Source organism: Nerophis ophidion, unplaced genomic scaffold (assembly GCF_033978795.1).
Source record: "Nerophis ophidion isolate RoL-2023_Sa unplaced genomic scaffold, RoL_Noph_v1.0 HiC_scaffold_40, whole genome shotgun sequence".
NCBI lineage: Eukaryota > Metazoa > Chordata > Actinopteri > Syngnathiformes > Syngnathidae > Nerophis > Nerophis ophidion.
In genome coordinates this window covers 1-72,089 of record NW_026906962.1, presented here as the reverse complement: position 1 = coordinate 72,089, position 72,089 = coordinate 1, and the positions used below count along the sequence as shown (strand labels likewise).

The 72,089-nt window shown below is 40.9% G+C and overlaps 3 protein-coding genes and 3 non-coding genes across 6 annotated transcripts in view; 2 read left to right on the top strand and 4 right to left on the bottom strand.

Annotated features, from left to right (window-relative positions):
- Positions 1-6,934, bottom strand: part of LOC133546733 (zinc finger protein 391-like) — a 26,576-nt gene extending 19,642 nt beyond the window's left edge. Inside the window, exons 1-3 of the mRNA XM_061892546.1 lie at positions 6,870-6,934; positions 5,139-5,670; positions 4,805-4,919 (exon numbers count right to left, since the gene is read on the bottom strand). Coding sequence (XP_061748530.1) covers positions 4,805-4,919; positions 5,139-5,648 — 625 coding nt within the window. The 5' untranslated portion in view covers positions 5,649-5,670; positions 6,870-6,934. The remainder of the gene's footprint in view (positions 1-4,804; positions 4,920-5,138; positions 5,671-6,869) is intronic.
- A 10,683-nt stretch (positions 6,935-17,617) lies between these two features.
- LOC133546742 (gastrula zinc finger protein XlCGF17.1-like) lies at positions 17,618-30,110 on the bottom strand. Its single transcript, XM_061892558.1, has 2 exons — positions 29,848-30,110; positions 17,618-20,820 (listed from the first exon to the last, which is right to left on the bottom strand). Exon 2 carries the CDS (start codon positions 20,768-20,770, stop codon positions 19,706-19,708), a length of 1,065 nt encoding a protein of 354 aa, XP_061748542.1. The 5' UTR covers positions 20,771-20,820; positions 29,848-30,110; the 3' UTR covers positions 17,618-19,705.
- A 12,273-nt stretch (positions 30,111-42,383) lies between these two features.
- On the top strand, positions 42,384-65,574 carry LOC133546734 (oocyte zinc finger protein XlCOF22-like). The gene is made up of 2 exons (XM_061892547.1): positions 42,384-42,908; positions 62,227-65,574. The coding sequence occupies exons 1-2, from the start codon at positions 42,734-42,736 to the stop codon at positions 63,624-63,626; spliced, it is 1,575 nt and encodes a 524-aa protein (XP_061748531.1). The 5' UTR covers positions 42,384-42,733; the 3' UTR covers positions 63,627-65,574.
- A 3,929-nt stretch (positions 65,575-69,503) lies between these two features.
- On the top strand, positions 69,504-69,576 carry trnak-uuu (transfer RNA lysine (anticodon UUU)). Its single transcript has one exon. It is a non-coding gene; the product is annotated as a tRNA-Lys (tRNA).
- A 609-nt stretch (positions 69,577-70,185) lies between these two features.
- Positions 70,186-70,258, bottom strand: trnaf-gaa (transfer RNA phenylalanine (anticodon GAA)). Its single transcript has one exon. It is a non-coding gene; the product is annotated as a tRNA-Phe (tRNA).
- Positions 70,259-71,082: 824 nt separating this feature from the next.
- trnay-gua (transfer RNA tyrosine (anticodon GUA)) lies at positions 71,083-71,169 on the bottom strand. Its single transcript is given in 2 exon segments — positions 71,083-71,118; positions 71,133-71,169. It is a non-coding gene; the product is annotated as a tRNA-Tyr (tRNA).
- Positions 71,170-72,089: the final 920 nt, after the last annotated feature.

Genomic DNA, 72,089 nt, shown 5'->3' with positions numbered 1-72,089 from the left:
ACTTTGACTTCTCCAATATTAATTGAACAAATTGCAAAAGATTCAGCAACACAGATGTCCAAAATACTGTATAATTATGCGGTTAAAGCAGACGACTTTTAGCTGTGTGTGTGTGCAGCGCTCATACTTCCTATAAACCCGTGACGTCTTGCGTACACATCATCATTACACAACGTTACCAAGACGAAACTCCCGGGAAATTTATAATTGTAATTTAGTAAACTAAAAAGGCCGTATTGACATGTGTTGCAATGTTAATATTTCATCATTGATATATAAACTATCAGACTGCGTGGTGGCTAGTAGTGGCTTTCAGTAGGCCTTTAAGTGACCATTCCATCATTTTCTGTACCCATAAAGAACATAGAACCGAGGCTGACGGCCACAAAACAAGCGAAGCTACAATCCTCAAGACCTAGACTAGCAAGGCTTTCAATGACAAACTGCCGAAATAAGACTCGCCTCGGTACTTGCAAATACACAGGTCTTTGGGTCAATTCCTAACCTCAAAAAAGTAAATAACTTCTCAGTCAAAGTGGGTGACAATATTATAACAAACAAAAATGAGATTACCTATCTTGGCTGCATTGTAGAGACTAATCCCTCCAGTGAAAATAAGACTACTAAATTAGTCAAAGAATCGACCGACGAGTTCCGTTCTTACTAGAGTTGTCCCGATAACAATATTTTGGTACAGGGACCTATACCAAAATGTATTTCGATAATTTTCTAAATAAAAGTGACCACAAAGTGCTGCATTATTGGCTTTATTTTAACAAAAAAAAATCTTAGGGTACATTAAACATATGTTTCTTATTGCAAGTTTGTCCTTAAATAAAATAGTGAACATACAAGACAACTTGTCTTCTAGTAGTACAGTAAGTAAACAAACAAAAGCTCCTAATTTAGTCTGCTCACATATGCAGTAACATATTGTGACAAAGGACAGCCTTGGCGGAGTCCAACCCTCACTGGAAATGTGTCCGACTTACTGCCGGCAATGCGGACTAAGCTCTGGCACTGATCGTACAGGGAACGGACCGCCACAATAAGACAGTCCGATACCCCATACTCTCTGAGCACTCCCCACAGGACTTCCCGAGGGACACGGTCCAATGCCTTCTCCAAGTCCACAAAGCACATGTAGACTGGTTGGGCAAACTCCCATGCACCCTCAAGAACCCTGCCGAGAGTATAGAGCTGGTCCACAGTTCCACGACCAGGACGAAAACCACACTGTTCCTCCTGAATCCGAGGTTCGACTATCCGGCGTAGCCTCCTCTCCAGTACACCTGAATAAAACTTACCGGGAAGGCTGAGGAGTGTGATCCCACGATAGTTGGAACACACCCTCCGGTCCCCCTTCTTAAAGAGAGGAACCAAAATCCCGGTCTGCCAATCCAGAGGTACCGCCCCCGATGTCCACGCCATGCTGCAAAGTCTTGTAAACCAAGACAGCCCCACAGCATCCAGAGCCTTAAGGAACTCCGGGCGGATCTCGTCCACCCCTGGGGCCTTGCCACCGAGGAGCTTTTTAACTACCTCAGCGACCTCAGCCCCAGAAATAGGAGAGTCCACCACAGATTCCCCAGGCACTGCTTCCTCATAGGAAGTCGTGTTGGTGGGATTGAGGAGGTCTTCGAAGTATTCCTTCCACCTATCCACAACATCCGCAGTTGAGGTCAGCAGAACACCACCCGCACCATACACGGTGTTGATAGTGCACTGCTTCCCCTTCCTGAGGCGGCGGGCGGTGGTCCAGAATCGCTTCGAAGCCGTCCGGAAGTCGTTTTCCATGGCTTCCTCGAACTCCTCCCATGTCCGAGTTTTTGCCTCCGCGACCGCTGAAGCTGCACACCGCTTGGCCTGTCGGTACCTGTCCACTGCCTCCGGAGTCCTATGAGCCAAAAGGACCCGATAGGACTCCTTCTTCAGCTTGACGGCATCCCTCACCGCTGGTGTCCACCAACGGGTTCTGGGATTACCGCCACGACAGGCACCAACAACCTTGCGGCCACAGCTCCAATCAGCCGCCTCGACAATAGAGGTTCGGAACATGGTCCACTCGGACTCAATGTCCAGCACCTCCCTCGTGACATGTTCAAAGTTCTTCCGGAGGTGGGAATTGAAACTTTGTCTGACAGGAGACTCTGCCAGACGTTCCCAGCAGACCCTCAAAATGTGTTTGGGCCTCCCAGGTCCGTCCGGCATCCTCCCCCACCATCGCAGCCAACTCACCACCAGGTGGTGATTGGTAGAAAGCTCCGCCCCTCTCTTCACCTGAGTGTCCAAAACATAAGGCCGCAAATCCGATGACACAACTACAAAGTCGATCATGGAACTGCGGCCTAGGGTGTCCTGGTGCCAAGTGCACATATGGACACCCTTATGTTTGAACATGGTGTTTGTTATGGACAAACTGTGACGAGCACAAAAGTCCAATAAAAAAACACCACTCGGGTTCAGATCCGGGCGGCCATTCTTCCCAATCACGCCTCTCCAGGTTTCACTGTCGTTGCCAACGTGAGCGTTGAAGTCCCCCAGTAGGACAAGGGAATCACCCGGGGGAGCACGTTCCGGTACTCCCTCAAGTCTTCCCAAAAAGGGTGGGTACTCTGAACTGCTGTTTGGTGCATAAGCACAAACAACCATCAGGACCCGTCCCCCCACCCGAAGGCGGAGGGAGGCTACCCTTTCGTCCACCGGGTTGAACTCCAACGTGCAGGCTTTGAGCCGGGGGGAAACAAGAATTGCCACCCCAGCCCGTCGCCTCTCACTGCCGTCAACGCCAGAGTGAAAGAGGGTCCAATCCCTCTTGAGAGAAGTGGTTCCAGAACCCTTGCTGTGCGTCGAAGTGAGTCCGACTAAATCCAGCCGGAATTTCTCGACTTTGCGCACTAGCTCAGGCTCTTTACCCCCCAGTGACGTGACGTTCCACGTCCCAAGAGCTAGCTTCTGTAGCCGAGGATCGGACCGGCAAGTGCCCTGCCTTCGGCTTCCGCCCAGATCAAATTGCACCCGACCTCTATGGCCCCTGCTATGGGTGGTGACCCATGTTGCCCCACCTCCGGGCCTGGCTCCAGAGGGGGGCCCCGGTGACCCGCGTCCGGGCGAGGGAAATCTGGGGCCATGTTTTTCTTCTTCATAAAGGTCTTCGAGCTGCTCTTTGTCTGATCCCTCACCTAGAACCTGTTTGCCTTGGGAGACCCTACCAGGGGGATTTATGCCCCCGGACAACATAGTTCCTAGAATCATTGGGACACGCAAACTCCTCTACCACGATAAGGTTGCAGCTCAGAATTTCTAGGCGCAGTCAAGGCGTTGAGGGGTTCCGGTTTGGTAACCGCAGGATTAGGTCTCTGCTTTTTGCAGATGATGTGGTCCTGATGGCTTCATCTGACCGGGATCTTCAGCTCTCGCTGGATCGGTTCGCAGCCGAGTGTGAAGCGACCGGAATGAGAATCAGCACCTCCAAGTCCGAGTCCATGGTTCTCGCCCGGAAAAGGGTGGAATGCCATCTCCGGGTTGGGGAGGAGACCCTGCCCCAAGTGGAGGAGTTCAAGTACCTAGGAGTCTGGTTCACGAGTGAGGGAAGAGTGGATTGTGAGATCGACAGGCGGATCGGTGCGGCGTCTTCAGTAATGCGGACGTTGTACCGATCCGTTGTGGTGAAGAAGGAGCTGAGCCGGAAGGCAAAGCTCTCAATTTACCGGTTGATCTACATTCCCATCCTCACCTATGGTCATGAGCTTTGGGTCATGACCGAAAGGACAAGATCACGGGTACAAGCGGCCGAAATGAGTTTCCTCCGCTGTGTGGCGGGGCTCTCCCTTAGAGATAGGGTGAGAAGCTCTGCCATCCGGGAGGAACTCAAAGTAAAGCCGCTGCTCCTTCACATCGAGAGGAGCCAGATGAGGTGGTTCGGGCATCTGGTCAGGATGCCACCCGAACGCCTCCCTAGGGAGGTGTTTAGGGCACGTCCAACCGGTAGTAGGCCACGGGGAAGACCCAGGACACGTTGGGAAGACTATGTCTCCCGGCTGGCCTGGGAACGCCTCGGGAACCCCCGGGAAGAGCTAGACGAAGTGGTTGGGGAGAGGGAAGTCTGGGTTTCCCTGCTTAGGCTGTTGCCCCCGCGACCCGACCTCGGATAAGCGGAAGATGATGGATGGATGGATGGATGGATGGATGGATATTGTGTCATTTATATTCTATTTTTATGTCAAAATTACAAAAGACAAGTGATAGAAAATGGATTATTAATCTACTTGTTCATTTACTGTTAATATCTTCTTATTTTCTGTTACAACATGTTCCATCTACACTTCTGTTAAAATTTAATAATCACTTATTCTTCTGTTGTTTGGATACTTTACAGTAGTTTTGGATGATACCACAAATATGGGTATCAATCTGATACAAGGTAGTTACATGATCATACATCGGTCATATTCAAGTGTTCATGTATCCAGAGACATATTTTCTGAGTTTATAAACATAATATTCTTTTTTTTTTTAAATGAAAGAAGATGTGATGCCTAAAAACATTGCTGTACTCATAGAAGTAGTACTTTTTAGAGGTGGTATAGTACCCAATATGATTAATTAGTATCGTGGTACTATACTAATACCAGTATACCGTACAACCCTAGTTCTTACATAACAGGATCACCCCGCTGGTGGGTAGAAATACCTGGACACCTGTGAAATATAAATTTATCATTGTGATAAGTATTTTAATCGTACTATTTGCCATCTCCAGTATCAAGAGTATTCCACAGCGTACTCGAACATTAATTGTTACCTTTAGACTTCACATCAGGGTATATCTGAACTCCAATATCCGCTCTTGAAAAAGTTTGATAATCATCCTCTTCAGTGGAATGTCGATAAGAGTTCGAAAAAATGTCCTGTAACACCTGTAACAAAATAATGGGGAGACTTCACTCAGGTTAACCATACCTAAATAGACACAAAATACTGCATTACACAAGACTACCCGAATGTACTCGAATGATTGAAAAAAATAAATGTTTTTAAGCTAAATTATTGGTAAACACAGTTTAAGTATATTTATTTACGTAAAACCGCGAGTAATGAATAAAGTTTTCATCAATTAATATATTCTGTAGACATACCCTCATCCGCTCTCTTTTCCTGAAAGCTGATCTGTCCAGTTTTGGAGTTGATGTCAGCAGGCCAGGGAAACTAGGGCCCATATTCTTCACTTGATCATCTTCGGTAGAAGCGGTGTGAGCCAAGACATCCAGGGGGTTTAGCTCGCTCATCTGCCGGAACAAACTGCTTGCCGTGCTATCAAGTTCCTTTGTCCCTGAATAGCTCACACACTTCGGCACGTTCAATGGGGGTCTGGCGGCAGATTTATTTGACTTTATAGTTGGAAATGCATCTGCTTTGAGTGTCAGTGGATATCCAAACATTCTTGCCATCTCTGTCGTAGCATAGCTGTCGTCGGTAAAGTGTGCGGAACAAACCACTGACCATTTCGTCGGCTTTCCCCACACCCTCGTATTTTGAACAAATTTCGTCCAATTTCTTGCCACTTTGGCATCTTTGGGCCAGTGGTGCAACTTGAATCCCTCCCTGTTGGTGTTGTTACACCCTCCGACAACACACTGACGAGGCATGATGTCTTCAAGGTACGGAAAACTGTCGAAGAAATGGAAAATAACAGAGCTGATTTGACTCGGTGTTTGTAATGCGATTGAGAAAATTGCAGATTGATTCCCTCTATTATTGACTCTGAGAGCGAATAATAAAAAGGCGTTTAATTCAGCAAAATTCACCCATCTAGAGTTTGGAAATCGGTTAAAAAAATATATGGTCTTTTTTCTGCAACCTCAAGGTACATATTGATGCTTACATAGGTCTGGTGATAATGTTCCCCTTTAAGACTCTAACACAAGCACTCATTTAATCTCACTTTGACTACGGAGTTCATGTTTGGTACCGTGACGCCTTAAAAGCCCTGAAAAACCAACTCTAGACAGCCCAAAACAAAATGATTGGGCTTCTACTCAACCGTCCATCTCGGGCTCACCTTTCCGCCAACCATTTCCTTAACATGGGGAGGCTCTTGGTGGCCGACAGAGTACATCTTCTTGCAGTTGGTCTGGTGTACAAGATACACCATACCACTAAAATACCCATGTACCTGTCTAGATACTTCAAAATATATTCACCATTATAACACCAAAGGTAGTTGTAAAAATCACATTCAACCCAGATTTAACTCAATAAAAGGTTCTAATTTGTTTGCCTGCTATACCACCAATATGTGGAAGTCCTTATCCAAAAGAAAATATACAGGTTGCGGCTACTTATAACTAAGAATATACATAGCCTTTTACCCATTTGAAATTATATTTTCATTTATTTTCCTGCAGTATTTTTGTACTTTAAATGCTACTTTCTACATAGTACTGTGTGAGTTCCTCCTCATACTTTGCTATGGTTCTTTGGCACATTTTCACACAATCACAACACTTTACTCACACTTACCATGAATTGATTAACGTGGACCCCGACTTAAACAAGTTGAAAAACTTATTCGGGTGTTACCATTTAGTGGTCAATTGTACGGAATATGTACTGTACTGTGCAATCTACTAATACAAGTATCAATCAATCAATCACTTGATCTCTACTTAGCGATGTGTTGATAACGTGCGCGTCTCTTTGTTAGCAGCTAACAAGCTAAGCTAACTAGCGAGCTAAGCTAACTAACAAGCAAAGATAGCACCAGAAGCGGCACAGTGCATCTAGCACTTTATCCTTAAATAAAGAATCAAATATGTATTTTATAAGACAAAAATATTTCAAACTGGAGAACAAATAATAGGACTGACTTATTAGCGTCTTTCTCCTTCGATGTGCTCTTTCTGATGTCTTCTGTTTTCCCCGGAAGCTGGGAATGACGTCACAGCCGAGCGGACGAAGAGGTAGCTCTATATAAGATATTGCCTGCTGTCACTGTTACCATGCTTTTATAACCTGTAATATTTATTTGAAATACAACGTGATGTAAAAGAGTGTCTTGTTTTTCAAAAATAAATTCAAAGTATATCAAACAAAGCTTTAATGTTGGGGTTCAGTGGCGCCCCCGTGCGACATTCATTGCAATGACAAGAGTGAAAGTGCTAGAAAATGTAGCGATATTACTGCCTGATTTATTTAAATGTACCCTTCCACGTGTTTTTATTGTTGTTCCCGTTTACTCCTAGATAATCTATTTCTATACAAAACATTAATAAAACATTCAAATATCACAGAACGTGATGTCGCAGGACCTCCGTCATAAAACCAATTGTAAGTCCAGGAAGTGACGTGATCTTCGCGCATGCGTGAATCGTGTCGTGAATTAATTTCAATGTTTATAAAGTGTGAAACATTTGCTCTCATAAACAAAAGTCTCTTCTTAAAGTGAAATACAAATTCTAACATTGTGTTAATGATTTCAATTTATTAATTCAGTCTTGGAAGATTGTACAAAATAGAAAAAACACTTAAATTATTATATTTACTGAAATAATTTAAGTGGTTTTAAATAAGTATGTTCAAGCACAAGTTTATTATTTATTTATATTTTTAAATTTAATTTTATTGGTATGGTCTCTCATATTTACTTTTACTTTCTTTGACGGGTTTTGTTTGTCGGAGGATTGGATTTAATGTGATGTTTATTATATTGCTGAGTAAAATATTAAAAAAACACTGACTCATATTGTATTGAAAGTACCTTAATGTGTCTAAACATTGTTTATGTATTTTTAATTGTTCAATAAAAAAAAAAAAGATAATCAGAAGTAGAACTGGTTAGCAAATAAACTATTTCATTAACATAAATAATGTTGAAGTCCTATTACATGACATTATTTAAATATGTATATTAAATATAATTTGAATAGTTGGCAAGTAAACAAAATGCATTTGCCATACCTAATTGTATTACATCAATTTTAATTCGACACCACACATTACAACATGTATTCACACTTTGTTGTGTGAAAATATTTTACACAAACTTACATTCAATTATAGTAATGATTATAATATAATAAGATATATAACAATGTTTGTTCTGGATCTAAATTAATGCATGGAAAATAAATAGTTAAACAATAATCTTTTTAGTGAGGTGGCATCTTTTTCACCTGGAAACTTATCTACTTAAGTGTGATAATAAAGTCTTACGTATTACTTGTATTACATTTGAATAGAACCTTATTGAGCATATTAACAAGATTCTGTTAGAAAATGTGCCGAGTATGAAAAAGTCATTTTGTATTTGCGTACAGGATGTTGAATGACTATGATCTCGACCCACCATAAATAAACAAAACAGGAAGATTGGAGAATGTGGAAGGAAGTTATGACTGTTAAAATGTTCCACCACAAGGGGGCGATGTTTGTGTCGATATCAATGACTAGTCATGATCAGACCCCGAATTAAAGGTCTCATATCAGTTTGCAAGGAGATCCCATCATCTAAAGAGAAGTAAAGACAACTTGATGGTTGATGGCGAGGGGCAGTTTTGGCCGCCAGGCTCCGCCCACCACCAATGGGTACCAACAGGTACTGACCCATTCTGCACGACAGGGTGTCATCATCATCATTTGTACCAACTCTGAGTACAATCTCAGTTTGTGGAGCCGAGATATAAATGTGTCAAGTTGTGTGGCGAGCCATCAGGTCAAAGTTTGGTCAAAGTCCCGAGGAGGAGTTTGTTCAAGTACCACCCCTTTTTGACTTCAACATGGCTGATGGAAACCAAAATGGCTGACTTCCTTTTGGCTTTCAAATATGGCTTCTTGAGACTTTTACGTTCCTCCTGTCATGATAGACGCCGCTGGTGATGTTGGTGGCGATACGTGAATCTGGGGCGAGGGGCACAATCATTCACATTTTCAAGAGTTAATATTTGATGTTTGGCCTCGGGGCTCCTAAACTAAATCATTTTTTTGCTTGCAAGATTTGGAGAGTTTTGGTGCCAAGTAAGGCCCTGAAAAATGTGATCCAAGAGGATCATTTTTTTTCAAGCCTTATACATCTTTACCTCCATTCTTTCCATCTTTACCTTCATTCTCCCTTTCCTCCTTTTCTCTCTATCTTTATCTTCATTATTGCCTCTTCTCTCCATAATACCCTCCATTCTCTCCTTTTCTCTTTCTTTTTACTTCTATTCTCTCCTTTTTTCTCTATCTTAACTGCATTTTCTCCTTCTTTCCCTTTTATTTGCTCCATCCTTACCTTCATTCTCACCTTTTCTCTCCATCTTTACCTCCGTTTTCTCCTTTTTTCTCCATCTTTACCTTTATTCGCTTCTATTCTCTACATCTATTCCTCCATTCTCTCCATTTCTCTCCATCTTTACCTTCTTTATCTTCTCTCCACGTCATCCTCCATTCACACGTGACTTCCTGGGCAGAGCTTCCAAAGGTGTTCCTCCTCCAGAAGAGTCCATCCTCTCCGGTCAGCTGCACGGCGACAGGTTTCTACCCCGACCGAGCCCACTTGTTTTGGAGGAAAGATGGCGAGCAGATGGAGGAGGTGGAGCACGGAGAGCTGCTCCTCAACCACGACGGAACCTTCCAGATGTGGGTGGAGGTGGAGGGCAAGTAGGAATGTGTGTTCCAGCTGTCTGGCGTGAAGGAGGACCTGGTCACCAAGCTGGAGAGAAGAAGCAAGCCATGAAGGTGAGAAAGACACATCTAGGACATGTTGAATAGTGTCAATGGAAGCACCTGATGTGACTTGTCAAACAAATCAATCATACCATACCAACAGGCAACGTGAGCGTCACTGCCACGCTGGCTGTGGTGCTCCTCCTGGCGGCCCCCACCCCCATCATCATCTTCATCTTCATCATCAAGCGTCGCCCAAGCAGACAAGGTGAGGGACACAAAAGTATCTGCTGTCATTCATGAGATGTGAATTTCACCTGCTTTCTCTTTCATTTCAGCCCAATACCATCCAGCTGCTAAGTAAAACATCTTCTCTTTCTTGGAAACCAGAACAATAAAGCAGTGGTGAAGAAGCATCACTCACACACTTTGTAAGTTGAAGTTATTAATATCATTTATTCATCTTTGTTATACACCTTTATGTCAGCCATATTCAATATAATATTGACCTTCTGTTACATTCTGGATTGTTGGTATCTTTGTAAGGGTTAACTTGCAAACTTGCTGTTTGAAGGTGTGATGTAGACACCTGTTACAAGTTTAGCAGGGAAATAAAAGCTTCCCTCCTTGATACTGGTGTAAGCGCACGCAATAGAAAGTATCACAGCCAACTTTTGATGAGTGCTCATGATAAAGAACATCAAGGGCCTGATCTACAAACCCTGTTTCCATATGAGTTGGGAAATTGTGTTAGATGTAAATATAAATGGAATACAATGATTTGCAAATCATTTTCAAGCCATATTCAATTGAATGCACTACAAAGACAACATATTTGATGTTCAAACTCATAAACTTTGTTTTTTTGGGGGAAAAAATAATTAACTTATAATTTCATGGTTTCAACATGTGCCAAAGTAGTTGGGCAAGGGCATGTTCACCTCTGTGTTACATCACCTTTTCTTTTAACAACACTCAATAAACCTTTGGGAACTCCATCCATCCATTTTCTACCGCTTATTCCCTTTTGGGGTCGCGGGGGGCGCTGGCGCCTATCTCAGCTACAATCGGGCGGAAGGCGGTGTACACCCTGGACAAGTCGCCACCTCATCACAGGGCACCTTTGGGAACTGAGGAAATTAATTGTTGAAGCTTTGAAAGTGGAATTCTTTCCCATTCAGTTACCCATGCCTTGGGCACTAATACACCCCCATACCATCACACATGTGTAAGTTACCCATGTCTTGGGCACTAATACACCCCCATACCATCACACATGTGTAAGTTACCCATGCCTTGGGCACTAATGCACCCCCATACCATCACACATGTGTAAGTTACCCATGCCTTGGGCACTAATACACCCCCATACCATCACACATGTGTAAGTTACCCATGCCTTGGGCACTAATACACCCCCATACCATCACACATGTGTAAGTTACCCATGCCTTGGGCACTAATACACCCCCATACCATCACACATGTGTAAGTTAGTCATGTCTTGTTCACTAATACACCCCCATACCATCACACATGTGTAAGTTACCCATGCCTTGGGCACAAATACACCCCCATACCATCACACATGTGTAAGTTACCCATGTCTTGTTCACTAATACACCCCCATACCATCACAGATGTGTAAGTTACCCATGCCTTGGGCACTAATACACCCCCATACCATCACACATGCTGGCTTTTCAACTTTGCGCCTATAACAATCCAGATGGTTATTTTCCTCTTTGTTCTGGAGGACAACACGTCCACAGTTTCCAAATATAATTTGAAATGTGGACTCGTCAGACCACAGAACACTTTTCCACTTTGCATCAGTCCATCTTAGGTGAGCTCGGGCCCAGCCAAGCCTGTGGTATTTCAGGATATTGTTGATAAATGGGTTTGGCTTTGCATAGTAGAGTTTTAACTTGCACTTACAGATGTAGCGACCAACTGTAGTTACTAACAGTGGTCTTATGAAGTGTTCCTGAGCCCCTGTGGTGATATCCTTTACACACCGATGTCGTTTTTTGATGCAGTACCACCTGAGGGATCAAAAGTCCGTAATATCATCGCTTACGTGCAGTGATTTCTCCAAATTTTCTGAAATTTTTGATAATTTTACAGACCGTAGATGGTAAAATCCCTAAATTCCTGGCATTAGCTCGTTGAGAAATGTTGTTCTAAAACTGTTCGACAATTTGCTTACAAATTGGTGACCCTCACCCCATCCTTGTTTGTGAAATACTTAGCATTTCATGGAAGCTGCTTTTATACCCAATCATAGCACCCACCTGTTCCCAATTAGCCTGCACACCTGTGGGATGTTCCAAATAAGTGTTTGATGAGCATTCCTCAACTTTATCAGTGTTTATTGCCACCTTTCCCAACTTCTTTGTCAAGTGTTGCTGGCATCAAATTCTAAAGTTAATGATTATTTGCAACAAAAAAACAAAGTTTATGAGTTTGAACATCAAATATGTTGTCTTTGTAGCATATTCAACTAAATATGGCTTGAAAAGGATTTGCAAATCGTTGTATTCCGTTTATATTTACATCGAACACAATTTCCCAACTCATATGGAAACGGGGTTTGTACTAAAGATTTGTGTGTATTAAAACATGTGCAAACCTCATCTACTTAACTTATGCCCAGAGTCTCTGAAATGAGCAAAATAGAGAGCGCAATCCATTTAGTGTGTCTGTCTTCATGTACAGTCGTGCTCAAAAGTTGACATACACTTGTAAAGAACATCATGTCATGGCTGACTTCAGTTTGCAATCATTTCTACAACCCTTATGTGTTTGTGATGTAGTGATTGGAGCACATACTTGTTGCTCACTAAAAACTTTCATGGAGTTTGCTTCTTTTATGAATTTATTATGGGTCTACTGTACATGTGAGCAAATGTGCTGGGTCAAAAGTGTACATACAGCAATGTTAATATTTGCTTACATGACCCTTGGCAAGTTTCACTGCAATAAGGTGCCTTTGGTAGCCATCCACAAGCTTCTGCTTGAATTTTTGACCACTCCTCTTGACAAAATTGGTGCAGTACAGCTAAATGTGTTGGGTTTCTGACATGGACTTGTTTCTTTAGCATTGTCCACACGTTTAAGTCAGGACTTTGGGAAGGCCATTCTAAAACCTTAATTCTAGTCTGATTTAGCCATTCCTTTACTACTTTTGACGTGTGTTTGGGGTCATTGTCCTGTTGGAACACCCAACTGCGCCCAAGACCCAACCTCTGGGCTGATGATTATAGCTTGTCCTGAAGAATTTGGAACAAATCCTCTTTTTTTTAATTTTCCCATTCACTCGATGTAAAGCAGCAGTTCCACTGGCAGCAAAACAGGCCCAGAGCATAACAATACCACCATCACGCTTGATGACAGGAATCCTGGGATTAAAGGCCTCACCTTTTCGCCTCCAAACATATTGCTGGGTATTGTGGCCAAACAGCTCACTTTTTGTTTCATCTGACCACAGACATTTCCTCCAGAAGGTCTTATCTTTGTCCATGTGATGTCAGATGAAACAAAAAATTGAGCTGTTTGGCCTAAATATCAAGCAATATATTTGGAGGAAAAAAGGTGAGGCCTTTAATCCCAGGAACACCAACCTACCGTCAAGCATGGTGGTGGTAGTATTGTACTCTGGGCCTGTTTTGCTGTTAATTGAACTGGTGCTTCAAATGGGACAAAGAAAAAGGAGGATTACCTCCAGATTCTTCAGGAAAAACTAAAATCATCAGCCCAGACTTTGTGTCTTGGGCGCAGTTGGGTGTTCCAACTGGACAATGACCCCAAACACACGTCAAAAGTGGTGAAGGAATGGCTAAATCCGGCTAGAATTAAGGTTTTAGAATGGCCTTGCCAAAGTCCTGACTTAAAGGCCTACTGAAAGCCACTACTACCCACCATGCAGTCTGATAGTTTATATATTATATATTTATATATTTAGGATGAAGCCAAAGCCCTCCGACATTAAAAAGGAAGAGGAACACCCACTAATCCCCCATTTTAAAGCAGAAGAGGATGACCCACTGACCACTCACATCAAAGAGGAAGAGGAGGACCCATTGACTCCCCATTTTAAAAAGAAAGAGGAGGAGCCACTGATAAGCCATTTTAAAGAGGAAGAGGGGGACCCACTGACACCCCATTTTGAAAAGGAAGCGGTGGATCCACTGAGCCCTCATATTAAGGAGGAAGAGGAGGACCCACTGAGCTCTCAAATTAAAGAGGAAGAGCCACTGACCCCTCACATTAAAAAGGAAGAGGAGGACCCACTGACCCCTCACATTCAAGAGGAAGAGGAAGAGCACAGCATCAGTCAGCAGGGAGAGCATCTTGAAGGACTGGAGGAGGTTGATGTCACCAAGATGCCAGTGACTGGTGTCCCTGTGAAGAGTGAAGGTGATGAGGTGAAAGGTGAAAGTGAGGAGAGGGGAGGGGGGGAGCCTCCAAGCAGCAGCTCAACACAACACATGACAACAGAAGCTGATGGAGACCACTGTGGAGGATCACAAGCAGACAAGCTCTTAGCTCCACTATCAGATAGTGAGGACACAACGTCACACTCTCCTGACACTGATGATGAAGACTCTAAAGATGATAAGACATGTCACACTGACAACACTCACTTCACATCTTCTCACTGTCACAAAACTTTTAAATACCGTCGTAATCTGAAAAGACACATGAGAACACACACTGGAGAAAAACCTTTTTCTTGCTCAGAATGTGGTAAAGGTTTTACACAAAGTCAACATTTGAAAGTACACATGAGAACACACACTGGAGAAAAACCCTTTTCATGTTCAATCTGCGGTAAAGATTTTACTCGAAGGGAAAATTTCAAAAAGCATATGAGAATACACACTAGAGAAAAACCTTTTTCCTGTTCAATCTGCAGTAAATATTTTGCGCAACGGCACTATTTGAAAGAACACGTGAGAACACACTGGAGAAAAACCTTTTACATGTTCAGTATGTTGTAAAAGTTTTTTACAAAGTCAGCATTTGAAAAGACTCATGAGAACACACGCAGGTGAGAAAGTGTTGAGTTGCAGTGTGTGTGGTGAAAGATTGTCTTCTAAGTACCAGTGTAAGAAACACAAGTGTGCTGGTGAGAACAGCAGCAGCAAATGAAACTGCAGGATTTGAAATAAACTGTCAAAACTTTAACTTTGACCTTCTAAAAACATCAGTACATAGTTTCTAACATTTATAGATGAGCTATTTTAGATTATTTCCTTTTTTCAGTCAAGTACATGTTTTAATATACAACATTGTGAACACAACACTTTGACTGTCAAGGTGAGAATAAACAGGACAAAACATGTTGCAAATACTTTTTGTGTATAGAGGTATTCAGAAATGATTTTTCATTATTAATGATGTTATAAAGAACTCCTTTATATGATATATATATTTGTTATACATTTTTTTCACACCTTTGCTTTTGAGTACACATAAATCCCTCTTAGTTCATATTTACTGGTTCACATCTGAAACATCTTCTGGACCACTTCTGGAAGCATATTATTATTTACTTTATACATCATACGAACAATTGTCTTTTATACAATTTTAAAATGTGTGACTATGAATCCTTTTTTGTGTCTCAATAATCCATTCTTTAAATTATCTTTATTACTCTCTTTTGTAAAATGAATATTGTTATATATGCATGTTCCCTTTATGCAATACGTAGATTAGAGAAAATGGCAACATTATATGTGTGAGGTTATGAAGGATAGTTTTGTTTTTAATGATCTACTTTTCTTATTATAAAACTACACATGACAAGTATTTTTTAAAGTTGCTCATGATTTATCCCCCTTGTTTAGAATTCCTCAAACATTATCAATTTCAGAAAACATGGGAACGTTTGGGAAAAGTTAATTATGTACATCATCCCACAGAACCTTACTGTACATCCATCCATTTGTTCTACCACTTGTCTCTTTCATTTTATATGTATAGCCTTTAATCACATACTTGTCCCCCGTGTAATGGAATCGCCGAGTGCCATCCAGCTGTCAAGGTGCTGCTTAAGTAGCACCAGGGTCGATTGGAAGCAGCTGTGCACGTCCCACAACTCCGCCCACAAAGGCAACACAGGAACTTTAGGAGGAAGGAGAAATGTAAGAACAAGGTCAACTGCACCAAAAGAGGAAAACTGACTGTTGGAACCAAATTTCCTTATTTGTTTATATTGTTTTTATTTTGTTTTCTCTGATTGATAGCTGGCTTCAGTTCATGCTGAGTTTCCCTTTCAGCACGCGTCAAACTGGTCAACAGTATCAGCCCAAAGGTAAGTGCTGTACAATGAGAATAAAATGCCTCATAGCCGATTATACAAATGTGATGGATTCATCTTGATACTGTCCTGCCACAGTGAATAGGTTTCCCTTTTCAAAGGGCAAAGTCCTTGCAGGGTCTTTTGTCCTAATGACTGTCTGGATAAAGTGAGGAGACTATAATATAGGAAAACAATTTATTTTACAAATAAACTAGAATAACTATAACATTTTTACAGTTAGCTAAATTGGACAGAACACCTGCATCATCTTCTCAACAACACCCACATTCTTACAAACAACATATTTAAGAATGGTGGTGTTAAATACAAAGTGCATTCAGATACAAACAATTATTTTTGATGTTTACTCTATTAAAGGACATATATGTTTACATGTATGCACTGATTAAAAATACAGAACAATAATGCCCACGTTTAGACTTTCTCCATCAAACGCCATCTGGCTTTCTCCTCCTTTCTATTTCCAGCAGACTAGTAGAACATCTTAGGTGTATTGCTGCCCTCCACAGTCTATTAACGACATTTCCTCCTTCTGTCCTATGGCCCACACTACAGACTTGGACACAAACAGGACAGAATGTAAAAAGCAGCTTTAAGGAGGTCAAAACAAAATGTATGCATTCTTTCCAACGGCCGCTGGGTGGCAGCAGAGGCTCCATGTATTACCTGAAGAAACATTTGACTTCTGACCTTTCCACATTATTTATCTCATCTTTACTGCTGGAGTTCAGCTCACTGAGGATGTAAGCTACATTTTGGTATCTTAATTATCTTTAATTATTCATAAACAGGCTTAAAACAAACCATTATTATCATTACTGCCTCATTTGTTTTCACTGTCTACTAATTAAAACTATTCTAGCATGAAAACATTCAGGATGTTCATACAAAAAATATTACACATCTCCAAACGTACCATTTTATTATGGTATTCATATCATACATTATAATATTGAATATTCACATGTTTATAACAGTGCTGAAAATTTTAATTTCCCATCGGGGATTAATAAAGTATTTCTGATTCTGATCATTACATCACTCTCATAAAGCCTTTAATGCTGAATATGTTTTTTACCATAGCTCAGCTTCACAATGTTGGAATATTGACTGCTGATATTAACATTCTTCTATTGTTTACAATATTACACTTTACTCTTTTTCTTTGCTCAAATGAACAGGATGAAAGTGTCTAATTGTCACTACTGAGTGTAACTATATATAATTATGTATATAATAATCTTCCATTCTTCACCTTCATTACCGCTTGATTTAACTCTCATCTTATTTTATCCAGAGAGAACTTGACCATAAAAAGATGGCTGCACATCAATAAACTGTCACTAAACTGCAATACAACTAAATATTATCATATTTGGAGTTTGTAAAAATATAAAACACAAATTATGATGGATAATATTGAAATGAAAGGAATAAAGGTCATCACATTTTTAGGAGTTAATATAGATGATGAAGTAAGCTGGACACTACATGTAAGTCATATAAAGAAAACAATAAAACAATGGTGTGCAATACTAACTAGAATAAAATACATACTTACAAATATTAACTAGAATTATTGTAGCCAACTTCAGTTGAAACATACATTGTTTATTGCATAAAAGTCTGGGGACATACATATAAAACAATCACACCACAATATTCATATTACACAAGAAAGTAAAAAAGACAATTAATAGAATGGATTATAGAGACCCAACAAATGATTCATGAAGTCACACATTTTAAAAGTAAATGATCTTGTATAAAAGACAACTGTTCAAATGATGTATAAAGTAAATAATAATATGCTTCCAGAAGTGGTCCAGAAGATGTTTCAGATGTGAACCAGTAAATATGAACTAAGAGGGATTTATGTGTACTCAAAAGCAAAGGTATGAACACATGTAAAACAAATATGTACATCATATAAAGGAGTTCATCTATGGAATCATCTACAATTACAAAATAAAATATGTAACACTTCATTATTTAATAAAAACATATAAAACACAATTATGAATAAGTATAAAAGTGAAATATAAATATATCTACACATAAAATGTTTATTGTATGTAACATATTTTATGTACTGTTTATTCTCACCCTTTCAGTCAAATTGTTGTTTATTTTAAAGTACACAAATGTGTATATTAACTCATGTACTTGACTGAAATAAAATCGCTAATCTGAAGTCTCTAATCCAGGGGCGCTCACACTTTTTCTGCAGGCGAGCTACTTTTCAATTGAGCAAGTCGAGGAGATCTACCTCATTCCTATTTATAATTTATATTTATTTATTTCTGAAAGAGACATTTTTGTTAACAAGTTAATGGTGTTTAATGATAATACAAGCATGTTTAACACAAATAGATTCCTTTCTTTCATGAAGACAAGAATATAAATTGGTGTATTACCTGATTCTGATGACTTGCATTGATTGGAATTAGACAGTGGTGCTGATAACGTCCGCATTTTCAAATGGAGGAAAAAAAAAAGTCCTCCTTTCTGTCCAATACCACATGAAAGTGGTTGGATTTGGCATCTCATTTGTCCAACTTGCATACTCCTTTTTAAACACTTTGTTATGAGAGTAGCATATGTGTGTGGCCCTTTAATGTCTGGCAGCAGGTGAGTGACGTCAGTGAGTGTGCGGGTGGGCAAGCAAGTGAGAAAGCGGTCGCTGAGGGCGGGGGAGAAATACATTGGCATCAAACTCCGTAGCTTGCTAGCTTGTGCACGCTAGCTTTCTGAGACTCTTATTTTGTTAGCTCAGGCAGGATGAAACAGGTCTTTTATGGTGAAGACAGGAACTGTGCAGTCGGTCTTTAGAGTTTTGACAGTAGGTACGGAGTCTCTAGAAATAAAATGTGTTTCTCTGCGTCCGCCCTGTTAGTGATTTTTTTCTTGAATATGAGCTCGCAGCAGCCAGCGTCATCTCACAAGATCCTCAGGTGCCGAGAATGTCAAACAACTGACGAAAGTGAAGTCTTGGTATGATTGATGATTGCTCATTTTTATGTCTATTTTTTAATGCCTGGCTTGAGATCGACTGACACACCCTCCGAGATCGACCAGTCGATCGCGATCGACATAATGCACACCCCTGCTCTAATCTATAAATGTTAGAATCATATTAAACAGATTGTTAGACAAACAACAATGTCACACATGTTATATGTGCTGATGTTGTTAGAAAGTCAAAATGAAAGTCTGGACAGTTTATTTCAAATCCTGCAGTTTCATTTGCTGCTGCTGTTCTCACCAGCACACTTGTGTTTCTTACACTGGTACTTAGAAGACAATCTTTCACCACACACACTGCAACTCAACACTTTCTCTCCTGGGTGTCTTCTCATGTGGATTTTTAAACTACAATTTATTACAACACATTTACCACATTTTTAGCAGGAAAAAGTTTTTGCTCCAGTGTGTATTCTCATGTGTTTTTTTAAATGGTCCCTTCGAGTAAAATCTTTACCGCAAATTGAACATGAAAAAGGTTTTTCTCCAATGTGTGTTCTCATGTGTACTTTCATATTACGTCTTTGTGTAAAACCTTTACCACATATCGAACATACATAAGTTTTTTCACCAGTGTGTGTTCTCATGTGCACTTTCAAATGGTTACTTTGTGCAAAACCTTTACTACAGATTGAACAGGAAAAAGGCTTTTCTCCAGTGTGTGTTCTCATGTGTAATTTTAAATTTTTATTTATTACAAAACCTTTACCACATTCTGAGCAGGTAAAAGGTTTTTCTCCATTGTGTATTCTCATGTGATTTTTTTAAATCGTCCCTTCGAGTAAAATCTTTAGCGCAGATTGAACATGAAAACGCTTTTTCTCCAGTGTGTGTTCTCATGTGTACTTTCACATTGTGATTTCTTACAAAACTTTTACCACATTCTAAACAGGAAAAAAATTCCACTCCAGTGTGTATTCTCATGTGTTCTTTTAAACTTTGATTTCTTACAAAACTTTTACCACATTCTGAGCAGGAAAAAGTGTGTTCTCCAGTGTGTATTCTCATGTGGGTTTTCAAATGTTGCCTTCGAGTAAAATTTTTACCACAGATTGAACATGAAAAAGGTTTTTCACCAGTGTGTGTTCTTTTGTGTCTGTCCAAATTCTTACTTTCAGTAAAACCTTTACCACAGATTGAACAGGAAAAAGGTTTTTCACTAGTGTGTGTTCTCATGTGTACTTTCAAATGTTGACTTCGTGTAAAACCTTTACCACATTCTGAGCAAGAAAAAGGTTTTTCTCCAGTGTGGGTTCTTATGTGTCTTTTCAGAAGACTATAGTATTTAAAGGTTTTGTGAGAGTGAGAAGATGTGAAGTGAGTGTTGTCAGTGTGACATGTCTTATCATCTTTAGAGTCTTCATCATCAGTGTCAGGAGAGTGTGACGTTGTGTCCTCACTATCTGATAGTGGAGCTAAGAGCTTGTCTGCTTGTGATCCTCCACAGTGGTCTCCATCAGCTTCTGTTGTCATGTGTTGTGTTGAGCTGCTGCTTGGAGGCTCCCCCCCTCCCCTCTCCTCACTTTCACCTTTCACCTCATCATCTTCACTCTTCACAGGGACACCAGTCACTGGGAACTCCACCAACCTTTTAGGCTGACTGATGCTGTGTTCCTCCTCTTCCTCCTTAATGTGAGGGCTCAGTGGATCCACCACTTCCTTTTTAAAATGGGGTGTCAGTGGGTCCTCCTCTTCCTTTTTAAAATGGTGTATCAGTGGGTATTCCTCTTCCTTCTTAATGTGGGAGGGCTGTGGCTCCTCTGTCCGCATCCTGAAGCTCCACTTCTGTTGCTCAGGGTGAAGATGTTCTTCACAGACGTCTGCAAGACAAACACAGCATCTCTGCTCAGTCACACAACGCATTCAGTACTTTTACATGCACTTAGGAAAAACAAGTTATCGTATGAACTGTCTTGAAATCTCAGTGACGCACAAACACGCTGCTCTGTACAACATTATTCACAGGAAAAGAAACAAAAACCAGGACGACAGGACTTTTTACTATGGATGAACGATATGGTTTAAAATTGATTTTGCGATACAGTATTTCATTTAGAATTACTGATAGAACCATTTTAAAACAGGCTACACAGGCTCCTAATTTAGTTGCTGAAATATGCAGTAAAATATTACATTTCCAGTATTATTTTCTCAAATAAAGTAACCAGATATTAACAGTAAATAAACAAGTACATTATTAATAACTGTTTTGACAAAATAATACTATTAGAAACGAACAATATGTTACTGCATATGTCAGCTGCCAAATTAGGAGCTTTTGTACCTAGTTTTGAAATTATTCTATTCTCAATCATATATCAAATTATATATTGTGACATATTGTTATTAGGATATATATTTGAGGTCATATCGCCCATACCAAACATTGGTTCGTCGAGTCATTTTGTTTGGCCCACCAAATATATTTAATTTTAATATTCTTAAGATGTGTGTGTATGTCTAAAATGTGGGACTACTGTTCTACATCACGTGGAAGTGTCATGTCATGGGGATGGTGTGCTTTTAACTAAGGGTGTGACGATACGGTCAGCTCACCAAAGGATACTCGATATTGGATTTAGGAGAACAAGACAATATTTTGGTGGTTAACATGATTCTTACACGTGTGTACATTATGTGTATATGCATGTACTTTCCCTTGTGTGCTTAGTTTGACTGTAACTTCATAGTGGATAATATCTATAAACAACCTCAATTGTTTTACATATTTAATTTGAAGGGCTGTTTACTTATCTGACAAATTCAAAGGAAACTGCACTTTTTTAAAATGTCACCTATCATTCACAATCCTTATGTAAGACATTTGTTTCAAACTTTTATGAATTTGAATTATTAAATAATCATGAGCAAAAAATCAGCTAACATTGGAGTCAATGGGAGCTCCTCTATTAGACCCACAAAGTCCTCCAAAAAAACTTCCAAAAATTGCCAACAATACTCATTTTACATTTTGTGACCTGAATATTAACCAAGTATTAATGATATTGTTATTATAAGCGCTAATATTAAGGACCTACTTTTAGCGGCGCATTGATCACAGAAGTAACTAGCTTATGCTGCTATATTGACATACTGAACTGTTTTCTCACCTCTAAGATAATGAAAGCTAATTCTACAAACCCGGTTTCCATATGAGTTGGGAAATTGTGTTAGATGTAAACATAAACAGAATACAATGATTTGCTAATTATTTTCAACCGATATTCAGTTGAATATGCTACAAAGACAACATATTTGATGTTCAAACTGATAAACATTTTTTTTTTTTTTTTTGCAAATAATCATTAACTTTGGAATTTGATGCAAGCAACACGTAACAAAGTAGTTGGGAAAGGTGGTAATAAATACTGATAAAGTTGAGGAATGCTCATCAAACACTTATTTGGAACATCCCACAGGTGTGCAGGCTAATTGGGAACAGGTGGGTGCCATGATTGGGTATAAAAGCAGCTTCCATGAAATGCTAAGTAATTCACTAACAAGGATGGGGCGAGGGTCGCCAATTTGTAAGCAAATTGTCGAACAACATTTCTTAACGAGCTATTGAAAGGAATTCAGGGATTTTCCCATCTACGGTCCGTAAAATCGTCAAAAGGTTCAGAGAATCTGGAGAAATCACTGCACGTAAGCAATGACATCACAGACCTTTGATCCCTCAGGTGGTACTGCATCAAAAACCGACATCAGTGTGTGAAGGATATAACCAGATGGGCTCAGGAACGCTTCATAAAACCACTGTCAGTAACTACAGTTGGTCGCTACATCTGTAAGTGCAAGTTAAAACTCTACTATGCAGAGCGAAAGCCATTTATCAACACACAGGAACGCCGCCGGCTTCTCTGGGCCTGAGCTCATCTAAGTTGGACTGATGCAAAGTGGAAAAGTGTTCTGTGGTCTGACGAGTCCACATTTTACATTATATTTGGAAACTGTGGATATGGTGTCCTCCGGAACAAAGAGGAAAGTAAACATCCGGATTGTTCTAGGCGCAGAGTTCAAAAGCTAGCATGTGTGATGGTATGGGGGTGTATTTGTGCCCAAGGCATGGGTAACTTACACATGTGTGATGGTATGGGGGTGTATTAGTGCCCAAGGCATGGGTAACTTACACATGTGTGATGGTATGAGGGTGTATTAGTGTCCAAGGCATGGGTAACTTACACATGTGTGATGGTATGGGGGTGTATTAGTGCCCAAGGCATGGGTAACTTACACATGTGTGATGGTATGGGGGTGTATTAGTGCCCAAGGCATGGGTAACTTACACATCTGTGAAGGCACCATTAATGCTGAATGGTCCATTCAGGTTTTGGAGCAACATATGTTGTCATCCAAGCAACGTTATCATGGACGCCTCTGCTTATTTCAGCAAAACAATGCCACGCCACGTGTTACAACAGCGTGGCTTCGTAGTAAAAGAGTGCGGGTACTTTCCTGGCCCGGCTGCAGTCCAGACATGTCTCCCATCGAAAATGTGTGCCGCATTATGAAGCGTAAAATACGACAACAAGACCCCGGACTGTTGATTATCTCTGCCCCTATATATGCCTGTCTTTGTTTGCCTTTTGTTCTCGGAGTTTAGTTTGCTACACAAAACAGATGATGTCGCATTTCCCGATTGTGGTAAAAGACTTTTTGTTATACGATTAGTTTCCATGCTATTTTGTTTGTTTGCTTGTCCCTAGTTTATATACTAGCGCTTTTTGTTCCTTTTATCTTCCACGTTAGTTCTGTTTGTTTTGTCTTTAGTGCCTAATGCAAGTGTTTTTTGTTCAAAAATTGTTTTTGTAGTGTATAACAAATCATTATCCTTACCCTCACGCTGTGTTCCATCCTCCACTGCACCCACGAGAGAACAACTTTTCACCACGATGCCAGCAAGATGTCACAGTAAAGTCCGAGTTAATGAAGCTTCTCTCGCAGCGGAAGTCGAAGAATTCGACAGGATAACGTGGAGGTTAGCCTAAGCAATGCAGGCTGGGACATTCCGCGGCGCGCCGGATGTCGAGATGATCTTGGGGCTTGGAGGTCTCCAAGTCCCGCTTGACTCCACTGGGTCCAGCAACACCCCGTCTCACCCCCTCGCACGCGTCGGCAGAGGCGGAAGCCGCGGCGAAGGGCGTCACGTAGCTAACTCCACCATCACCCCTTCACAGACACAGCCACTTTCAACTCGTCCAGGACTCACCATACACGCCTGGTAATCCTTTTTGTTTTTCTACTATTGACTCCCCCGGAGTCAATAGAAGAAATCTGATCTGGTGACGTCAGCCCTCTTACGTCCCCAGAACATAGTGGGGATTAAGAATTTTTTTTAGAGCAGGCACTTCCTCAGTCGTCCACAGGGGACATACATGACAATCTTACACTCCTTAAAGACATTTGTTTTCAATCACAGTATAAGTCTTTATTTTCTGAATTTGATTGCTTGATTGATTTATACTTGTATTAGTAGATTGCACAGTTCAGTACATATTCCGTACAATTGACCACTAAATGGTAACATCACCATTAAGTTTTTCAACTTGTTTAGTCGGGGTCCACGTTAATCAATTCATGGTACAAATATATACTATCAGCATAATACAGTCATCACACAGGTTAATCATCATAGTATGTACATTGAATTATTTATATTATTTACAATCTGGGGGTGGGATGAGGAACTTTGGTTGATATCAGTACTTCAGTCATCAACAACTGCATCAACAGAGAAATGTGGACATTGAAACAGTGTAGGTCTTACAGTAGGATATGTACAGCCAGCAGAGAACATAGTGAGTTCAGATAGCATAAGAACAAGTATATACATTAGAAGAACATTTGATTATTTACATTAGGTTATTTATAATCCGGGAAGATGGGATGTAAATGGAGGAGGGTATTAGTAAAGGGTTGAAGTTGCCTGGAGGTGTTGTTTTAGAGCGGTTTTGAAGGAGGATAGAGATGCATTTACTTTTATACCTGTTGGGAGTGCATTCCACATTGATGTGGCATAGAAGGATAATGAGTTAAGACCTTTGTTAGATCGGAATCTGGGTTTAACGTGGTTTGTGGAGCTCCCCCTGGTGTTGTGGTTATGGTGGTCAGGAAGTAGTTGGACATGTACTTCGGTATCAGGGAGGTGTCGCGGATTTTATAGACTAGGCTCAGTGCAAGTTGTTTTACTCTGTCCTCCACCCTGAGCCAGCCCACTTTGGAGAAGTGGGTTGGAGTGAGGTGTGATCTGGGGTGGAGGTCTAGAAGTAACCGGACTAGCTTATTCTGGGATGTTTGGAGTCTAGATTTGAGGGTTTTGGAGGTGCTGGAGTACCAGGAGGTGCAAGCATAATCGAAAAAGGGTTGAATGAGAGTTCCCGCTAGAATCTTCAAGGTGCTTTTGTTGACCAGAGAGGACATTCTGTAGAGGAATCTCGTTCTTTGGTTGACCTTTTTGATTACCTTGGTTGCCATTTTATCACAGGAAAGATTAGCTTCTAGAATGGAACCTAGGTAGGTGATCTCATCTTTCCTGGTGATAACAATGTCACCCACTTTTATAGTGAAATCACTGACTTTCTTAAAGGGGAACATTATCACAATTTCAGAAGGGTTAAAACCAATAAAAAACAGTTCCCAGTGGCTTATTTTATTTTTCGAAGTTTTTTTCAAAATTTTACCCGTCCTGGAATATCCCTAAAAAAACCTTTAAAGTGCTTGATTTTGGCTATGTGCGAAGCCACTGTTCATTTTCCTGTGACGTCACATAGCGATGCCAATACAAACAACATGGCGGTTACCACAGCAAGATATAGCGACATTAGCTCGGATTCAGCCTCGGATTTCAGCGGCTTAAGCGATTCAACAGATTACGCATGTATTGAAAGGGATGGTTGGAGTATGGAAGCAGATAGCGAAAACGAAATTGAAAAATAACTTTTCTTTTTATTTATTAACTTTTATTTTTTATTATTGTAAAACTGAAATACACACAATGACAATGTATAAGCTATATGATTCAATTAACATACTGAAATATTATGCACAATATCTAAACATTAGCTTCACAAAAATATACAGCATTATCGCCAAACAAATACTGCTGAGTGTTGAAACTATTTCGATGGTGGAAATATGCGACCAGCAGCCATTTTAAATCCTCAAACATTCATTAAATTAGTGCCCAAAAATCGTTTTTCAATACACATCTTACTATCAAACTTAGCAACTTTCCACCTTAGTATTGAGTTACATAAACAAGTTAAACAGTTTACTTACAGACTTATCTTTTCCAAGGCTTGTAAGAGTTAACACAACTCGACTACTTCTTATTGTTTATGAACTAGACGAACATCGTAAACCGGAAGTGCCCAAAGTAAACCGGAAGTGCCCAAACTAATGACGCGCAGCATTTCCCATCGCCACAAGGTGTCAGTAATAGTCCACAATCAAACGGGCATAACACTCCCCGCTTGGTATAATGTTTTATACCACTATACAGTCTCTTTACGAAGGAGCAACACAACCTCTGAAACAGGTCTAGTGTAGATTATTGGAGTACCTTGTCGGATGATCTTAACATCTACTTTTCTTACTTTGTTGTCATGGCTGTTGATAGACTTGACGATGAGTCCAGTGGGACATTCATTTCTTCTCACCTGGCCGTCTTTCAGTAGTACTAGGTCTCCAATTTGCAGGTTAGGCCTTTCTGCATACCATTTTCTCCTAGTTTGTATGGTTGACAGGTATTCTTGTTTCCATCGCTTCCAGAATCTATCAGAGAGAGATTGGACTTGCCGCCATTGTTGCGAGTGGATGTCTTTCACGTTGAAGTCTCCTGGCGGTGCAGATATGACGTCTCTCTTCAGTGTCAGCAAGGTTGCAGGTGTTAGTATTGCTGGCATCTCTGGGTCAGTTGAAACTGGAATGAGAGGTCTTGCGTTTATAATTGCCATGACCTCAGCCATGAGAGTGGTGAGCACCTCATGAGAAAGGTGAGAGCCTCCCTCCTTAAGGAGCAATGCATCCAGGATACGGCGCGTGATGCCAATTAGTCTTTCCCACACTCCTCCCATGTGGGAAGAGTTTGGCGGATTGAAGATCCAAGTGCACACTTAGTCCTGCAGGTAAGTTTTCAACTCTTTTTCCAACGACTCTTCCTCTTTTTCCGACCACTTGTCCCTCGCCGTCAACTTCTCTTCCTCGTCATGTTTCTCGTCGTCTGTGCTAGAGTCCATGACGATGGCCTTGGACTTGCTCCCCGCTCTGGACTTCTTGGGGCTGGACGAGGAGCGTCCTGCTTGGGCGTCGCTCTTCTTGCCCTTGGCGGCCGACACTTTTTTCTTGGCCCTCTTCTTTTTCTTGGCGGGAAGCTGTTTGCCGCTGTTCTGTCTCTGAGGATCTCATCAGTCCCCACGTTGACTTTCAAGATGTCAAAACCATACGGTACATCAGCGAAGCAATACAAAAACTCATGAAAAAAATAAACACAGCTGTAAAACACTTACATACAAACATGACAGCTGCTTGTACACCCGAAAGAGAACAAAGAACAGTGTCTAAGAGGAGCATCAACATTTGCATTTAAACTGTAAAATCCTGTTTATGATTTATTTACTCTACTTATTTAAATATGAACATTTTCCTTTAGGAAACTTTTATGATTTGTGTGTTGTTGTAGCTGGTATGCTGCAATTTTTTTTATTTTTTTCCCCCAAGATGGTGACCCTGTAGTGGCTGCTGTTGGCAGGAACTCTGTGCTCTTGTGTCATCCTTTTGTGTTTCCCTCTTCTTTTCATGTTTATATATATACATATATATATATATATATATTTTTTTTTTTGCCTTTTGGTCCGGACCTTTTGGGACTGTGTGACAAGGGATGGCACTTTCGTGACTTCTGCGGTGCTTTTTTGTGAACTTCTGGATCTGCCTCCCGAGAGCCTTTTGGCCATGGAGACCAGCTGCTGGGTTTCTGCCACACCAGAGTCCGTTTGGAGAGACTGGAGGAGATGCAGATGAAGAGACAGGACTGCGGAGCTAGCACTGAGCGCCGGGACGGAAAAGCTTCACAGTGTCTTGGCTGAATGAGCAGGTATCGGACACCTCGGTCTCCTTGGACGTATCCTCACTCATCCATGCGGACTGGACACTGGCCGAGACTTGGTCGGCGGCCGAGGGTGGAGTCGGCTCTCTTGGTTGCTTTGTTGGGTCTGCTCCCGTCTCTGGCCAAGCTCCCTTCACCCCAGCAGACGATGGCGTGGGACACCGCAAAAGCCACCACAGTGTATATGTTTCTTTTACTTTTTATTCATGTATGTATGTAGAAGTGGCTGGTTGCATCAGCTCTGCTCTTTTAATGTCCTCTGTCTTCTTTGAAGTTTCCCTCTTCCACACATGAAAGAGGAATGTGTGCTATGGCAATAAGTTGTTTTCTTCCCTTGGCCTCAGTCTGGACCCCCTCTCCAGGGGCCCAGGCTTAGACCGATTTTTTTTTTCTCTCATTCCCCCCACTTGTTTACCTGTATGTATCTCACCTTTTTTGCAAGGGGCGCCGCAAGTTGGCAGACCCGTCAGCGATCCTGTTCTGTCTCCCTGGAATCTTTGTCTGACCTTGAATGGGATTCTGCTGAACATTTTAATTTCCCCTCGGGGATTAATAAAGTATGTCTAATTCTGATTCTTCACCTTTTTTGCAAGGGGCGCCGCAAGTTGGCAGACCCGTCAGCGATCCTGTTCTGTCCCCCTAGAATGTTTGTCTGACCTTGAATGGGATTCTGCTGAACATTTTAATTTCCCCTCGGGGGTTAATAAAATATGTCTGATTCTGATGTTTAACATCAACAAAACATGGCTAATAAGTAAAAATAAACTACATTAATTCATCTCTCAAAGGTGTTGAGACATTGCTGGACACCGGAGTAGTAACTAAATCCAAATAAAAAATGATTTTATTTTTTTAAGATATCTGGCTTGTATTTTCAGCAGGGATGTAAATTTATAGATTCATGGATATGATACCCTAATAAATATTCCTTATCGATACCAGTATTTATCAGTACTCTTGTCGGTACTACATGTCATTTGTGGAAATAAAAACCTGGAAAAAAGGCATTTTAAATAGCATTTCTATTAGCACAAGAGTTTGAACACCTCCAACATGATGTTCTGTAACATTTTAAAGCAGGGAAGTCTTTTATCAGCAGCTGTTTATTTGAAGTCTTAAATAGATAGATAGATAGTACTTCATTGATTCCTTCAGGAAAATTTAAAGAAGTCAACTATGTGTGCAGTGCAAGGTGAAATGCAGTTATGTCATCTTCTTCTCAATAACACACACATCAAACTTTTGTTGCTTCCTTATTTGTCATCATTCAAAGCTGATTGTAATGTGTAGCAGCGGCAGCTGAACTCAATGTGAAAATGTATCATAGTTACGTCAGTCAGCTGGAATTAAAAATACAAATAGTTGTGCCGTTAGTCCAGAATTTTCACGGTCCTCATGGACAACATAATTAGGAACCAGTACTAAAAAAATGGTACTTGGTGTACATCTCTTATCTTCACCACTAAACCTTTGAAATATGCTGACATATGTGCTGTTAAAGGTAAATAAACAGTAGCCATATTGAATGTTTGCCTTCATTTGACCACGTGCGGTAAGGAGGACGGCCTCTAGGTCACATGGTTACACCCCAGCAATTACATTGTTGATGATTGATGAGCATTCATATTTAAATGGTGGTGTTAAAAAGTAAACATATCTTCATCTTTAGTGATAAATGTGTCCCCCGGATGAACATGTGTCACAAACATTGTATTAGATGATATGTGGATGTTGTGCTTACTTGGACTGTGATGAAGCTGTGAGGACTCAGGTGGTTTGTCTTCATGCTCTTCAGTCTTCACAGAGACAACAGTCAGTGGAAACTTGCTGACATCAGCCTCCTCCTGCCCTACAGGACACTCTCCCCCCTCTTCCTCTTTGAAATAAGAGGGCTGTGGAACCTCCTTGTCCCCTTTAAAATGTGAGGGCTGTGGATACTTTACAGTGAAACTGTCCCCCTGCAGATGAGGGAGACATTCTTCTTGGTGTCCAATCAGCTGATGGATGTCTACAGGACACAAACAAAACACATTTTAACTTCTACATGCTGAATATTAAATTGTACATGAAATATAGGGCTGTGGCTATTGAAAATTGTATTAATCAAGTGTTCTACTGGAAATTTTCCGATTAGTTGAGTAACTGAATAAAACAGTGTTGCTTGGTTAAAGACAAATTTAAGCGACTATAAAACATTTCACTTAATAATGAACAGTCAATTGGTTTGAGATGGTATGAGATCAAAATGTTATCTTTAGAGCAGGCTTTGTTTTTTTGACAATCACAGCCACGTTAAAAAGTCAAAGTACCAATGATTGTCACACACACACTAGGTGTGGGGAGATTATTTCCTGCATTTGGCCCATCACCCTTGATCACACCCTGGGAGGTGAGGGGAGCAGTGAGCAGCAGCGGTGGCCATGCCCGGGAATAACTTTTATGGTGATTAAACCCCAATTAAAACCCTTGATGCTGAGTGCAAGGCAGAGAAGTAATGGGTCCCATTTTTATAGTATTTGGTATGACTGGGTTGGGGTTTGAACTCACAACCTACCGATCTCAGGGAGGGTGCACCGACATGAAGGAAATAACAGGTCAGTATGCTTTGACACACATATATAACTTGTCAAACCTGCCAGCTATCAGGCTAGGTTTACAGCGTCAGTCACCATGGTAACTGACTCTGACTTTGTCTTACCTCTCTTATTTTTGGAGGTAAAACTCTCGAGCTTTACATACTCAGGACTTTGCACTTAACCTGCTCTCTGGAATATTCCCCTGGTGACTGTGTGAGTTTTGTGTAAACTTGTTGATACACATTGTTACAAACATCAAACTCTCATAAATATTGTGTGTCTGACACTGTCTCGTTTTTATGAAGAACATAAAACAGTTCACGGTGGCAGAGGGGTTAGTGCGTCTGCCTCACAATACCAAGTTCCTGCAGTCCTGGGTTCAAATCCAGGCTTGGGATCTTTCTGTGTGGAGTTTGCATGTTCTCCCCGTGAATGCGTGGGTTCCCTCCGGGTACTCCGGCTTCCTCCCACTTCCAAAAACATGCACCTGGGGATAGGTTGATTGGCAACACTAAATTGGCCCTGGTGTGTGAATGTGAGTGTTAATGTTGTTCGTCTATCTGTGTTGGCTCTGCGATGAGGTGGCGACTTGTCCAGGGTGTACCCCGCCTTCCGCCCAATTGTAGCTGAGATAGGCGCCTGCGCCCCCCGCGACCCCAAAAGGGAATAAGCGGTAGAAAATGGATGGATGGATGGATAAAACAATTAGTGCATCATCCTCACATAACAATTAATCTTCCTACAGACAATCTATTTAGGAATAGTGTTAATAATGAAATATAAAGTTAGTAAAGATGTGAGAGTAAGAAGTAAACAAACCTGTTCTGTGTAACACAACTTGATGTTTTTCATGTTGTCGCTCCTTCTCCTCTTTTGTTGGACAAAGTTCCTCCTCGTACTCTGCTGTCGTTCTTTGGCACATTTTCACACAATCACAACACTTTACACTCACACTTGATCTCTACTTAGTGATGTGTTTTGATCACTTCCGCCTCTCTTTGTTAGCAGCTAACAAGCTAAGCTAACTAGCAGGCTAAGCTAGCTTGAGAAGCATCAAAGTGCGCTCAGACTAATATAACCGGATGCAAACAGTTATTAACGATGTTTACTCTATTTACTAGAGTCTAATAAAGGACATATATGTGTACATGGAGGCACAGATTAAGAACACTGAACTGTGACGACTGCAATAACGTCTTCACCGTCAGACGCCATCTTGCTTTATCCTCGCCGTGTTTGGTTCGCGCGCAGTGTTGTCAGATCTCGCGAGACAAATAAGTAAGCAGCTATTTTCCAAATCTCGCGAGAGAAATAAGTAAAACCAGCTTTCCGCCACCGGTAAAAATATTTTATTATATACTATTTAATTATTATGAAAATAAAAGTAAAATTGTCCATTTCAAATTTTCATAGTAAAGACATAAAACTTATTTCCGTAAAAAAATGTCAATATTTAAAAATATATTCAAACAAAAGTAGCATAAGGAATGACAAAAAAGAAACAAAATTAATATTACATTAATGATATTATTTTCGTTTTTGATGTTAATCGTTTTTATAATGTAATTTAGAATGTGGGAGGTTTTCATGTTCTTTTCAAATTTCCTTTGAATAGAATAGAATTGAATAGAGTTTTATTGTCATTATTGCAGTGAACAGGTTCAAAGAACAACGAAATTGGAGCAGATCCCCTAAGGTGCATGTACAATATGGTAATATAAATAGTACAAAAAAAAGGTAGATAGAAATAAGAGATGTATCTATATATGTATATATATCCACACAGATGCATACACACATGCATATAACATTATTGCTTATTACAGTCCGAAAAAATTGAAAGAAATTAAAAACATGACACATGAGGACATGAAGGACATATTGTGCTACTATGGCTCTTGGGTAAAAGCTGATTTTTAGTGAATTTGTACCAGCTTTTAGCACCCTATGGCGTCTGCCCGAGGGTGGCATTATATATATTATATCCATCTATCGATTGATAGATAGATAGATAGATAGATAGATCTATCTCTCTTTCCATTTTCTACCGCTTATTCCCTTTTGGGGTCGCGCGGGGTGGGGCTGGGAGGGGGGGTGCTGGTGCCTATCTCAGCTACAATTGGGCGGAAGGCGGCGTACACCCTGGACAAGTCCCCACCTTATCGCAGGACCAACACAGATAGACTGACAACATTCACACTCACACTCACACACACACTAGGGCCAATTTAGTGTTGCCAATCAACCTGTCGCCAGGTGCATGTCTTTGGAGGTGGGAGGGGCCTATCCCCAGGTGCATGTCTTCTGAAGTGGGAGGAAGCCGGAGTACCTGGAGGGAACCCACGCATTCACGGGGAGGACATGCAAACTCCACACAGAAAAATCCCGAGCCCGGGATTGAACCCTGACTACTCAGGACTTTCGTATTGTGACACAGACGCACTAACCCCTCTTCCACCGTGCTGCCAGATATAGATGTATAAATATAATATATGTAATGCCAATTGAAATTTAAAAAGAACATGAAAACCTCCCACATTCTAAAATACATTATGAAAACAAATGATCATCAAAAACAAAAATAATATCATAAGTGTAATATTTATTTTGTTTCTTTTTTTCTTTCCTTATGCTACTGTTGTTTCAATACATTGTTAAATATTTGAATATTTTTACGAAAATAAGCTGTATGTCTTTGTTTTGAAAATTTAAAATGGACAATGTAGATCATTTGGTGAAATGACTGTTTTGTTGTTGTTTGTGGTTACCCGTAGGAAGAACTGAGCCGAGCTGCATGAATAAGTTGGCTTTAATTAAGACTTCAGCAGGACAGTAATTGTACATAAGAACTGCATGAGAGGGTGGTAGTAACTGACTCCTCGATGTGCACACCCTGGTGGTGTGTTCGAGAATTACAACATTAAAACAGCTGCAAGAAACAAAATCTGTACAAAAAATGCTGCAAGTCAAAGCCACAGAGTCAGTCCAAGTTTACCACAAACAAGTGCTATGGACAGTCTGTGCATGATGTGACAGTGGATCAACACAGCCAAAGTGAAAATGACACATTCTACGTGGATGGCTTGGAAATAGAAAATTGCATTGACTCTGTAAATCCACAACAAAGAGACCAAGATGAAGGATATGTCACAGTGTGCTTAAACGACATGCCAACCAAAATGAAAGTGGATACAGGTGCTAAATGCAATGTAATGTCATTGAAGACTTTCAATAGAGTAAACAGCGGCGTGAAACTCGCCAAACAACACAGAAGCACAAATTTGGTGGCTTACGGAGGAGCCAAAATCGAGACACAAGGTGAAGCTACGCTGACATGCTTTTTAAAGGGACAGCGCCACTTACTGCCATCTTTCACAGTGGATAGAATGTGACATCACTGTTGGGCTTCCGTGCATGCCTGCGTACGGGGCTAGTCGAGTTGAGTCCCGATGTGCACCATGTCACCACAGAGAACACTGGAGAGTTCAGCGCACGGATCCTCACACAATACCAAGATATTTTCAGTGAAGAGCTCGGAGAACTACCAGTTGTTTACACAATGACAGTGGACCCCAATGTGCCGCCAGTTGGTAGGCCGGCCCACCGCATCCCAGTAGCGATGCAAGACTGTGTGAAAGCTGAACTTAAATCCATGGAAAGCATAGACGTTATTACTTCAGTCACCGAACCAACAGCTTGGGTGTCATCCATGGTCGCTGGGCACACAAAAGTCAAATCAGAAATCAGATTGTGCATCAACCCCAAAGATTTAAAGGCCTACTGAAATGAGATTTTCTTATTTAAACGGGGATAGCAGGTCCAATCTATGTGTCATACTTGATCATTTCGCGATATTGCCATATATTTGCTGAAAGGATTTAGTAGAGAACATCCACGATAAATTTCGCAACTGTCGGTGCTAAGAGAAAAGCTCTGCCTCTACAGGAAGTCGCAGACGATGACGTCACATGTTTGATGGCTCCTCACATCTTCACATTGTTTTTAATGGGAGCCTCCAACAAAAAGTGCTATTCGGACCGAGAAAACGACAATTTCCCCATTAATTTGAGCGAGGATGAAAGATTCGTGTTTGAGGATATTGATAGCGATGGACTAGAAAAAATAATTTAAAAAAAAGTTTTAAAAAAAAACGCGATTGCATTGGGACGGATTCCGATATTTTTAGACACATTTACTAGGTTAATTCTGGGAAATCCCTTATCTTTCTATTGTGTTGCTAGTGTGTTAGTGAGTTTAATATTACCTGATAGTCGGAAGGGTGTCTCCACGACTGTCTTGACGCGCAGTGTCTCAGGGGAGTCGACGGCAGCTATGGATGGCACAAGCTCAGCTTTTTTCCGGTAAGAACTATCTTTTTAACCACAATTTTCTCACCGAAACCTGCTTGTTGACATGTGGTCGGGATCCATGTTCGCTTGACCTTGCTCTGATCCATAGGAAAGTTTCAGCTCCAGGAATTTTAAACAAGGAATCACTGTGTGTTTGTGTGGCTAAAGGCTAAAGCTTCCCAACTCCATCTTTCTACTGTGACTTCTCCAATATTAATTGAACAAATTGCAAAAGATTCAGCAACACAGATGTCCAAAAAAACTGTATAATTATGCCGTAAAAGCAGACGACTTTTAGCTGTGTGTGTGTGCAGCGCTCATACTTCCTAAAAACCTGTGACGTCTTGCGTACACGTCATCATTACACAACGTTTCGAAGACGAAACTCCCGGGAAATTTAAAATTGCAATTTAGTAAACTAAAAAGGCCATATTGGCATGTGTTGCAATGTTAATATTTCATCATTGATATATAAACTATCAGACTGCATGGTGGCTAGTAGTGGCTTTCAGTAGGCCTTTAAATGAAGCACTAAAACGGCCCCACCACCCCATGAGAAGTGTGGAGGAGGTAGCAGCACAAATGTTTTCAGTGCTAGATGCAAAAAATTCATTCTGGCAGATCCGCCTGGACAAGAAGTCCTCAATGAAGACAACATTCAGTACTCCTTTTGGACGTTACTGATTCCTTTGCATGCCTTTCGGCATTGACTCAGCAAGCGAAGTATTCCAGCGCACAATGGATCAGCTCTTTGCTGGATATCCATGCTCAGTCATTGTCGATGACATCATCATCGGAGGCCGTGATGTGGCGGAGCATGACGCCAACCTAAAAAAGGTGCTAGAACGTGTGAAGGAAATAAACCTCAAACTCAACCCGCAGAAATGCAAATTTCGACTTGACTAAGTATGCTACGTTTGTCATATCTTCAAAAGTAAAAGTGTGAACGTTGACCCCTCCAAAACTGCTGCTATCAGAGACATGCCAGTCCCCACAGATGTCACTTCACTTCTACGTTTCCTGGGAATGGTTAACTATCTTGGCAAGCACATTCCAAACCTCAGTGACATCGCAACGCCACTGAGGAAGCTGACTCACAAAGAGACCGCATGGTGCTGGTTCCAGCAACAACAAGATGCTTTCGACTGCCTGAAAGCATGTCTCTCCTTTCCACCAGTATTGGCCTACTAAGATGTCAAAGAGCCAGTCAGGCTGACCTGTGACGCGTCATGCTTTGGACTAGGAGCTGCCTCATGTAAAATGGAAGGCCAGTAGCCTCTGCATCCCGCGCCCTTACAGAAACAGAAACTCAATACGCTCAAATTGAGAAGGAGCTACTAGCTGTTGTGTTTGCATGCACCAAGTTCAGAGACTATGTGTATGGCAAGGCCACCATAGTAGAAACTGACCACCAACCGTTGGGGACTATCTTGAAGAAACCAATTCACAATGCCCCGGCCCGTCTTCAGCGGATGCTGCTACGCTTGCAAAACTATGACATAAGCCTAATCTACAAAAAAGGAAAGCACATGTACTTGGCTGACACTCTTTCAAGAGCCCCTAATGCAACAGACAGTGAGAGCCCATCTGACAGTAGTTCTTTCGACATCATGTCGGTGAGCTACATTTCTACAGCCCGCCTGGAAGAGCTCAAGAAGCACATGGAGGAGGTTGAAGTAATGCAGACTCAGTGTAGTTATCCAGCGTGGATGGCTTGCCAGAAAGACTCAGCTGCAGCCTGCCATTGAAGTTTTCTTCCCCTCCAGAGACGAACTCACTGTGGAAGATGGAATTGTCATGAAAAGGCAGAAAGCAGTCATTCCAACGTCACTACAAAAGAGTACATTAAGATTGTACACAAAGGTCACCCAGGCATTGAAGCAACCAAACGCAGAGCAAGAGGTATCATCTTTTGGCCATCAATGTCACGAGACATCACTAAAGAACTACTTTTTTGCACAGGGTGCAACAGCACAAAACCACATCAGCAGAAAGAACCACTTCATCTTCATCCAGTTCCAGACCTTCCGTGGTCACAGTTGCTACAGACATTTTTGAATGGCGGGGACAACACTACCAGGTGATAGTGGATTCCTATTCTGGATGGTTTGAAATTGACCTTCTACAAAACATCACAGCGATAGCTGTAATTTCCAAAATGAAAAGACATTTTTCATTGCACGGTACACCACACACACTGCTATCTGATAATGTAAGACAGTACAAGTGTGAGCAATTCAGGAAATTTGCTGAGGAGCGGGACTTCATCCACAACACCAGCAGCCTAGAGTTTTCCCGGTCGAATGGATTTGCGGAAAGAGCTGTCAGGAGTGCCAAGCAACTGATGGAGAAATCCCACCGGGACAAAACTGATGTCTTCCTAAACCTCCTTAACCTCAGAAACATTCCCCGAGATGCAGACCTTGGTTCCCCTGCCGAACATTTAATGTCAAGACAAACGCGTGCAGCTATCCCAGTGTGTACCAGACTACTACAGCCAACAGCAAAAGACTCAACACAAGTACACGCTCAACTAGTCGACGAGAGAACTACAGTGAAATGTCACTACGACAAATCAAGTCGCCCACTGACTCCCTTGGCAGAAGGGCAAGTGATCCGTATGCAGACTCCTGCTGGACATGACCGACTTGGAATAGTGGAAAAGTCGTGCGAAGAGCCATGTTCCTACATCATCCAGTCCGATGGGAGAAGATACAGGAGGAATCGTCGCCACATCGTCCCGGTTCAAGAACAACCACCAACACCGTTCCAGAACGGCGAAGCAGACTCTCAGGATGGTAGACATACCATGGTGGACTTGGTCCCCCCCACACCACTGAGAGAAAAGACAGTGATTAGGCAAACGGAAAGTAAATCACCAATTCGACCCAGATTCACTACGCGGACTGACACAGCTTACAAAACACATGCAGGTCGAGTTTGCAGACCCAATCCAAAGTATGTGCAGTAAGAAAAGAAAAATGCACGTGTGATTTATTTTGAGATAGTATTTTTCTAGCTGTTCTATAATTTGTTTAGATATTCCATAGAGATGGTGAATTGTTTGTACTCACCCTACACAGTTAAGAGATTTGATCTCAGTTACATATCAATCAATCAATCAATGTTTACTTATATAGCCCTAAATCACTAGTGTCTCAAAGGGCTGCACAAACCACAACACAAACCACTACGACATCCTCGGTAGGCCCACATAAGGGCAAGGAAAACTCACACCCAGTGGGACGTCGGGGACAATGATGACTATGAGAACCTTGGAGAGGACGAAAGCAATGGATGTCGAGCGGGTCTAACATGATACTGTGAAAGTTCAATCCATAATGGATCCAACACAGCAGCAAGAGTCCCGTTCACAGCAGGAAACCATCCCAAGCGGAGGCGGATCAGCAGCGCAGGGATGTCCCAAGCCGATACACAGGAGGGCGGTCCATCCTGGGTCCCGACTCTGGATGAGCGGTTCATCCTGGGTCTGGAGAGCCACTACGTCATCCATGGCCACCGGATCGGACCGGAATCCCTCCACAAGGGAGAGTGGGACATAGGAGAAAAAGAAAATAAACGGCAGATCAACTGGTCTAAAAAGGGAGTCTTTAAATTCCAGAGTATACAAATGAGTTTTAAGGTGAGACTTAAATGCTTCTACTGAGGTGGCATCTCAAACTGTTACCGGGAGGGCATTCCAGAGTACTGGAGCCCGAAATGAAAACGCTCTATAGCCCGCAGACTTTTTTTGGGCTTTGGGAATCACTAATAAGCCGGAGTCTTTCTAACGCAGATTTCTTGCCGGGACATATGGTACAATACAATCGGCAAGATAGGATGGAGGTAGACCGTGTAGTATTTTATACGTAAGTAGTAAAACCTTAAAGTCACATCTTAAGTGCACAGGAAGCCAGTGCAGGTGAGCCAGTATAGGTATATATGTATGTATATATGTATATAAAGGTATATATAGTATAGGTATATATGTATATATATATGTATATAAAGGTATATACAGTATAGGTATATATGTATGTATATATGTATATAAAGGTATATACAGTACAGGCGTAATGTGATCAAACTTTCTTGTTCTGGTCAAAAGTCTAGCAGCCGCATTTTGTACCAACTGTAATCTTTTAATGCTAGACATGGGGAGACCTGAAAATAATACGTTACAGTAGTCGAGGCGAGACGTAACAAACTCATGGATAATGATCTCAGCGTCTTTAGTGGACAGAATGGAGTGAATTTTAGCGATATTACGGACATGAAAGAAGGCCGTTTTAGTAACGCTTTTAATGTGTGCCTCAAAGGAGAGAGTTGGGTCGAAGATAATACCCAGATTCTTTACAGAGTCGCCTTGTTTAATTGTTTGGTTGTCAAATGTTAAAGTTGTATTATTAAAAAGAGGTCGGTGTCTAGCAGGACCGATAATCAGCATTTCCGTTTTTTTGGCGTTGAGTTGCAAAAAGTTAGCGGACATCCATTGTTTAATTTCATTAAGACACGCCTCCAGCTGACTACAATCCGGCGTGTTGGTCAGTTTTAGGGGCATGTGGATATTCATTTCACTTATCTTCTTTTGTTTTTTTTAAGGACGCTTAACTAAAAGGGAAGGATGTAGATGATTTGGTAAAATGACTGTTTTGTTGTTGTAATTCTAGAACACACCACCAGGGTGTGCACATCGAGGAGTCAGATACTACCACCCTCTCATGCAGTGCGTACTAGAGATGCGCGGATAGGCAATTATATCACCCGCAACCACATCACTAAAGTCGTCATCCACCCGCAATCCACCCGAACCAACATTTCATCAAAGCCACACCCACCCGCCCGTTGTTATATATCTAATATAGACGATGCAAGGCATTAGTGAGGTTAGAAAGTGTAACTCCCTCCAAATAGCACAGACACAATGGCTTTCTTGAACTGATTTATTAAAAGAATTATTTTCCATTCAAATTCACAGTGAAAACTGTAATAAATAAAGCAGGTTACAAACGTAAAAATAATAACATGCACAGCATGTGGATCAAACATTTTACTAAGTAAAAAACCAACAATTGACAAATACCTCGTTGGCCACACCCGGAAGTAGCTTCCTTACATCCGTCGACAGACCAAACGAGACACTTCAAAATAAAAGTATGCCCACATACTGTTTCAAAGAGTGCTGCTCGTTTTTCGTATGTGGGTAACAACATTTAACTATTTATAAATGGTTGATTTCTATAGGCTAGTAAGGTAAAGTGTTGTAGCTGACAAGTTTGGGCTACGTTGCTTCTGCAGCCTTCATCAGAGGTGTCACGTGATGTTAGCGTGACGTTGTCTGTGACGTGATGTATGGATTGTACCATCAAGAGTTGTCAGGTACAACACTTTACCTACTAGCCTATATAAACCAACCATTTATAAATACATGTCAGTAGGCTAAATGAACCTCTTCAACATAACATTTAACTATGTATAATGTAGCGGCTGGCTACGAGGTGTTAAACAATGACTTTGGCTGGGGGGCGGGACTTCCGGGAGAGATAGAGAAGTGACGTTATCGACAGGAAGTGAGAGTTTGCGTTGTCCAGGGAAAAGCGTTAGAGACATGAGAGCTGTTGTGTGGTTGTATTACATCTTGTGCAATAAAGACAAGACAAACGAAGAAGTTTTTTTGAGCCTACATTCCTGGGATTATTCCAATATATATTTCCGAATTGGTTCAACCGCCACCTGCCCGAATCTATTTAAAATCTATCTTTTCGTCATGTCACCCGCCCGACCCGCGGTTTATCCGCGGACTCCGCGGTTGTGACCGCAAACCGCGCATCTCTAGTGCGTACGTACAATTGCTGTCCTGCTGAAGACTTAATTAAAGCCAACTTATTCATGCAGCTCGACATAGTTCTTCCTACGGGTAACCACAAACAACAACACATGGCAACAAAAGTGGGTGACATCGTTATCACCAGGAAAGATGAGATCACCTACCTAGGTTCCATTCTAGAGGCTAATCATTCCTGTGATAAAATGGCAACCAAGGTCATCAAAAAGGTCAACCAAAGAACGAGATTCCTCTACAGAATGTCCTCTCTGGTCAACAAAAGCACCTTGAAGATTCTAGCGGGAACTCTCATTCAACCCTTTTTTGATTACGCTTGCACCTTCTGGTACTCCAGCACCTCCAAAACTCTCAAATCTAGACTCCGGACATCCCAGAACAAGCTAGTCCGGTCACTTTTAGACCTCCACCCCAGATCACACCTCACTCCAACCGACTTTTCCAAAGTGGGCTGGCTAAGGGTGGAGGACAAAGTAAAACAACTTGCACTGAGCCTAGTCTATAAAATCCGCGACACCTCCCTGATACCGAAGTACATGTCCAACTTCTTCCTTAACGTAAATGACCGCCATAACCACAACACCAGGGGGAGCTCCACAAACCACGTTAAACCCAGATTCCGATCTAACAAAGGTCTTAACTCGTTCTCTTTCTATGCCACATCAATGTGGAATGCACTCCCAACAGGTGTAAAAGTAAGTGCATCTCTATATTCCTTCAAAACCGCTCTAAAACAACACCTCCAGGCAACTTCAACCCTTTACTAATACCCTCCTCCATTCACTTCCCATGTCCCCGGATTATAAATAACCTAATGTAATTAATCAAATGTTCTTCTAATGTATATACTTGTTCTTATGCTATCTGAACTCACTATGTTCTCTGCTGGCTGTACATATCCTACTGTAAGACCTACACTGTTTCAATGTCCACATTTCTCTGTTGATGCAATTGTTGATGACTGAAGTACTGATATCAACCATAGCTCCTCATCCCACCCCCCGGATTGTAAATAATGTAAATAATTAATTGTATATACTATGATGATTAACCTGTGTGATGACTGTATTATGCTGATAGTATATATTTGTACCATGAATTGATTAACATGGACCCCGACTTAAACAAGTTGAAAACTTATTGGGGTGTTACCATTTAGTGGTCAATTGTATGGAATATGTACTGAACTGTGCAATCTACTAATAAAAGTATCAATCAATCAATCAATCAAAAATGATATTTCAAATATATAAACCGTATTTTACTTTAAATCATGTATGTATGAAAATAATTAACTAGTACTGTTTTTAATGCACTTATTGTGTTGTCTGTCTAATTGTAATAAATGCAGACGAGGCGTGTTCAACGTTGACTCACACAGCGTGCTCATAACCACATTCTAGCTGTCTGCATGGCGACATACGACACCACTTCACGGGGCTACCGCGCATGCTCGTCACCAGTGTTGCATGCTGGGTAGTGTAGTTCTGAATACTCCCTAGCCCAAAACATCACAACTATGACTCTTTGGCCCCGCCCCTACGGACGCATGCTTGGAAGACATGCGCTTTGCGGCAAAGTCCTCCTTTTCTCCACACACGCTTCTAAGCCTCGGCACATCTCCTCACATCGCTACTAACTACACTTTATTCATCCTCCGTGTCAGGATAAACTCCACTCGTCTCAGCCACATTTGGAGATTATTAGGCCCGCTTAGCTTGATAGTTGTTTGAGCGCGCTAGTTAGCTTAGCATGCTAGTTAGCTTAGCTTGTTCGCCGCTAACAAAGAGACGCGGATTTGATCAACACATCGCTTAGTTAAGATCAAGTGTGAGTGTAAAGTGTTGTGATTGTGTGAAAATGTGCGAAAGAACGATAGAAAAGTATGAGGAGGAACTTTGTTGTGTGAAAATGTGCGAAAGAACGATAGCAGAGTACAAAGAGGAACTTTCTCATACAAAAGAAGAGAACGAGAGACTACGTCAACTATTGGAGGCTGTTTTCAAGAAACCTCAAGTTGTGTTACACAGAACAGGTTTGTTTACTTCTTACTCTCACATTTTTACTAACTTTATATTTCATCATGAACATGACGTGTTTGCAGCAGTCATTTCCATTAAATCAGGGGTGTCCAAACTTTTTCCACAGAGGGCCGAACACGGAAAAATGTAAGCATGCGGGGACCATTTTGATATTTTTCATTTTCAAACCATAACAAAATATATGGATTTTTTTTTATCCTTAGGGCTCCTGGGGAGCATAGAGGGCCTCAGTCACTAAAATGTTAAAAAAAGGTCAAATTATTATTATTTTTTATTTATTTAATGCTTACAGTAAATCTCTATATCAACTTGAAGTTGATATAAAGTAAAACAAATAAGGTTTTGTGCCTTTTCATTCAAAGACAACCTTGTTTTTTATAGTAAAACTGAAATATGCAGTATTTAGATAAATAGTTAGTACTTTATTGATTCCTTCAGGAGAGTTCCTTTATTTAGCAATTAAAGCCCTCAAAGATCAATAATGCAGGACACCATTGATTTTAATTATTTAATATTTTTGAGTAATCACAGTGAAAAGTTAAATAAAATCCTACTAAATATATTTGAGATCCGAAAGGTTCCCCACTCATAAAGTGATGCATTTGTATGAGATTTTTTTTTTTACTTTTAACACTTAAATTTCAAGATAAACTTCCAATATATATTTCGATTTTAAGTTTGAACTATTATTTTGTTTATTTTATGCTCTTTTGTCCAAATTTTGATGTTTTTATATGACAACCACACAACATATGCAATATTTTTCGACATAAAACATTTTAAAGTGATTACTTTTAAGTAATAATTCATTATAACATAGATTTTTTTTGTCCTTTTTTTGAGCAATGGAAAAAAAACAAAATAAAGACACAAAAAAAAACTGCCTGCATGGCAGCTTTGTGTCAACATTGCCACGTTTTCTCATTATATTTCACTTCATTCCACTTTTTTTAAATCTTTTTTTGAATTTTTGCAATACTATCAATTTTGCAATTTTTGCATAATGTGTGGCGATTAGCTGCGGGTCGCAAATGGCTCCCGGGCCGCATTTTGGACACCCCTGCATTAGATAATGTCCAAATAGAGGTGGTTTGGCACACTTATAATTAAAAAAACAACAATAATATTGTTTTTCATCAGATATGTAGTAGTATTGTATATGTGGATGGGGGCCCTGCTTTGGTAATAATGTGTACCCCTTTCAGAGATCACATTTAGTTCCACTTCATACATTCACATGATGGACAATAAGATAAGTTGGTATAACGTGAATGGTTGTGGAACCTTTTTACTCGGGGGGGTGACGGGATCTCATTGGAAGCGCGATGTATGAGCAGACGCCGTTTGGGTATAACAAAATGGTGTCTGCCGATGTAGTTTACAATGTCACTACATCAGTAGTTGTCAAACTTTTTTCACCAAGTACCACCTCAGAAAATACTTGGATTTCCAAGTACCACCATCATGAACAGCATTAAAATATAGTAGCATAGTAGGCCTTAATTATTCATAAAAAACAAGGAAGTCACATTATTTAACAAGTATATTTAATAATTTTAAATACTGTTGCATTACACACAGTTTGAACATCAACACTATGTTTGCATGTAGGAATTGATTGATTGATACTTTTATTAGTAGATTGCACAGTTCGGTACATATTCCGTACAATTGAACACCCGAATAAGTTTTTCAACTTGTTTAAGTCGGGGTCCACGTTAATCAATTCATGTTAAAAAATGAATTGATTAGAAAATAAAAGACTGTACTTAAATATTACATAGTGCACACCAGATAGATTCCGGTGCGCACCAGATAGTTTCTAGGATGCAGCTTCCTCAGTTGACCTCTGACCTGGTCCACAGAGATGACTAATGTCTGGTGGAGGAGGAGGAGGAGGAGGAGTAGGGGGTTGCAACCATGGCTGGGGGGGAGAAGAAGAGGGGGTGGCTGTGATGAGGGTTGGGGAGGACACCCCCCACTTCAACCGGTTCTGGTTGAACCGGTTGAAGAAGTTCTTAATCTCATTGGCCCTCTCTATTGTCCCCTCTACTGCTCTGGTCTTTGTCTTGTGGCCTGTGATGGTTTTCACACCTTCCCAGACCTCCCTCACGTTGTTCTGCTCCAGCTTCTTCCTGTAGCTGTCCTTAGCCTTTTTTACGTGTCCTTTCACCTCCCGCTGTGCTGCTCTCATTGCCTCCCTGTCTCCACTCCTGAAGGCAGCTTTCTTCTTGTTGAGGACAGCTTGAACCTCCTGTGTTACCCAGGGTTTGTCATTAGGGTGGCACCGGACAGTCTTAGCAGGGCAGGTCAGAAGTTGAGGTAATCCGTAAGACAGTGAGTCAGCCCATCAATGTCCTCACCATGTGGAAACTGTGTACTATTTGTCTGTCACAGAATGACATCACACTAAGACGTTCAGTGACAGTTTTCCAATGTTTATCAGTGATGTTTCTTCAGTTATTTTGAATTTTTGTATATTATCAATCAATCAATGTTTATTCATCTAGCCCTAAATCACAAATGTCTCAAAGGGCTAAAAAGGCAGTAAAAACCTTTTAAACAAAGTGTTTGCTCGTGACATTTTCTGAAATTTGTAAGTATATTCTTGCTATCGTTTTCAGAATGTATAATATTGTGTTTCAGAGAAATTCTTTGACATTTTTGCCGATGACATCTATTAAACAAGACAGGGAGCAAAGTAATCAAACACAGACAGGATTCAATTTAGCTCATGAGGAGAAACGTCTGGGCTGCAACTTCGTACAGTTTCCCACCACGCTCTGACGAGGGAGTTCCACACGTCCTCGTCTATTTGGGCCTTTTCAGATTACATATCTGCAGATGTTTCTAAAGGGAGTGGAGTCGTAAACGGCTGTCACACTCGGTCATAAACAGTTAAAAGAAAAGGTGCCTTGAGCCGCGTCAGGTTTGCTCCCTCTCCGCTTTGTAGATCTCGGGTCAAGAAAAGGTCTTCCTGTGGCTGTCAACAGATCAAAGAAACCGACACCTCCATGTTGCATCCCATTGCAGACAGTGGAGTTTTACAAGCCTTTTGTTTGATAAGATGAAAGACAGCTTTGGTCTCGTCGCAGGGGACCTGAATTCAATGGAACACAAAGTTGTTTTATAACTTATATGCAATTATTCTGACAATTTGGTTATTATTGTTAATATTATCTGGAATCAATTATTGGTCGCAGTAAAGTGGCAACTTGGGTAGTTTTTAGCTCTAAAAGGGTATTTCAACAAGTAAACAGTACAGTAGGTAATAGCTTTATATGTATGTAATACCCATCAGGGTATTCCATTAGAATATGCCGAGAAAAGATGTGCATATATCAAAATATTACTTGAAATCCATTTTTGGCAGCAGTAAAGTGGTTGTTTTGGTATATTTTAGCTTTGTAAAGGGTATTTCTACAAGTATACAGTAGGTAATTGATTTATATATATGTCATGCCCATAAGAGTATTTAATAAAATATGCAGAGATGAGATGTGTCAGTATCAAACTATTACTTAAAATACATTTTTGGCAGCAGTAATGTGGCCATTTGGGTAGATATTTGCTCTAAAAATGGTATTTCAACAAGTAAACAGTACAGTAGGTACTTGATTTTGATATATGTAATGCTCATAAGGGTATTTTAGTAAACTATGCAGAGATGAGATTTGTCAGTATCAAAATATTACTTAAAATCAAATTTTGGCAGCAACAGAGTGGTTGTTTTGGTATATTTTAGCTTTGTAAAGGGTATTTCTACAAGTGTACAGTACAGTAGGTACTTGATTTATATATATATGTAATGTCCATAAGAGTATTCTAGTAAAATATGCAGAGATGAGATGTGTCAATATCAAAATATTACTTAAAATACATTTTTGGCAGCAACAAAGTGGCCATTTCGGCAGATATTTGCTCTAAAAAGGGTATTTCAACAAGTAAACAGTACAGTAGGTACTTGATATTGATATATGTAATGCTCATAAGGGTATTCTAGTAAAATGCGTGTGTGTAAATATGCTATGTGTAAATATCAAAATATTACGTCAAATCACTTTTTGATTCAAGATTGTTTATTGTCATATGCACAGTTAAACACACAGTTTGCCGTACAATGAAAATCTTACTTTGCTAGTCCACCCTTCAACAAGTCACACGGTACTTAGCTAAAAATATAAAATAAAAATAAAAATGTATATACAAGGCAGAGTAAGTAACATAACATTATTGCACATTCTGATTGACAGTCAACAGTATAAATATGGAGGTGACCTTGGGTCACAGCAGCAGTTAAAGTGTCTTTAGTGATCAACGGTGAAACGTGTCTACAGTGATGGTTCACAGTTCGGGGGTGGTCAAGGTAGCTATCTTTTGTTCAAAAAGACAAAAGTAAAAACGGGGAGTTGGAGGGAGCTAGCATTCAAAAGTTAGCATTCACAAGCCTGATGGCCTGTGGGTAGAAACTGTTTGTCAGTCTGGTAGTCCTGGATTTCAGGCTCCTGTATGGTCTGCCTGATGGTAGGAGGCTGAAGAGACTGTGTACTGTCCTTGATGATGTTGTGTGCTCTCCTGGTGGCCCTGGTAGACTACATGTCCTGTAGTGAGGGGAAGGCTGCTCCTGATATGTACTGAGCAGTTTTAATCACTCGCTGGAGTGCCTTCCTGGCCTTAGCAGTGCAGTTTCCATACCAGACCGTGATTGAGCTGGTAAGGACACTCTCAACCGTACTTTTATAGAAGTTGCAGAGAATTTTGGGTGGCATGCCCAATTTTCTCAGCCTTCTTAGGAAGTACAGTCGCTGCTGGGCTTTCTTTATTGTTTGTTGGGTGTTGTGTCCCCAGGTGAGGTCCTCGCTGATGTGGGTCCCGGGGAATTTACAGGTTTTCACCCTGTCCACCTTTGTCCCCCCTATGTACAGAGGTGTGTACTGTGCACTCCTTCTCCTTGGGTCAATAATCATCTCCTTGGTCTTGTCTGTGTTCAAGGAGAGATTATTATCCTGACACCAGGCCACCAGTTCCGCTACCTCCCTTCTGTACACTGCCTCAGCTCCCCCGGTGATCAGTCCGACGACCGTAGTATCATCTGCTAACTTGATGATAGTGGTGTTGTTCTGGGAGGCCACACAGTCGTGTGTGAAGAGGGTGTACAATAGGGGGCTCAGCACGCAGCCTTGGGGGGTCCCAATGCTTAGAACCTTTGTGCCTGATGTCTTGTTGCCGATTTTGACTGACTGGGGCCGGTTTGTGAGAAAGTTCAGGACCCAGTCACAGAGAGTTGGTGTCAGACCAACAGTGAGGAGTTTAGCAGTGAGTTTTTGTGGGATGACCGTGTTAAAAGTAGAGCTGTAGTCGATGAATAATAGCCTGGCATAGGTGTCCTTGCCCTCTACGTGGGTGAGGGTGGTGTGGATGACGGGGTTGACTGCATCCTCAGTGGACCGGTTCTGCCGGTAGACAAACTGTAGAGCAGGGGTCACCAACTCGGTGACCGCGGGCACCGGTCGCCTGTAAGGACCAGATAAGTCGCCCGCTGGCCTTTTCGAAAAATAGCTCAAATAGCAGCACTTACCAGTGAGCTGCCTCTATTTTCAAAATTTTATTTATTTACTAGCAAGCTGGTCTCGCTTTGCTTGACCTTTTTAATTCTAAGAGAGACAAAACTCAAATAGAATTTAAAAAATCCAAGAAAATATGTTAAATCAATCATCAATCAATCAATGTTTATTTATATAGCCCCAAATCACAAATGTCTCAAAGGACTGCACAAATCATTACGACTACAACATCCTCGGAAGAACCCACAAAAGGGCAAGGAAAACTCACACCCAGTGGGCAGGGAGAATTCACATCCAGTGGGACGCCAGTGACAATGCTGACTATGAGAAACCTTGGAGAGGACCTCAGATGTGGGCAACCCCCCCCCCTCTAGGGGACCGAAAGCAATGGATGTCGAGCGGGTCTAACATGATACTGTGAAAGTTCAATCCATAGTGGCTCCAACACAGCAGTGAGAGTCCCGTCCACAGGAAACCATCTCAAGCGGATCAGCAGCGTAGAGATGTCCCCAACCGATACAGGCGAGCGGTCCATCCTGGGTCCCGACGAGCGGTCCATCCTGGGTCTCGACTCTGGACAGTCAGTACTTCATCCATGGTCATCGGACCGGACCCCCTCCACAAGGGAGGGGGGGACATAGGAGAAAGAAAAGAAGCGGCAGATCAACTGGTCTAAAAAGGAGGTCTATTTAAAGGCTAGAGTATACAGATGAGTTTTAAGATGAGACTTAAATGCTTCTACTGAGGTAGCATCTCGAACTGTTACCGGGAGGGCATTCCAGAGTACTGGAGCCCGAACGGAAAACGCTCTATAGCCCGCAGACTTTTTTTGAGCTCTAGGAATCACTAATAAGCCGGAGTCTTTTGAACGCAGATTTCTTGCCGGGACATACGGTACAATACAATCGGCAAGATAGGCTGGAGCTAGACCGTGTAGTATTTTATACGTAAGTAGTAAAACCTTAAAGTCACATCTTAAGTGCACAGGAAGCCAGTGCAGGTGAGCCAGTATAGGTATATATGTATGTATATATGTATATAAAGGTATATACAGTATAGGTATATATGTATGTATATATGTATATAAAGGTATATACAGTATAGGTATATATGTATGTATATATGTATATAAAGGTATATACAGTACAGGCGTAATATGATCAAACTTTCTTGTTCTTGTCAAAAGTCTAGCAGCCGCATTTTGTACCAACTGTAATCTTTTAATGCTAGACACGGGGAGGCCCCAAAATAATACGTTACAGTAATCGAGACGAGACGTAACAAACGCATGGATAATGATCTCGGCGTCTTTAGTGGACAAAATGGAGCGAATTTTAGCGATATTACGGAGATGAAAGAAGGCCGTTTTAGTAACGCTTTTAATGTGTGACTCAAAGGAGAAAGTTGGGTCGAAGATAATACCCAGATTTTTTACAGAGTCACCTTGTTTTATTATTTGGTTGTCAAATGTTAAAGTTGTATTATTAAATAGAGATCGGTGTCTAGCAGGACCGATAATCAGCATTTCCGTTTTTTTGGCATTAAGTTGCAAAAAGTTAGCGGACATCCATTGTTTAATTTCATTAAGACACGCTTCCAACTGACTACAGTCCGGCGTGTTGGTCAGCTTTAGGGGCATGTAGAGTTGGGTGTCATCAGCATAACAGTGAAAGCTAATACCGTATTTGCGTATGACGTCACCTAGCGGCAGCATGTAGATGCTGAAGAGTACAGGGCCAAGGACCGAACCCTGGGGAACTCCACACGTTACCTTAACATAGTCCGAGGTCACACTGTTATAGGAGACGCACTGCATCCTATCAGTAAGATAAGAGTTAAACCCTGACAGGGCTGAGTCTGACATACCAATTCGTATTTTGATACGCTCTAATAAAATATTATGATCGACGGTATCGAAAGCAGCGCTAAGATCGAGGAGCAGCAACATAGATGACGCATCAGAGTCCATCGTTAGCAATAGATCATTAGTCAATTTTGCGAGGGCTGTCTCAGTCGAGTGATTTGCCCTGAAACCGGATTGAAAGGTTTCACATAGATTTTTAAACGCTAAGTGTTCATTTAGCTGCTCTGCAACAATTTTTTCGAGGATTTTCGAAATAAAGGGAAGGTGAGACACCGGTCGGTAGTTTACCATGAGGTCAGGATCGAGGTTAGGTCTTTTAAGGAGAGGATGAATAACCGCTTTTTTGAATGCAACGGGAACAGTGCCCGAGGAAAGTGATAAGTTTATAATATTTAGCACTGATGGACCTAATAATACAAAAAGCTCCTTGATAAGTTTCCCAGGAAGTGGGTCAAGTAAACATGTTGTTTGTTTTATTCCATTTACACGTTGTAACAATCCTTCTAATGTTATTTCATCAAAACGAGAGAAACTATTTTGGATATTTGCAGTATCCGCCGTATATACAGTCGTATCTGTGTTTCTATAACCCCGTTGTAGCTGGGACGCATTGTCTTTAATCTCCTTTCTAATAAGTTCAATTTTCTTATTAAAGAACTTCATAAAGTCATCTGCCGAATGGGTGGAGCTACTGGAAGGAGTCCCTTGTTGGGTTAGCGATGCTACTGTACTAAACAAAAATTTTGGATCGTTTTTATTAATGCGGATGAGATTTGAGTAATAATTAGTTTTAGCTAAGGTAAGCATGCGTTTATAAGTTATTAAACTATCACTCCATGCTTGATGGTGCACCTCAAGTTTAGTCGTGCGCCATTTGCGTTCCAGCTTTCTACATAATAATTTCTGAGCTCTAGTTTCTTCAGTAAACCATGGCGTACGCCTTTTTGGAGCCTTTTTTAACTTCAGCGGTGCTATACTATCAATGGTTTCGCGCAGGGCGTTGTTAAAGTTGTTAGTGAGGTTATCAATAGAGCCCACATACTTTGGGAACGGTGCCATTACCGAGGGCAGTAGGTCCGCAAGAGTCGTCGTTGTGGCTGTATTAATGTTGCGGCTGCTATAGCAGTTATTATTATTAGCTTGCCGAACATGAGTCTGAACTTCGAATTTTATAAGGTAATGATCGGACATTACTTTAGTATACGGGAGTATCATAACTTTGGAGACGGTGATACCTCTGACAAGCACTAGGTCTATCGTATTACCGCTGCGATGCGTCGGTTCATTTATTATTTGTGTAAGACCACAGCTATCAATTATAGTCTGGAGCGCCACGCACGGTGGGTCCAATGGGGTATTCATATGGATATTAAAGTCCCCCATTATAATTATATTATCGGCGTGCGTCACTAGATCAGCAACAAACTCTGAGAATTCACTAATAAAGTCCGAATAGGGCCCTGGGGGGCGGTAGATAACGGCCAGGCACAGAGGCAGAGGTGTGGCAGACTTCATAGAAAGCACCTAAAACGATTTATATTTATTATTTAAGTTAGGACTAAAGTTAAAGTTTTCGTTGTATATTAGTGCGACACCCCCCTCCCCTTTTGAGGTGACGGGCAATATGCGCATTCGTATAGTTAGGAGGGGATGCCTCATTTATCGCAAAAAAGTCGTCTGGTTTAAGCCAGGTTTCGCTAAGACCGATGACGTTAAGGTTGTTGTCTCTAATGACCTCATTGACTAATAACGTTTTGGGAGACAAAGATCTGATGTTTAGAAAGCCCATATTATAGGTAGTGGGCTGTTTTAAGGAGTTGTTGATAAAATTATCCGTAGTAGCAATATTAATAATGTTGCGTTTATTATGCCCAGTGTACTTAAAATAATTACGACCATATCTAGGAATTGATATGACGGGAATTTTCAGATTGTCTACTTGGCGCTGCGATAAACTGAACGCATCATAATTTGCCACCTCAGTAGAACGCATGTTTAACTCTGACGTGGTCATAGACACAATAGAAAAAACATTTTGTGAGTTGTGTATTATTCTACGAAAATTGCTATGTGTACAGGGATCATCCAGCCTGGCGCTGGCTAGTTCTAACTTAACTGACTCCATACCCAGGCTAGCAGGCTCTGTAATTGCCTGTGACCGGGCTTGCTCTAGTGCAGTTAGTCAAATGTGGCTCAATGCGAAGTCTATGTTCCGAGACAAGAGGATAGCGCCTTCCTGGTTAGGGTGAAGGCCGTCTCTCCTCAGCAAGCCAGGTTTGCCCCAGAAAGAGGGCCAATTATCAATAAACGTAAATCCCTGTTGTCTGCAGAAGCTATCCAGCCACCTGTTAAGAGAGACTAATCTGCTATATCTCTCATCATTGCCTCTCCCAGGCAGGGGGCCAGAGACAATTACTCGATGCCTGGACATCTTTCTGGCGAGATTACAAGCCCTGGCTATGTTTCTCTTTGTAATCTCTGATTGTCTCATCCTAACGTCATTGGAGCCAACGTGTATTACTATATTCGCATAACTAGTGGTGCGGTTAGCCTGCCGTACGTGTTTACTAGACCTGTTGCGAGTTAGCTCCCTAAGATTAGCTTCAATGTCAGGTGCTCTGCCCCCGGGAATACACTTAATTGTGGCTGGTTTGCTAAGCTTTATGTTTCGGGTGATGGAGTCCCCTATGACTAAAGTGTGGTGCCCGGTAGACTGGGGTGTAGGACTAGCTAAAGGGCTAAATCTATTATGCGTCTCAACCGGTACACCGTAGCTTGTAGGCCGATTAGGGCTGCTACAAGCTGGGCTAGTTAGCTCGCTACAGCTAACGCTAGCAGATGTGTCCGCAACATCTAAAGTTACGAAATTACACTGCTCTAACTGGCGGACACGGCTCTCTAGCAAAGCCAACCTATCCATGAGTAAAGTGCACGAAGCGCAGGAAGCCATACTCACAGAAACTTTCCGTCGCCGAGTGGGGTGCCAGCTGTCTTCCGGAAGTTAAAGACTTGGTCTTCACTCGTTTAAATACATTCTTTTTTTTTTTTTTCTTTTTCGCTTCTTATAACTTTCAGAAAGACAATTTTAGAGAAAATATACAACCTTAAAATTGATTTTAGGATTTTTAAACACATACACCTTTTTACCTTTTAAATTCCTTCCTCTTCTTTCCTGACAATTTAAATAAATGTTCAAGTATTTTTTTTTAAATTGTAAATCATTTTGTATTGTATTGTGTTGTAAATATTCATGTTCGAAATAAACTAAAGAAAGAAAATAGGAATAATAAATACATTTTAATTTAATTCTTCATTTTAGCTTCTGTTTTTCCGACGAAGAATATTTGTGAAATATTTCTTCAAACTTATTATGATTAAAATTCAAAAAAATTATTCTGGCAAATCTAGAAAAACTTGAATCAAGTTTAAATCTTATTTCAAATTCTTTTGAATTTTTTTAAAATGTTTGTTCTGGAAAATCCAGAAGAAATAATGATTTGTCTTTGTTAGATATATAGCTTGGTCCAATTTGGTATATATTCTAACAAAGTGCAGATTGAATTTTAACCTATTCAAAACATGTCATCAAAACTCTAAAATTAATATTAATCAGGAACAATGACCAATGATGTTACATAAATTATTTTTTCAATTTTTTCAAAAATATTCAAATTAGCTTGTTTTTCTCTTCATTTCTTTCAGTTTGAATTTTGAATTTTAAAGAGTCGAAATTGAAGATAAACTATGTTTCAAAATGTAATTTTCATTTTTTTCGTGTTTTCTCCTCTTTTAAACCGTTCAATTAAGTGTTTTTTTCATCATTTATTCTCTACAAAAAAACCTTCCGTAAAAGGAAAAAAAATGTACAACGGAATGACAGACAGAAATACCCATTTTTTTATATATTCATAGATTTATTTATTAAAGGTAAATTGAGCAAATTGGCTATTTCTGGCAATTTATTTTAGTGTGTATCAAACTGGTAGCCCTTCGCATTAATCAGTACCCAAGAAGTAGCTCTTGGTTTCAAAAAGGTTGGTGACCCCTGCTGTAGAGGGTCCAGTGTGTCTGGGATGGTCTTCTTGATGTGTGACATGACTATCCTCTCGAAGCACTTCATCACTATTGGGGTGAGTGCAACAGACAGGTCACAGTGTTTTTCTTTGGCAGGGGCACGATGGTGGTGGTCTTGAAGCAGGTGGGCACAACAGCTTGTGTTAGTGACAAGTTGTATATGTCAGCAAGTACGTCAGCCAGCTCTGATGAACACACCCTGAGGGCCTGGCCAGAGGTGTTGTCTGGGCCGACTGTCTTCCGTGGGTTTGTTTTCTTCAGAACTGTACGTACCTCTGCTGTTGTCACAGTGAGCGGTGGGTCCTGCGTGGGCTCCGTGGTCAGAACCCCTCTCTGTTAGTTGGTGTTGAGGACCTCGAAGCGTGCGTAGAACTCATTCAGCTCATCTGGCAGTGATTGTTGGCTGTTTGTGACCCCCCTGCTCCCCTGCTTGTAGTCTGTGATGTGTTGCAGGCCTTGCCACATGCGCCGGGAATCTGTGTTGAAGTGGAATCCCTCCAGCTTTTGTCTGCATTGTCCCTTGGCCTCGCTGATGGATTTACACAGGTCATATCTGGCCTTCTTGTAGTCCTCAGCGTTGCCTGAGACAAATGCAGTGGAGCGGGAATGTAGCTTGGACCGAACATTAATCCAGGGTTTTTGGTTTGGGTATATCTTGTATTGTTTTTGGGGAACAATGTTTTCCACACACGTACTGATGTAGCCAGTTACACTGGAAGCATGTTCCTCCATGTTCACAGTACCATCCTCCCTCTGAGCAGCAGTTTTGAACATGTCCCAGTCTGTACTCCCAAAGCAGTCCTGAAGCACTAGTTCAGTGTCTTCATTCCAAACTTGAACAGTTTTACTCACTGGGGGGGGGCTTGCTTGAGACGCGGTCTGTACGCTGGATGTAGAAAAGCTGAGATGTGATCAGATAGTCCAAAGTGTGGTCTGGGTACAGCCTTGTAGGCTCCCCTCACGTTGCAGTACACCTGGTCCAGGGTGTTTATCTCCCTCGTAGTAAAGTTCACATATTGATGGTATTTTGGGAGGACACTCTTTAGGTGGTTCCCAGCTACCGTGAACGCAGCATCAGGGTGTGGGGTCTCTTGTTTACTGATGACGTCATGCAGCAGCTTTAGCGCTGTAGTGGAGTCCGCCCGTGGCGGGATGTAAACAGACAGTATAAACACTGCACTGAACTCCCTTGGCAGGTAAAAAGGTCTGCATTTCACCATCAACAACTCAATGTTGTCCGAGCAGTGTCTTTCAACCACCTGTACGTCCGAGCACCAGCGGTTACTCACGTAAACACAGACCCCGCCTCCGCCTTTCTTGAAGCCTTTGTCCGGCCTTCACGGTAAACTGAGTGCGTTGTTAGCTGGATAGCAGAGTCTGGGATGCTGTCCGAAAGCCAGGTTTCCGCGTAAATAAGAGCACAGCATTCTCTCAGTTCACGTTGGGATGTAGTCCTGGTTCTCAGCTCATCCAGCTTGTTGTCGAGTGAGCGCAAGTTAGCTAGCAGCAGGCTAGGTAGTGGTGGTTGTGTAGCTCTAGCCTTTAGCCTAGCATGTAGCCCCGCTGTCTTGTTGTTGTTGTTTTGTGGTTAGCTGGCTCTCGTCGTAGCAGAAAGTTGAAGTCCGTCAGACTATAAGTGAGCTCGTGGTGAGCTTTTCCGATGTCCAGAAGTGCATCTCTGTTTTATCTCACTGTTGCATGCAAAAACTTTGCATTTAGGATGCAAATTAGTACTACAAACCCCGTTTCCATATGAGTTGGGAAATTGTGTTAGATGTAAATATAAACGGAATACAATGATTTGCAAATCATTTTCAAGCCATATTCAGTTGAATATGCTACAAAGACAACATATTTGATGTTCAAACTGATAAACTTTTTTTTTTTTGCAAATAATCATTACCTTTAGAATTTGATGCCAGCAACACATGACAAAGAAGTTGGGAAAGGTGGCAATGAATACGGATTAAGTAGAGGAATGCTCATCAAACACTTATTTGGAACATCCCACAGGTGTGCAGGCTAATTGGGAACAGGTGGGTGCCATGATTGGGTATAAAAGCAGCTTCCGTGAAATGTTAAGTAATTCACAAACAAGGATTGGTAGAGTGTCATCATTTTGTAAGCAAATTGTCGAACAGTTTTAGAACAACATTTCTCAACAAGCTATTGCAAGGAATTTAGGGTTTTACCATCTACGGTCCGTAAAATCATCAAAAGGTTCAGAGAGTCTGGGGAAATCACTGCACATAAGCGATGATATTACGGACCTTTGATCCCTTAGGCCAGGGGTCAGGAACCTTTTTAGCTGAGAGAGCCATACAAGCCAAATATTTTAAAAAGTATTTCCGTGAGAGCCATATAATATTTTTTTTAAGACTGAATACAACTATTATTCTATCTTATTTCAATTATTGTGCAGAAATATTGGGAAATACATATCATATCAACATAATGCTTTTATTTCACAGAAACGAGCAATTTGTATAATTTTTAAAGTACGATATAGAGACCACACAAAACCACTTCATTAGGTCACAATTACTAAAACTAAAAGACATTGTAGAATTGAATAGTCTCTTAATGCTGTTCAAAGCGAGAAATACAATTCTTCCAAAGGACGTACAAAAGTTGTGTGTTCACATCTGAAGATGAGAACCACAGAAGGCCGTATGACTTTAAACATCCAAGAGTGCCAACAAATTTGAAACAAATGTGCTTGTCTGTTGTTGCTGTGAAAGCATGATATTCTCTAAACAAAGACTTAAAAAGCTGTGAGAATACCTTTGTTTTTAAAAAGTTATAAAAAGAGAAAACTGGAATTATATCAAACTGAATTTTGATTTGATTGGACGTGTCATTGTGAAAATACTTAAAGGACAATTGAAAAGTATGTTGGAGTTCGGGTGTTGTTGGAGGGAACAGTTATAAAGTCATCGAAAATAATTGGTGTTAAAAAGGGGGGCAGATAAATATAAGAATATTATTCTTCCATCTGCTCCTTTCTGATCATGGAAATGTATAAGAAACAAAAAAAACAATGAAAGTGTCAATTGTACGTGGCTTGTATATATGCATTTTAATGAAAGGAATAACAATACATGATGATGATGCATTCATTTTTAAGTAAGTCCAACATTTTTTGAGTATAATAAGTCTCTTATTATTTTTAATAACATTGTTATTCTGAAGCTAACCAACAATAAATAAAATACTTCTTACCATTAATGCGACTTCTTGAACAGGTGCGGTAGAAACCGGATGGATGGATTAAAATGCATGAAAATATTTTATATTTTGAACGTTATTTTTGACACTATGATTACCGGCAGAATTATTCATTACTTACCATGTTTAGCAATGTCAGCTAAGATTTATCTGAGAGCCAGGTGCAGTCATCAAAAGAGCCCCATCTGGCTCTAGAGCCATAGGTTCCCTACCCCTGCCTTAGGCGGTACTGCATCAAAAACTGACATCAGTGTGTAAAGGATATCACCACAGGGGCTCAGGAACACTTCATAAAACCACAGTCAGTAACTACAGTTGGTCGCTACATCTGTAAGTGCAAGTTAAAACTCTACTATGCAAAGCCAAACCCATTTACCAACAACACCCTGAAACACCGCCGGCTTGGCTGGGCCCGAGCTCATCTAAGATGGACTGATGCAAAGTGGAAAAGTGTTCTGTGGTCTGACGAGTCTTCATTTCAAATTATATTTGGAAACTGTGGATGTGGTGTACTCCGGAACAAAGAGGAAAATAACCATCCGGATTGTTATTGGCGCAAAGTTGAAAAGCCAGCATGTGTGATGGTATGGGGGTGTATTAGTGCCCAAGGCATGGGTAACTTACACATGTGTGATGGTATGGGGGTGTATTAGTGAACAAGACATGACTAACTTACACATGTGTGATGGTATGGGGGTGTATTAGTGCCCAAGGCATGGGTAACTTACACATGTGTGATGGTATGGGGGTGTATTAGTGCCCAAGGCATGGGTAACTTACACATGTGTGATGGTATGGGGGTGTATTAGTGCCCAAGGCATGGGTAACTTACACATGTGTGATGGTATGGGGGTGTATTAGTGCCCAAGGCATGGGTAACTTACACATGTGTGATGGTATGGGGGTGTATTAGTGCCCAAGGCATGGGTAACTTACACATGTGTGATGGTATGGGGGTGTATTAGTGTCCAAGGCATGGGTAACTTACACATGTGTGATGGTATGGGGGTGTATTAGTGCCCAAGGCATGGGTAACTTACACATGTGTGATGGTATGGGGGTGTATTAGTGCCCAAGGCATGGGTAACTTACACATGTGTGATGGTATGGGGGTGTATTAGTGCCCAAGGCATGGGTAACTTACACATGTGTGATGGTATGGGGGTGTATTAGTGCCCAAGGCATGGGTAACTTACACATGTGTGATGGTATGGGGGTGTATTAGTGAACAAGACATGGGTAACTTACACATGTGTGATGGTATGGGGGTGTATTAGTGCCCAATGCATGGGTAACTTACACATGTGTGATGGTATGGGGGTGTATTAGTGCCCAAGGCATGGGTAACTTACACATCTGTGATGGTATGGGGGTGTATTAGTGCCCAAGGCATGGGTAACTTACACATGTGTGATGGTATGGGGGTGTATTAGTGCCCAAGGCATGGGTAACTTACACATCTGTGATGGTATGAGGGTGTATTAGTGCCCAAGACATGGGTAACTTACACATGTGTGATGGTATGGGGGTGTATTAGTGCCCAAGGCATGGGTAACTTACACATGTGTGATGGTATGGGGGTGCATTAGTGCCCAAGGCATGGGTAACTTACACATGTGTGATGGTATGGGGGTGTATTAGTGCCCAAGACATGGGTAACTTACACATGTGTGATGGTATGGGGGTGTATTAGTGCCCAAGGCATGGGTAACTTACACATGTGTGAAGGCACCATTAATGCTGAATGGTCCATACAGGTTTTGGAGCAACATATGTTGTCATCCAAGCAACGTTATCATGGATGCCCCTGCTTATTTCAGCAAAACAATGCCAAGCCACGTGTTACAACAGCGTGGCTTTGTAGTGAAATAGTGCATGTACTAGACTGGCCTGCCTGCAGTCCAGACCTGTCTCCCATGGAAAATGTGTGGCGCATTATGAAGTGTAAAATACGACAACAAGACCCCGGACTGGGCTTCACGGTGGAAGAAGGGTTAGTGCGTCTGCCTCACAATACGAAGGTCCTGTAGTCTTGGGTTCAATCCCAGGCTCTGGATCTTTCTGTGTGGAGTTTGCATGTTCCCCCCGTGAATGCGTGGGTTCCCTCCGGGTACTCCGGCTTCCTCCCACTTCCAAAGACATGCACCTGGGGATAGGTTGATTGGCAACACTAAATGGTCCCTAGTGTGTGAATGTGAGTGTGAATGTTGTCTGTCTATCTGTGTTGGCCCTGCCATGAGGTGGAGACTTGTCCGGGATGTCCCACGCCTTCCACCCGATTGTGGCTGAGATGGGTGCCGGCGACCCCAAAAGGGAATAAGCGGTGGGAAATGGATGGATGGAAGACCCCGGACTGTTGAACGACTGAAGCTCTACATAAAACTAGAATGGGAAAGAATTCCACTTTCAAAGCTTCAACAATTAGTTTCCTCAGTTCCCAAACGTTTATTGAGTGTTGTTAAAAGAAAAGGTGATGTAACACAGTGGTGAACATGCCCTTTCCCAACTACTTTGGCACGTGTTGCAGCCATGAAATTCTAAGTTAATTATTATTTGCAACAAAAAAAAAAAGTTTATGAGTTTGAACATCAAATATTTTGTCTTTGTAGCATATTCAACTGAATAGGGCTTGAAAAGGATTTGCAAATCATTGTATTCTGTTTATATTTACATCTAACACAATTTCCCAACTCATATGGAAACGGGGTTTGCATAATAAATAAAAAACGTAAATGTTGTCAGGAGGACGACGCAAAGACGTCAGTCACGGGGGGGGGCGCCATCTTGAAAAAAAGTCATTGTTGATATAATATGCCTTATTTTTTTGATGAGTTCAGTGATTATTGACTAGATTATTACTTTGGGAAGGTGAGAGAAGAAGAGTTGTGGTCTTGTGAGTATTGTCTGCATTCACACACAATTCCTTGAACAATTGCCTCATCTACTTATTATTATTATTATTATTATTATTAAATGTATCTTACCATATTGCTGAAAGTTTTAACTTCCCCTCGGGGATTAATAAAGTACCGTATTTCCTTGAATTGCCGCCGGGGCGCTAATTAATGTAAAACCTCTTCTCACTCCGGCACTTACCAAAGGCATGCGGTGTATTTAGGCCTGCGCTTAAAAATTTGAGTGTGATGTAAGGATACATCATGAAAAGCACATTTAATAAAAAAAAGTTATTATGGTCTTACCTTTACTTATAAATGAAGTCCATGCACAGCTCCTTCTGATCAAAAGCATCGATAACTTGTTTAAAGAAGTCTTCCTTATCTTTTTTCAGTTTTAAAAGTCTCTCTGTCTCGATGGAGATCTTCCTTTATTACCTCCTTCTTCGATTGAGAGTCCGGTTAAGAAAATTGTTTTATTTTAGATATGTAATCCTCCATGTTAAAAGTGCAAGCGAGAGGAAAAAATAAACACACATTGCTCACTCATGCTGCTTGTTGTCACTTCTTCTGCAGCTCAGTAGTCGCAAGAAGGATCACAAGCGCCCTCTAACACAATGACTCATATTTGACACACACACCTATGGTATATTAATAAAACATAGCTGCTTACTATTTTTTTTAGCATATTCAATAGCTTGGACCTTAAATCCTACTGAATAGCTCTTAATCTTCTTCCCTTTATGCAATTTCAAATTATTGAAATCAGTCTCTTCCATTTTGAAAATGATGACAGGTGAAGTGTCACTCGTGACGTGACGAGTTTGACCCGGCAGAAATTCTAGGCATATGCTAATTACTTGGCGAAACAACTTTGACCCGGCGTTAATCCTGAGCCGGCGGTAATTCTAAGAACGCGCTAATTAGTTTGCAAAACGAGTTTGACCCGGCAGTAATTCTAGGCAGGCGCATACTATATACCCGGCGGCAATTCAAGGAAATACGGTCTGTCTGATTCTGATTTTGATAATGTGTGGACTGCATGAATGATGCCTTCTCAGTTCTCACTGTAACGCTATTTGAGTGTCTAGAAACGCTCTAAATTAATATAATCCAATATTACTATTATTAATAAGGTAAATAAGTTATCTTTTGAAGGTGTAGTCAGTAATCTGATTACTTCTTCCCAGTTTAACTGTGGTGACACTATCTAAATGAAAGCAAAACAGATGTCATTTTTCTTGGCCAACATGTTGACTGTGCTCATGCTTCTTTTATAACAGACATGTCTCTAAAGATGAATGTGAAAATTAAAGTAATTATTGTCCACCAGCAGGGGGAGCTCATCACTAGTACTACTGCGTGGGGGCTGGCATGTGGTACATTATTTCCTGTGTGTGTATGACTTATTCAGAGGGAGAACAGCACACTTTCACATATGGTGTCTACCATTAAGGATTGCAGGAATGACTTTTAGGATGTTTTTATATGAATAAGGTGGATTGAACGTTGGCCTGGAAAGGCATTCTGCTGAAGGTATTTTAATGTGTCAGCTGGAAGTACCCTGACTGCTGTGAGGGGAAACTGATGAGATTGTGAGATCATATGTTGGTGCAAGACAATGTCTCATGTGACTGAGCAAAGCTGGACTTTTATCAAGAATGTTTTGTTTTCTCTTGTCCCGCAGACATCGATGAAGAACATCTTCCTCATGAGCAGGAGGAGGAACCACAGTACCCCCACATACACGAGGAAGAAGAGGTACCACATTCCCAACACATCAAAGAGGCAGGAGAGGAGCCAAAGCCCCCCTACATTAAAGAGGAAGACGAGACGCCACAGACCCATAATGTTAAACTGACCCTTCACATTGAAGGGCTAGCGGAGGACCCACTGATCTTACACATCAAAAATGCAGAGGAGGACCCACTGACCCCTCACTTTAAGGAGCAAGAGAACCCACTGAACCCTCACATTAAAGAGGAAGAAGAGGACCAAGAGGCGCCGCACATTAAAGAGGAAGAGGAGGAAGAGGGCATCAGTCAGCCTAAATGGTTGGAGGAGTTCCCAGTGACTGGTGTCCCTGTGAAGAGTGAAGATGATGAGGTGAAAGGTGAAAGTGAGGAGAGGGGAGGGGGGGAGCCTCCAAGCAGCAGCTCAACACAACACATGACAACAGAAGCTGATGGAGACCACTGTGGAGGATCACAAGCAGACAAGCTCTTAGCTCCACTATCAGATAGTGAGGACACAACGTCACACTCTCCTGACACTGATGATGAAGACTCTAAAGATGATAAGACATGTCACACTGACAACACTCACTTCACATCTTCTCACTCTCACAAAACTTTTAAATACCATAGTCTTCTGAAAACACACATGAGAACACACACTGGAGAAAAACCTTTTTCTTGTTCACTCTGTGGTAAAGGTTTTGCACAAAGTCACCATTTGAAAAGACACATGAGAACACACACTGGTGAAAAAACGTTTTCCTGTTCAACCTGTGGTAAAGGTTTTACACAAAGTCAGGATGTGAAAAGACACAAGAGAACACACACTGGTGAAAAACCTTTTTCCTGTTCAACCTGTGGTAAAGGTTTTACACAAAGTCAGAGTTTGAAAGTACACAAGAGAACACACACTGGTGAAAAACCTTTTCCCTGTTCTACCTGTGGTAAAGGTTTTACACAAAGTCAACATTTGAAAGTACACATGAGAAGACACGCTAGTGAAAAACCTTTTTCTTGTTCAATCTGTGGTAAAGGTTTTACAAGAAGTCAACATTTGAAAGTACACATGAGAACACACACTGATGAAAAATCTTTTTCTTGTTCAATCTGTGGTAAAGGTTTTACACAAAGTCAACATTTGAAAAGACACACTAGAACACACACTGGAGAAAAATCACATTCCTGTTCAATCTGCAACAGAAGCTTTTGTGAAAGATCAAGCCTTGTAAGACACATGAGAAGACACCCAGGAGAGAAAGTGTTGAGTTGCAGTGCGTGTGGTGAAAGATTGTCTTCTAAGTACCAGTGTAAGAAACACAAGTGTGCTGGTGAGAACAGCAGCAGCAAATGAAACTGCAGGATTTGAAATAAACTGTCCAGACTTTCATTTTGACTTTCTAACAACATCAGCACATATAACATGTGTGACATTGTTGTTTGTCTAACACAATCTTGTCAACATGCTTCTACATTTATAGATTAAGATAGTTTGAAATATGAAAGTATTACATATTTGTATTTGTAATTGTTAATAATCCCATAGATCTGGCCTGGCCAACCCGCGGCTCGCGAGCCTCATGCGGCTCTTTAACTAGTTTCATGCGGCTCTTCAGGAGCTGTCACATGACATGCGTCAAAAATGCTTGGCTGGCGCTGTCATTCACTCCCCCTACAGCTAGATGGCACACTGACCATTAAGCCTGTTTGAGTGACGTCAAACGAGAAAAGAGACAGATATACAACACTGGTTGCAAACATGCACAAAAGGTTTGTGACCCGGTTCTGTGATCTACAACTGAAAAGACCACAGATTACGATCCTCGTCGACCCATTTAATTCGGAGACAGACTGTTTGAAAGCCCTGCTCGTCACAGATGAGGCTGCGGCTGAGTTGGAGATGATCGACCTTTGTGAGGAGGATCAACTGAAAGCTGTTTTAAGGGAAGGGACCATTGAGTTCTGGAAAAGTGTGCCAATTGAAAAATACCCCAACATCAAACGAGCTGCGCTTAAGATACTGTCCATGTTTGGGTCAGCGTACGTCTGCGAGTCTGTGTTTTCTACCCTGAAACATGTGAAATCAAAGCATTGATCTGTTCTGACTTACACTCATTTGAAAGAATTGCTTAGAGTGGCAACAACAGAATACAAGCCAGATTTGAAGAGGATTGTTCAAGATAAGGAATGCCAGAAGTCTCACTAAGCAGCATAGTAAGAGAAAGATGTTATTGAAAATTATTCTATTATTGTTTATGGACTTGCTTGAACTGAGAGTTTGTGTGTGTGAGACAGTGCAAACAATGTTAACTGTTGAAAATTACTGATATCATGTTGGTGTGGTTATTTTCATTAGATCTGGCTGAGCAGAGGTCTGTGTATGCTTGCATACATTATTAAAAGATGATTTTCATGTGTACCCATGTGTATGATGTGGCTCTTAGCAGTAACACAGAAAAAAAAGTGGCTCTTAGTCTCTGACTAGTTGGCCACCCCTGCCATAGATTATCACCTTTATATGATATACATATGTACTGGTTCACATCTGAAACATCTTCTGGACCACTTCAGGAAGCATATTATTATTTACTTTATACATCATTTAAACAGTTGTCTTTTATACAATTTTAAAATGTGTGATTTTATGAATCATTTGTTGGGTCTCTTTAATTATTGTTATTACTCTGTATTATGATGATTGTGTTGTGATTGTTATATATGTATGTCCCCAGACCTTTACGTAATCTAAACGTGAGAGAAAAAGGCAGATTATTTTTGTGAAGGGATGGTTTTGTTTTTACAAACTTACATTTGTCGATATATTAAATAAATCCAGTATTGTGTTTGAAACATTTTTTTTATGTTTTTTTTTTTCTTTTTTAACATGCCCACAACAACATCAATATCAGTCAAAGTTTGGAGTGTCAGACAAAAGCCAATATTGTACATCATCCCACAGAGATTTACTTTGCATACATTCTTAAAATAAACTGTTTATTGTGTTTCCCAATCACAGATCGAACAAGTGTTGTCTGCAATTGCAAAACAACATCCAAAATATGACTTTAAGTGGTCAATTCCGACTTTTTTTCTTTCATTAACTCTTTTGCCTTAGAAAGAATGGAAACTTTTAAGTTATGAGTATTTTTCTTGTTCCAGGTTGTACTTCATGAAATAATCAAATAATAAAAATGTTATCAGTCAATAAGTGCATCAGTGACCAAATGCCTTTTTCAAACCATTGCTGTTCAAAGATGGATTTGTTTCTCATTTTAATATAAGAACAATTCCATAGTGGAGTATTGTGTGTGATGAAGTTGTGTTTGTAAATTAGTTTCCAGTACAACAACACTTGCTGGTAGGGATGGGTACTGTTCACATTTCAACCGATTCGGAACAAATTCCAGTACCTCCAAATCAATACCAGTCCTCAACAGTACGACTTTTTGGTACTTTTGTGTGTGTTAATAATATTGATTGTTTGTGATAAATTTGTATTGCAAAATTTAAAAATAAGATTATTATTGATAACTGCAGTCCTTTCGTTACCCTTTGTTTTTTGTTTTTTTGTTTTCATATCATCATTTACATGTAGCTTTATTTACATTTGCAAGTCCAGTACGCTAGATGGCTGTAGTGTAAATTCATAATGTTTTTTGTTGCGCCCAAAAAAGTGTTAATACTGAATATATTGGATTTATTATGCACCAGCTGTCTGATTCTAACATTCATCTTAGTTATAGTTTTAATTAACTCATTTGGTGGGTGTTAACGTCATGAGAAATTGCTAATGCTAATCAGTAGCATGTCAATAGCAAAGCCAATGTATATTAGCATCAAGCTACCATGACTTCTATAGCGTTTTTTGAGTCCATTTCTTTGTTGGCATTGACAATTGCAACATTTATCTCAAGGTAGTTTGACTCAGACTGCTCTCAGTGCTGCTGGAGTGATCTCCAAATGCCAAACAGAGGTCAAATGAGTTCCAAGTTGGATATTCAACAGACATTCAACATCCAGCCAGGCTGACTGTTTGAAAACTCATGCCACGTCTGTCAGTCCCTGCTGACAAGTGCTTTACTTTAAGGGACCGTCAATAAAGTACTTGTCATTAGCTCACTAAGAACATTTCAATTGTCAGTAGCTTTAGTCATGTGACCTAGAACCTCAAACCTACTTTCATATTGTTTGTTCATCACTGCTGTAGTCGGCTCATGCCTTGAATTGTCCAGTTTTAAGTGATAAGCAGTAGAAAATGGATGGATGGATGTTTAGTGACAGAGTGGAAACTGTCAAACCTCAAGCCCGCCAAGTGCTTGAACCCAAGGCAGTTTTGGGAGAAAAGTTTACTGGTCAGATGAGACTTTGCCTCACCTCCAATCAGGAGTGAAAAGGCTGATCTTTGTACACAAGCAGCTTTTCCAACAAGACAACAATATTAAACACACATAAAAACTGTTTTCAAAGGGTTTCAGGCAGGTTTCTGGAATGTCCGTTCCGGAGACTGGACCTTAACCCTGCTAAACATTTGAGAACATTGCTTTGAACTGGCTCTGTGTCAAGAAAGCAACACATGTCAATCAAATCTACCAGTATTTCCAAGAACGGGGTCAAATATGCAAGTAAAATGTTGCCAGAAGCATCTTGCTTCATTTTTATTTATTTTTACGTGTTGTGAAGAAACCCTGAAGTGCTCTGTTATAAGAACATCAGACTTTCATTCTGACTTCCAGGATTCAAGTCCATAACATTTATGGACAGAATTTCGAGGCGCAGTCAAGGCGTTGAGGGGACCCGGTTTGGTGACTGCAGGATTATGTTTCTGTTTTTTGCAGATGATGTGGTCCTGATGGCTTCATCTGGCCAGGATCTTCAGCTCTCACTGGATCGGTTCGCAGCCTAATGTGAAGCGACTGGGATGAGAATCAGCACCTCCAAGTGTGAGTCCATGGTTCTTGCCCGGAAAAGGGTGGAGTGCCATCTGCGGGTTGGGGAGGAGACCCTGCCCCAAGTGGAGGAGTTCAAGTACCTCGGAGTCTTGTTTACGAGTGAGGGAAGAGTGGATGGTGAGATCGACAGGCGGATCGTAATGCGCACGCTGTATCGATGAAGAAGGAGCTGAGCCGAAAGGCAAAGCTCTAAATTTACCGGTCGATCTACGTTCCCATCCTCACCTATGGTCATGAGCTTTGGGTTGTGACCGAAAGGACAAGATCACGGGTACAAGCGGCCCAAATGAGTTTCCTCCACCTGGGTGGTGGGTCTCTCCCTTAGAGATAGGGTGAGAAGCTCTGTCATCCGAGGGGACCTCAAAGTAAAGCCACTGCTCCTCCACATGGAGAGGAGCCAGATGAGGTGGTTCGGGCATCTGGTCAGGATTTAGGGCACGTCCAACCGGTAGGAGGCCACGGGGAAGACCCAGGACACGTTGGGAAGACTATGTCTCCCGGCTGGCCTGGGAACGCCTTGGGTTCCCCCGGGAAGAGCTGGACAAAGTGACCGGGGAGAGGGAAGTCTGGGCTTCCCTGCTTAGGCTGCTGCGCCCGTGACCTGACCTCGGTTAAGTGGAAGAAGATGGATGGATTGATGGATGGATTAAGTAATGAACTTAAAAATTGTACTGATATGATCCAGTTTAAGAGGTTGTTCAGATTAATAGTGCTTATAAAGTACAAAGAAGAGGAATTATGAGAAAAACTTCAACATAATTGAAAATAAGATATTCTTCATCTCAGTACACTAATAATGACTGAATTAATGAATTACATATTACAAAACTGTTGTATTACTCATTCACGGATGTCATTTCACTATTTTACTACAAAAAAGGTCAGTAAATGAATGTATATATTTGTAAACGCTCTGAAGTGGGAAAGGGGTAGGATTAAATAAGCTTTGCTTCTTCCTACTCCTTTTCGGACATGATGTAATGTGAAATGGTATTAAAGTGTCTGATGTATTATGTTGTAAGTATGTTCATGTTCGGAATAAACACAAGAAAGAAATAAAAGAAAGAAAGTTTTGATCGATTGACTGAGTTTATAATACAATTTTACCAAGTGATAAAGTAACAGCACAAAGCACACATCAGTCATATTAAATGATGCATCAAGGACAATACTGTAATGACATCAAATAGATATTTTTAATTTCACCAGAGTACCTGGTTGGTTTCACATCTTGTTCAACCACTTACCAGAGGGAACAAGATACCTCTTTTTTCAAAAATCATCAAAAAAGTACAGGAAGGGTATGGTGCCATGACCCGGAGTCACACCAGGGTTACTACAGCCACAACACAGAGTACTAACCACTATACCATCACAGCTGTAACAAACCATCCTGAATGATAATGTGTTTGCTTCCCTGTTCATGTTCATAGACAGAATAGTCACATCTAGTTTGAATGCTAGTGACCAAGCCCCAACATGTTTTACTCTAACAAGAGGAAGGCGTGCTCAGGTAAGATTTGTTTTGTGTCACATTTTTCCTCATCCACTTTATTCTAAATGAATGTCCCGAGTATAACAACAGATACAACTTCCAGTTATCTATTCACAATAATAAAACATAAAAAAAATGCATGTTCCAGTTAGTAGATATTTATTTTAAATGCAAAAAAACACTCCCGAAGAAACAGCACTGAATTTTGTTTCAGTTCAATTAACAAAAAACAACGAGCTAGTCAGGAGTTGAACCTAGAATCTTCTGATCCGTAGTCAGACATGTTATCCATTGCACCACTAGCTCCGTGCCCTGTAATTTCGTACAGGTTGTATATTGTAAACATCTTAGGCCAAAGGAACACACAGTTTACATGAGGCTTACTACCAAAACAGGGCTTTACTGACTGCTTATGTTGGACTTTAAAATCTAGTGACCTTCTATTTGTTGCAGCCTGGGCCTTCACCAGCTCTACCTGTTGCAGCTAACCTCCACTAAAAATTGAAACAAAATGCTTCTGGCAAAACTCTGGGGAGCATCCAAGTTAAATCCAGCTCAGAGTTGGCAACTTCGGGAGAGGAGCTTCTTTTTTGGTCAAAACCTTCTTTGTTGATGACGATGTAAAACTGGCCTATCTGTCAAAAATGAGCTTTGTGTTCAAGCACTTGGGGAGCTTGAACTTTGACAGTTCCCAGCTTGTCACTGAACATCCTTACTAATTCACTTTCACCTGAGATTGCCAATATGGATGTTCTCTCAGATGTTGGACATATCAGCATATCAAAGATCCTGGGTAGCTCAGTCGGCAGAGCATCAGACTTTTAATCTGAGGGTCCAGGGTTCAAGTCCCTGTTCAAGTGGCTGATGCTGACCTCCATACATTTCTCAAAAAATGTCCCTTTACCCCCCTGCAGCAGTCCTTCGAATCTATATTTAATTTTAAACAGTTTTCAACAATGATTGTTTTTTTCTCTATTTCATTTGAAAAACTGAAATTCAAAAACATCCCTCACATCCACTTTAGTTCAGGTGGGAGAGCGTTAGTGTGATCATCTGAAGGTTTAACCACAATACCTTAAACACAAATTGTTAGACAGTGTATCTGTATGAAAAAGTTGTGGTTAATATTTTGCTGTAGGTGTGTTAGATGCACCTTCACCTCACACTGAGCACAGCTTTATTACTCTCAGTTTCAAGTTATACAGTCCAAGACAAACCCTTAAGGCAACAAATTTGTGTTTGAAACAGCCCGATGTAAGGCTCAGTTAAAGACCAAACATTGGCTTAAGGAACGATACACCGTTAAACCACGTAACGCTTGTCCAAATTAAAAAGAGAGGAAAGGTGTGTCACTACTGATACTAGGATTCCACCAGCAAGGTTGGCAGGTCAGGGAGACCATTTCAGTATTGTAAGAGCCACAGAAGGCTTTTTAGTAAGAAGATTTGATTTGGAAACTCACCGAGTTGTGCTGAAACCCGGGATTGAACCAGGGACCTTCAGATCTTCAGTTTGACGCTCTCCCAACTGAGCTATTTCAGCTATACAACATTTGCTTGGGTTTACACATTCAAATGTAACCAAGGTCTGCCCTATTGGTGACTTTTGAGGGGTGGAAGGAGGTCTTTCCAAGGGGTCTCAAAGTCTAGTATTGGTCAGCAGAACAGGTACTTGAATCCCGGAAGCTCAAAAAGAATGTCTTACACTCCATGACTGAGCATTTCAGGGTCTCTAAAAAATGTACCAAAATGCTTCTGAAGAATGTTTTACTACCGAGAATGTTATGATTACTGCAAACATTTGGCAGATTTTTTAGAAATGTTCAAAAGTTCTTAGCTGGCTAATAATTAATTATTCAAGTGTAGATGAACCATGCTTGGAAGAAAGATAGTTTAAATGGTATAAGAACAGATACAACTACCAGTTATACATTCGCAATAATAAAGAGAAAACAAACACATGTTTCAGTTAGTAGATTTAAAAAAAAAGCAAAATAAACTCCCCCTAAAATTGTACAGAATACTGTTTCAGTTGAGTTAACAAACAACAGCACGCTGGCCAGGAGTTGAACCTAGAATCTTCTAGTCCGTAGTGAGACACATAATCCATTGCATCACTATCCCTACAGAAAGAAACCTCTTACTGTAGGACAGGTTGTGTTTGGTAAATATCTTACGCCAAAACAACACACAGTTTACATCCTCAGGATGTAAGACATTATTTGGATTCTTATTTGAACCACATCACACAGAAATGTAATGTATGAATGAGTGAGAATGAGGGAGGGATGTTTTGGGTTGGTGCACTAATTGTAAGTGTATCTTGTGTTGTTTATCTTGATTTAATTATTTAAAAAAAAAGAGTAATCCTTCGAGCCGGATTTGAACCAGCGACCTAAGGATTTCAGCATGAGCAACTACAGTCCTCCGCTCTACCAACTGAGCTATCGAAGGTTAGCATCACCTCATACTAACTCTGATTTTTGAGTCACTTTAGTATCAAACAATCAAAGTTGACTTAGTTGACCTAAATCACAAGTGTCTCAAAGGGCTGCACAAGCCCCAACAACATCTTTGGCTCAGATCCCAAATCAGGGCAAGAAAAAACTCAACCCAATGGGATGACAATGAGAAACCTTGGAGGGGACCGCAGATGTAATTAAAAATATACCAAAATGAGGCCACATCATTGAAGAATGTTTTACTACCATAAATGTTAGGAATATTGCATACAATTAAACTTCATTTAACCTGCCTGAAACCCTTTGAAACCATCCTGTTTAAATACCCTGTTGTGTACCTTGTTCATTTCGCTGTCAATTGGACTTCAACAAAAGTAGCTGACTATTTGTATGGCGTCACATTAGTGCCAAAAATCCAAGCGCATAAAAACTGTTATCGCGTGCTGATTATCCACTTCGTGCGCGCGGTGCATTTTCGTTTTGGCACTTTGGGCGCGGGTATGCTTAGACGGCCCCTCCTTTCTGATTGGTCAGGCCAAAAAAGCTGAGCGTCAATCAGAAGTATAGCAGGGCGGGTCATGGTCAATATGTATCAAGATAATACAGCTCCTGTCGACAAACACATTCTAAATCATCCACATTTAGTGGAGTTGTGGAAAATGTCAATTGAATTTGATCTAAAAGTCTTTGAAGAAGGTCATGTCTCATCTGTTGAGAGAACATCACATAGTTAATGTGATTCATTTATTAATTTTCTTCCCTCTATCTACTTGAAGTTTACACCAGAGTCTACCCGAACCCACTTATCTATGCCTACTTCATATCAGGACCACATGATTAGCATTCTGTGGGTTCTTCCGAGGATGTCGTAGTCGTAGTGGTTTGTACAGTCCTTTGAGACATTTGTGATTT

Bases quoted from the DNA above. Each gene is read 5' to 3' on its own strand.
- LOC133546742 (XM_061892558.1), bottom strand. From the start codon at position 20,770: ATGCGGACAGAGGAGCCACAGCCCTCCCACATTAAGAAGGAAGAGGAA.
- LOC133546734 (XM_061892547.1), top strand. From the start codon at position 42,734: ATGTGCGAAAGAACGATAGAAAAGTATGAGGAGGAACTTTGTTGTGTG. The intron at 42,909-62,226 runs GTTTGTTTACTT...CTTGTCCCGCAG, and splicing joins AGTTGTGTTACACAGAACAG to ACATCGATGAAGAACATCTT.